General features: G+C 47.4%; 4 protein-coding genes and 2 non-coding genes across 9 annotated transcripts in view; 2 read left to right on the forward strand and 4 right to left on the reverse strand.

The window, feature by feature from the left end:
* Nucleotides 1-681: 681 nt before the first annotated feature.
* On the reverse strand, nucleotides 682-19,718 carry Arhgap1 (Rho GTPase activating protein 1). Its single transcript, XM_055600668.1, has 13 exons — nucleotides 19,654-19,718; nucleotides 15,559-15,706; nucleotides 15,257-15,352; nucleotides 8,626-8,713; nucleotides 4,591-4,722; nucleotides 4,324-4,410; nucleotides 4,086-4,184; nucleotides 3,671-3,778; nucleotides 3,509-3,585; nucleotides 3,245-3,322; nucleotides 2,708-2,836; nucleotides 2,405-2,508; nucleotides 682-2,265 (listed from the first exon to the last, which is right to left on the reverse strand). The coding sequence occupies exons 2-13, from the start codon at nucleotides 15,689-15,691 to the stop codon at nucleotides 2,077-2,079; spliced, it is 1,320 nt and encodes a 439-aa protein (XP_055456643.1). The 5' UTR covers nucleotides 15,692-15,706; nucleotides 19,654-19,718; the 3' UTR covers nucleotides 682-2,076.
* Nucleotides 19,719-20,498: 780 nt separating this feature from the next.
* Znf408 (zinc finger protein 408) lies at nucleotides 20,499-25,984 on the forward strand. 2 transcript variants are annotated; one of them, XM_055600687.1, is made up of 6 exons: nucleotides 20,499-20,559; nucleotides 20,820-21,094; nucleotides 21,918-21,979; nucleotides 22,127-22,386; nucleotides 23,568-23,699; nucleotides 24,036-25,984. In XM_055600687.1, exons 1-6 carry the CDS (start codon nucleotides 20,529-20,531, stop codon nucleotides 25,064-25,066), a joined length of 1,791 nt encoding a protein of 596 aa, XP_055456662.1. In that variant the 5' UTR covers nucleotides 20,499-20,528; the 3' UTR covers nucleotides 25,067-25,984. The 2 variants fall into 2 exon arrangements, with proteins under 2 accessions (XP_055456662.1, XP_055456654.1); XM_055600679.1 differs by having other exon boundaries at nucleotides 23,568-25,984.
* Nucleotides 25,985-30,261: 4,277 nt separating this feature from the next.
* On the reverse strand, nucleotides 30,262-30,368 carry LOC129675394 (U6 spliceosomal RNA). Its single transcript, XR_008719929.1, has one exon. It is a non-coding gene; the product is annotated as a U6 spliceosomal RNA (small nuclear RNA).
* Nucleotides 30,369-34,618: 4,250 nt separating this feature from the next.
* F2 (coagulation factor II, thrombin) lies at nucleotides 34,619-46,512 on the forward strand. Its single transcript, XM_055600698.1, has 14 exons — nucleotides 34,619-35,017; nucleotides 35,388-35,548; nucleotides 36,142-36,166; nucleotides 36,381-36,431; nucleotides 37,874-37,979; nucleotides 38,063-38,199; nucleotides 40,354-40,671; nucleotides 40,897-41,010; nucleotides 41,090-41,216; nucleotides 41,876-42,043; nucleotides 42,467-42,640; nucleotides 42,850-43,031; nucleotides 46,088-46,158; nucleotides 46,255-46,512. The coding sequence occupies exons 1-14, from the start codon at nucleotides 34,939-34,941 to the stop codon at nucleotides 46,393-46,395; spliced, it is 1,854 nt and encodes a 617-aa protein (XP_055456673.1). The 5' UTR covers nucleotides 34,619-34,938; the 3' UTR covers nucleotides 46,396-46,512.
* Nucleotides 46,513-50,450: 3,938 nt separating this feature from the next.
* Nucleotides 50,451-68,672, reverse strand: part of Ckap5 (cytoskeleton associated protein 5) — a 97,009-nt gene continuing 78,787 nt past the window's right edge. For all 3 annotated transcript variants that reach the window (XM_055600719.1, XM_055600709.1, XM_055600728.1), the window contains 16 exons: nucleotides 66,480-66,629; nucleotides 65,827-66,030; nucleotides 65,518-65,653; nucleotides 64,815-65,008; nucleotides 61,811-61,983; nucleotides 60,370-60,543; nucleotides 60,020-60,140; nucleotides 57,268-57,447; nucleotides 55,963-56,150; nucleotides 55,307-55,382; nucleotides 54,839-55,027; nucleotides 54,619-54,756; nucleotides 54,097-54,180; nucleotides 53,541-53,700; nucleotides 51,334-51,485; nucleotides 50,451-51,173 (listed from right to left, as the gene is read on the reverse strand). In XM_055600719.1, the coding sequence (XP_055456694.1) occupies nucleotides 50,934-51,173; nucleotides 51,334-51,485; nucleotides 53,541-53,700; nucleotides 54,097-54,180; nucleotides 54,619-54,756; nucleotides 54,839-55,027; nucleotides 55,307-55,382; nucleotides 55,963-56,150; nucleotides 57,268-57,447; nucleotides 60,020-60,140; nucleotides 60,370-60,543; nucleotides 61,811-61,983; nucleotides 64,815-65,008; nucleotides 65,518-65,653; nucleotides 65,827-66,030; nucleotides 66,480-66,629 (2,559 nt within the window). In that variant the 3' untranslated portion in view covers nucleotides 50,451-50,933. The remainder of the gene's footprint in view (nucleotides 51,174-51,333; nucleotides 51,486-53,540; nucleotides 53,701-54,096; nucleotides 54,181-54,618; nucleotides 54,757-54,838; nucleotides 55,028-55,306; nucleotides 55,383-55,962; nucleotides 56,151-57,267; nucleotides 57,448-60,019; nucleotides 60,141-60,369; nucleotides 60,544-61,810; nucleotides 61,984-64,814; nucleotides 65,009-65,517; nucleotides 65,654-65,826; nucleotides 66,031-66,479; nucleotides 66,630-68,672) is intronic.
* Nucleotides 65,180-65,290, reverse strand: LOC129675298 (small nucleolar RNA SNORD67). Its single transcript, XR_008719888.1, has one exon. It is a non-coding gene; the product is annotated as a small nucleolar RNA SNORD67 (small nucleolar RNA).

Below are 68,672 nucleotides of genomic sequence, written 5' to 3' on the forward strand. Positions count from 1 at the left end.
CTGGAAACTGAACCAGAGAAACAAGTGTTCTTAACTGCTGAGCCATCATCTCTCTAGCTCTTTGTCTCCACTATTTAATCAGCATGTTTAGTATTTAAACTGTTGCTGCATGCATGAGACCTTCAAGATAAAGCCTTAGGGCTGGAGAGAGAACTGCATAGGTAAAGTGCTGTGTGAGTCTGATAACCCGAGCTTGTTCCTTGGGCCTACAGAAAAGAGGGAAAGAAAATAATCCACACACACACACATACGAAGACGGGGGGGGGGGGGGTGTCTTTTGAAAGTGTCACAGAAAGAGGGAGTAGGCAGGGTGATTAGACCTTCCCTGGAGAATCTACACCTGCTCGCTGTCCACTGTATATAATTCTGCCCCAACTGCATGTGAGTTGGGAGGGCACTGGACTAATTATTTAGGAGGTGGAAGACAGACTAAAGGAGGGACCCATCTATGCAGCTCCCACAGACTTGTGAGTCCTCTGTGATATGGCTGCTCGGGATCACCATGCTCATGTAAGAAAACCAGTAGATTGGACTGAAATTATTTTTCTTTCTCTCATTGGTGCTCTATCTGGAGCACAGGTGGAAGACACAGCAGATGGGCTGGGGAGGCGACTTCCTGAGGCCTTTCTCAACCACGCTTGTCACGTGGGTTCTGAACTTCAGGGCCTTACTTCCTAAACATGCATTTTTCATTTACATTTTTATTGAAATACAAAATGTGCAAACAGTGAAATACATGATTGGTGCCAAAGAAATCATGGTGAACACTGGATTCACAGTAAGAGGAGAGCATTCCCAGCTACAGACCGACAGGGCAGGAGGAAGATTAGAGAGGTCCAAAAGGCTCCTCGGTACATGGAGTAAAGCAACACTTGATAGAAAATGCAGTGACCCATGCGGATCAGGTGTGAGGCCAGGACTGGCAGCAGCAGCGCTTGAAGCACAGAGCAGTGGGGCAGGGAAAAGGCAGCGCTCAGGCCCAGCCTCATCCGCAAGATCGTCAATGCAGATGCCACAGTCCCATCTCTGGAGCTGGCATGCCTGGCCACACCTGAGGGGCAGGGTCACTAGGGCACAGACTTCGGGAAGAGGGTCACAGCACTTCCTTAGGTAACAATGAAAGCTATCAATCATCACCGGGCTCAGGTTTTCTGAAAGACAGCAGGGCCTGTGGCCACCATACTCACCTAAGGGAGTTGCTAGAACCTACCCGGTAAGGTGATCTATTAGTAAAACCTCTGCCCCTCTTAGGGGTTCTGAGATTCTGCCCCTCCAAGAGTCCTCAGGCAGGAGGTGAGAGCTGCCATGGGTCCTGAGGCACTGGCATCTCTGGCCAGAAAAGGGACCAGAGTGACTCTCCATCAGAAAGGCCCACCATAGCCCCTGGCTGAGGATTTGTGCACGTGAGAAGGAAGGGAAGGCATATGGAGGGCTGATCCGCTGGATACTGGGGAGCTCTCCCCGGGAGGGGACAGGTCTACTTCAGCAGATGCTCAGATTCTAGTCTTATTATCCAAGATGCCAAGGGTGGCAGAAACGGGGAACTAGCACACTCTTAGGGCAGTACCACTTGGGAAGGAAGAGACCCCGTGGGCAGAAGTGACAAGACAACTCTGGTCTTGTCATCCCTATTAGTAGGGAGGGCAGGCACAGAGAACTCGTACCCAGGCCAACACTTACTTCCTAGCAATTTGGAAAGAGAGGACCAGCCCCAGCTACCAGCACAGCTGGCAGTGATTTAGTCTAAGGTTGCCAGGGAAACAGGCAGGAGAAAGGAAAAGGGTTGCTGGAGCTCAGTCCTAGAAGAGCCAAGCCCAGTTCTGGAAAGCCCAGCAACCAGAGGCAGTGAGAGGTATAAGGCAGAGAAAATGTTTTCTGGTAACAGAGGCCTCCAGGGCTGTGATGTGGGCTGGACAGAGGGAGAGGAGGGACTGCCCAGTTAGGGGTTCCAACTTCCATCTCCTGGGGCTTCAGGACCCCTTCCTAGGCAGGATCCCTGGACTCCAGTAAGGTTAATACCTGGAGGACAAGTCCAACTGGGGCTGCCAGAGGAGGGGATGGAGGTTCGGACTGAGCTCAGACCCCCTGGGTATCTGTGCTGGGGAACAACTCCCCTTGGTGATCCAGGAGGAACTTCGTGAAGGTGTTGATGGGGTTGATGGCCTTGAGGGTGATGGCAGCATCCTTGGCCCACAGCAGGTTGGGACCGAAGACCACAGCCAGGTTAGTATTGGTCATCTTGTTCTGGTCACAGTGGGCAGATACCTGTGGAAAGAAATGGGGCAACAGCTAGCATCTATGGCCCCTGCCTCCTACTCCCAGTGACCACACCCAGAGCATGCAAGCAGTGAGAGCACTTCCTTCCCCTCACCAGCTGAGCAGCAGAGGCCAAGGGGAGTCTCACCTGTACCAGGAAGGCAGTCAGGAAACGAAGCACCTGGTAGTTCTCCTCTGGCAGAGTTTGCAGAACCTGCTGTGTCATCTCCACTCTCTGGCTTTCATCAATATCTGTGAGGAGTGGAGGCCTATTTCACATAGGGCTAACTCTGGAAACCATGACAGGAAACTTGAGGGGAACACCAAATGAGCTTCCTGGGAGCTGCTTTGGCCCACACACTTGCAGGGCAGGGTGGGTAGATGTATGGAGACACACACACACACAAGTTCCAGAGGATTTATATAGCTGGGGAGAAAACAAAGAACTCACTGAGGAAGCCCACAACGTGGGGGTAGAGGTCAAAGGTTAGCAAGGGTTCAGGAAGCTCCCGAAGAAAGGTCTTGAGGATGACTGCTGGCAGGTGCAGCTCATTGTACTGGTCAAAGTCCACCGGCAGCCCTTTAAGGGGGAAAGGGGAGAAAGAAATGGAGACAGCACTAGGCCAAGGCAGAGGCCAGCTGGCCCTGTGGCCTTACTTCATCCTGGTCCACTGCACAAGCTGCTTTTCCCCAGGGTCCCCAGTTACATCTGTCTCTTCTCTTCCATAGCAAGGGCTATAGGCTAAGACCACCTGGAGAGTGTGAGGGCACTGAAAACATGGAAATTACCCCTTGCTTCTAAATGAACCTGAACCCAAGACTGCAGCTCCTGCAAGCGAGGCAGCAAGCCTGGGAGAGCCAGGCAGAAGGAAGGTCTCTATGGTCACACCAAAAGACACGGGAACTTGTGGCAAGAAGAGACCTGGCTTACAGCTCCTCACAGCCGCATGTCCCATCCTGTTAAACATACACACACAGACCCACTCACCCATATTGTACTTCTGCTGCACTTCCCGGACAACCTGGGTGTTGGCAGACCTCCGGAAGATGCCCTCGGTGGAGAGAGCTGGGAAACAGGGGGGCTGGTGAGTCTCTGAACTCTGAGTGATGGATCCCGTCCCTGCGCTATCGGTCTTGGAGTTCCATGAAGGGTCACTGGGAGCACACTTTCCTCTCTCCTGCCCAGAGTTTCTCAGGCTGGGGGACGGGGTGGCTTAGACGGTTGGTAGGCCTTGCACTGCATGGCACTCACCGTGAGCCTTCAAGTAGGCAACTGTCTCCCTGAGCACAATGGGAATGGGCTCCTGGTCTGGGTTTTTCTCCTGGAGGCTGTGGGAGCAAAGGCGTGAGCTGGGACTCTGCATGCGGCTCCAGCCCCCAGCAGCCCCGACCCGTCTGGCCTTAGCATACTCACTGCTGCAAGGAGACCCCAAACTGCTGATTAGGCAGTGGGGGGCGCGGCGGCATGGGCTTGGGGGCTGTTGCAGGGCTCTTCTGTGTAGATTTGAGGAAATCATCATACCTAGGAGCAGACAGGACAAGGCTCAGGTCCTCTATCCAGCTTTACTGTGGGATTATACATGGATCACTTCATATGTCCTCAAAACAGCCCCACTTGATGTGACACAGTGGAAAACAAACACTTAAAGGAGATTCAGCCAATAGCTTGTGACAGTCTCTGCATCCTGACATTGCCTTTTCCGGGGGCTCTCCAGACTCCTGACCCTGGCCCAGGCCACTCTGCCTCCCGGACGGCACCCCCGCATAATGGAGCCAGTGGATCCTGCGCACACCCCCACGCCCAGTTTACGGGTGCCCAGCTGTCTCACTTGAGCACTTGGCGAGGGATGCCGAGCTGCTCCAGCTTGACGTGCTCGCTCAGCTCACTCAGGTAGTTCACATAGAAGATCTTCCGACCAAACTTGAAACTGGAGGCGAAGGGAAGCATCTGGGTCAGGCTGGGCCCCATGGGAGGCCTGGCTCTCCCTGAACACAGGCTTCGCCCCGAGCTGGCTGCCCTGTGTGCATGGAGCATCAACGAGCCCAGGCCCACTGTGGCCTGCTCACCTGATGAAGGGCTTGAAGAGGATAAGCAGGGTTTTGATGAACATGGTCGGGTGCACGATGTACAGGGCCTTGATGTTCTTCTTGTACCTGTGGGCCAAGTGGGACACTTGCAAATGGTGGCGTGAGGGCCAGGCCTGTTGGGGGCCCTGTCTCTAGTGACATGGGGTAAGCTCCTGACCAAGAGGAGAACAAGCCAGAGCCCAGAGAGCTGCTGGCTCAGGGCTGGCCACCGCAGGCTCGGGAGGCCACCCCTTTGCCCCAACCCACTTGCGGTCAAACTCCCGGTAGGCGTCCCGTAGCCAGCTGAGGGAGGGCTTGTTGTCACTGGTCAAGCCGTGGTGCAGGTAGAGCAGTGTGTAGTCACTCTCCACATACTGGTCCAGGGTGTGCTTCAAGTACCTTCAAGAGAAATGCCCGGGGCTCGGGGCGTGGCTCCATGGTGGAGTAATCAATTACCCAGCCTGCAAGAGCCACAGGCTCAACACCCGACACCATAAACACATACAAAGCCCCGTTCAGACCTGTCCTCTGCACATAGGTGTGGCCCTGTTGAGATAGAAGCCAGCACTTTTGCCATGGCTCCCTTCTCCACAGGCCCTCCCTGCTATCATTTGACTATGTAAACCACAGCTGCTTCCCTGGAAGGAGGCAGAGAGTAGAGGCTGGGCCCAACGGAGAAGTATGCTAACAGTTCTCATTTTGAGCAGCAGCAATCAGGAGGCCCAAGCTCCAAGCTAGGCTGTATATCCAAAGTTAAAAGGGTTTGGCATGTTCTTCTCAGGATCTCCCTGAGTCAGTAACAAGGACAGTTACTGCTATTGGTAAAAGCTTTTAGTGTCTGCCAAGGACCTTCAGTACATTACCTCATTCTTCCCTCAGAACAGCTGAGACTAAAGTTAACTCCATCTAATAAGGGCAAGCAGCAGAGGTCAAGTGCTGAGCCAAGGTTTCAGTTTATGGTGGAGCCTAGTGGTGAAGTGTCCAACTCCAACACTGCATTTTAGACCTTGGACCAGTTTGGCCCTTTTTATGTGACCTGTGGTATGGTCTGTAAAACACTGTGCCCATGAAAAGACATTAGGGTGGCCAGAAGGTCAACTGTTTGCATCCCTAGGCTCTTAACGGACCACAAAGCCACACTCCTCAGGTTCCCAACGGTTGCAACTGGGGATGTACCACCCCAACACACACACACACACACACACACTGAGCACACTGGAAAGTTTGAAAGTAATGAATAATGGGAAAAGGGAGGAGAGCCCAGGGTAAGATCTCTTAGAAGATGGACAATCAGTTCCTTGGCTCTAGCAAGGACACCGCTCCAGGTTGGGCAAGCTGAATGCTAAACACATCCAAGAGGAGGGAGTGTCTGGGGGAGTGCCCAGTGACTTGACTGAGAACCCAGATGAATGACCTGACCTAGAGACAGTGGCCTAATGACTAGTCCCCAGGACGCACAGCTGTGCCTGCGCAGGGAGGCAGGGCCTAAGTGTTAGTGCTCAGCTACCACAGAGGCAGATCATTAGTAAATGGAGAATAACTGAGCCCTCATCCACATGTCCACACTGAGCACTTTCTAGTTTACAAAGGGCTGTCACATAGAAAAGATGGCATTTTGCAATTAGGAAAGTAGCCAAGATGACAGTCAAGTAGACACACACACACACACACACACACACACACACACACACACACACGCACCCCGAATCCAGGATGCACGCCACAACTTTGGACTGCAATAAAGTGATGTCTATTAGAAGCTGGGCAGCACTCACGCACTCTGGCCATGTAAAAGTGTGTTCAGGAAGATTTCTTAAGGAAACAGAGAGGAACAGCAACATTCTTGTAGGAGACTGTTCATTCCAGAGTTTTATTAGGGAAAAAACAACAACTGAGCAGGCAGCAAACTGTCCAGTATCAGGAGACTGACTAAAGAAATCATGGGACATCTATAAATAGACTATCTCACAGGATGTGTCTACAGACAGGATTAATCTGTGAAGTCAGGCGTCAGAACAGTGGTCCTCCCTGAGGCAGGCGCTGGCAGAGCAAACTGGAGATGGGAAAGGGAGCACTGATTGCTATGGAGTTTCTGTTCTGTTTTGTATTCAGGTTTTTTGTTTTGGTTTGTTTTTTTGTTTTTTGTTATTTTTTTTTCGAGACAGGGTTTCTCTGTGTAGCCTTGGCTATCCTGGACTTGATTTGTAGACCAGGCTGGCACTGAGCTCACAGAGATCCTCCTGCCTCTGTCTCCCTGAGTGCTGGGATTACAGGAGGGTGTCACTGTGCCCCTCTGTATTTATTAGGTTTTTTGAAACAAGGTCTTACTCTGTAGCTCAGGGCAGCCTGAAACTCATAACCCTCCTTCACAAGCTCGCCAAGTCCTGGACTGAAGACAGGCATCATCAGATTCACCGGACACTGGGTGGTGGATGGAGTGTTCTATGTATGTAGTCTGCACACTTAAGAGGCTGAGGCCAAAAGGTCACTTAAGCCCAGCTATTTAAGGTTAGCTTGGGCAACAAAATGAGAGCTGTCTTTTAAAAAAAGTAGTACACAATCTGTTTACCTTTCTATATGCATATTACATGTAAATTCCATGTTTTGTGTGGGTTTGGGGAAGGATGCGGGGGAGGAAAGACAGGATTTCACTGTATAACCCAGTCTGGCAGGTGACTTCCTCTATAGATCAATCTGGCCTGAAACTCACAGAGATCCACCTGCTTCTGCTTCCCAAGCGCTGTGATTAAAGGTGTGCACTATCATGCCTGGCTAAATAACATGATTTTAAGGATGTCTTTGAGCAATGTTTTATACCCAGAAGATGAAAGAATGTATAAGACATAAAACTAAACAAAGAAAAAAATACAAAGTGAATATAGCAAAATACAGTGGTTTTCTTTCTGCATGACAGGTCTGTGAGACTTTATAATTTTACAGTTGTTGTTTTTCCTGAATAACTACTTACATACTTTTAACTTCTCAAAATTGTAATACTCTAAAAATATAGATGATGGAATTTCACTATTACCACCACCGCTCTGAGGAAGACGCAATTCTCGTTTATACAGAACTCAGAAAGACTTGCTCCAAGCACATAGCTTGTTGAAAGACAGAGCCCAACTGGTCTTCAGATTCCAAGCTTCAAGCATTTTTCCATTTCAACCCCCTTGATCTCGGTGGGGTGTGTGGAAAAGACAAGTCTGATGCAGTCTGGCTGGAAACAGGGCAGACAGAAGGCCATGGAAGCAGAGACTGCTCTCAGCAGGGACTGTGTCAGGCGTGTGTGTGTGTGTGTGTGTGTGTGTGTGTGTGTGTGTGTGTGTGATGTGTATCTGTGTATGGTGTATGTGTGTCTTTATGTATGGTGTGTGGTGTGTGTCTGTATGTGACGTGTGTGTGTAATGTGTGTGCTGTATGTATATGGTGTGTGTTTATGAGTGTATGGAATGTGTGATGTGCATGTCTGTATGTGTGGTTTGTATATATGGTGTGTGTGTGTGTATATATATATATATATGATGTGTATGTGTGCATGTGTGATGTGTATGTGTATGATGTGTGTGTGCTGCCTACAGGCTGGGATGTATTCTGTTATGTCTCTAGCACAGCACCAATGCGAGTATGTGTCTGTCTGTCTGTCTGCTGCCTGAAGATGAGGATGTAGCTCTGAGCTACTTCTCCAGCACCATGTTCACCCGCATGTGGCCATGCTCCCCACCAAGACGACCAGCAAACAAAGCAAGCCCTAATTAAATGCTTTCTTTTAAAAGAGCTGCCTCTTGGTGCCTCTTCACAGCAATAGAACAGTGACTAAGATGAGCAGCCTCTGGACTGTGCTGCAGAGATTGCTAACATTCACACTTGGTAAGCAGACGCCCCACAGGTACAGAAACCATTGACAGCACACTTGACATAAGGTAAGATAACGCTAACTATGATTATAAATAGAAATATTAAGAATCATGACTGCATCAGAAACACCATAGTTATACACGTTTGGATAGGATTTACATTTCAAGATTACTGTCTGGTGCCTGTCAGGAAGAGGCCGCGGCCTTCATTATCTTCTTTGAATGATGAGAAGATAAGGCCTGCCAAGGTCACGTGCCCAGGACTAGAAGTCAGGTCTGACTCCAGTGTAGTGCTCTTCCCCAGAAACAGAACTGCTGCCTCATGGGATGAGAGGTGACTGGAAGGAAGGTGACCAGGTGCCCCAGGGGGAAGAGGAGAAAAAGAAAAGTGGTTCCAGGCTACCAAGGGTCTAGAGAGGGCCCATTCTGCTGACACACAGGTACTCACCCCAAGAGCTTGCTGTGGTCCAGCTGGTGGCTAGGGGGCATTCGACAAGCACTGAACACAATGATCTTCCGCCCGTACTTATCATCACCTAAGTGTGGAGAAAAATGGAGTACAGTAGGTGAAAGATGAATCAGAGTGGCGGTGGCTTAAAAAGTACCAATGGGGGCCTGTGCCACTGAGTGTAGGGGCTTGAGTGACCCAAGTCCATTACCAACGGCATGGTGGGTACAGTTGCTTTCAGAGGCACTGAATTGGGACACCACTACCCCAAAATTTTAACCTTGCTTTTTTTTATAATATTTTTATCGATTGTTTGAGAATTTTGTATCATGAACCCAGAGCACACTCATTTCCCAGTCCTCCTAGGTTCCCCCACACACACACTTAGAACTTCCTCCCACCCCACAAAAAACAAGGAGGAGGAGAAGGAGGTCCAATTTGCATTGCCCATATAATCACGGGGTCATTGACCAACTCCCGGTAGCCAGCTCCTTAAAAAAAGAACTGAGTTCAGCCTGGCATGGTGGTGCACTCCCTTGCTTCCAGCACTCTGGGATACAGAGGCAGGTGGACTGCTGTGAGTTCAAGGCCAGCCTGGTCTACAAAGCAAGCCCCTGACACCCAAGGCTACACAGAGAAACCCTGTCTCAAAAGCCAAAAAACAAAACAAACAAACAAAAAAGGATATTCATGCAGCAGAAGCCTGGCCATAAAAAGAAACAAAGTACTGATATAGGGCACAAAATATGTGAACTTTGAAAATATGCCGTGAGAGCAGCCTGGCACAACAGGGCAGCTACTGCCCGATTCTTGCGAGAGTCGAGGACAATGGTTCTGATATCCTGCATATCAGATATTTACACTATTATTCATTACCGTGGCAACACTACAGTCACGAAGTATCAACAAAAATCATTTTATGGTTGGGGTCACCACAGCAGTAAAGGTCACAGTGTGAGGAGGGTGGAGAACCACTGCTCTCAGACCACAGGTCCGTAGAGGCGGGAAGCAACTGAGTAGGCCTCCAGGTGCTGGGAGGAGGGAGGCAGGGAGCACTCCCAGACAGGTACTGGGGTTGATTTGTGCATGAACACTAACACTGCTCTAATAGGCTGGCACGTCAGCTCAACGGCACTTGCTCTGAAGCCTGACAACCTAAGTTTGTAAGTTTGATCCCCAGGGCCCATACAGTAGGAGAAAAACGATTCCTTGGAGTTACCTTTGACCTCCCTGTGTGTGTGCCATGGATCACACACACATGTGCATGCACACACAAAATACATATGATTCCGTTCAATTTTTTTAACTGTTCTAGTGGTACACACCTCCAGTCTCATCGTAGGAGGCTGAGGCAGGAAGGTGGCAAAGTCAAGACCAACCTGGGCCACAATAGCAAGATCTTGTCTCCAAAACAAAGGCCCTCATTCACCAAAAACATACTCATCAAGGTCTACACTAGCTTTCTAGCCAGATACCCTACAGCTGGTTTACCCTGAGCACGGAGCAGCGGGGACCTGGAAACCTCTAGAGGCTGCTTCTCAGCCAGTCCGAGGCTGCGGGGGAAAGTGGTCTGGTTGCGAGACAGGGGGTCAGCCACCCTGGTAAGCACACCTCTGCCCACCGAAACTTTCTGATTTTGCTACTAGGGTGGCTGAGCACACTAGCCTCTGAATGAGCTCTGGACACTTCTAAAAATCTTGCTTTTTCCATTAAAAGTATTTTGAAGAACATAGAATTCAGGGGCATTTGTGAAGCTGTGGGAAAATGTCAGCAGGTGTTTTCTCTCAGAGGTATTTGTCCCAAACACTCAATGTAATGGGCTGGCCTCTGGCTGTCCCAAAGCCAGAAAGGGCTTGAGACACATGCCCCAGATGAAATGTTCCTGCAGGGTCAGCTTGGTGCAGGGCTCCTCAGCAAAGCTCAATGGGTAGGTAATAAAGGTGGCAGATTTCCAGGGTAGCCGGCTTCTCCTCACCCTCCTGACAGGATAAAAGCCTGGCAGCTTAAAAGTGAAAGCAAAGCCTTGGGGCTGGAGAGATGGCTCAACACTGCCTGCTCTTCTAGAGGTCTGGGTTCCATTCCCGGCACCCACATGGTGGCTCACAACCATCTATGCAGGGATCTGATGCCCTCTTCTGGCATATACATGTAGATAGAGAACTCATATACATAAAATAAATAAATCTTTTAAACAGACAATCTGAAGGCCTTGTAGGCTTTCCTCTCCCATCAGCAAGAGGCCTGTTGACGGACTGGCTCAACAAGTTCAAGAAGACCTGATCAGGACGTTACACAGCCACTGTGGGCCAGTCAACCACCCAGTCTGCTCCAAACTGACCAAGCCCACATTAAGGGAGGAAAACTCTTCAGAGACTTAAAACACTGCAGGTCTCCAGAGGAGACCGCTCTGCTCCAGAGGGCCATCTTCCTGATGGATCTGCTGCATCTGTGTCTCCTCAGCCCCACAAACGCTGTTCAACTGCTGGTTCTGCCTGCCGAGGTCTGCAGTGGTCCAGGTTCTCCACAGCCACCTGTTGTGCTCCATATTTTTTTCTGCCCTTTAATTCTTTAACTGGCAGAGAAAACAAATCTGATCCAGGCCCCAAATTGTGTCTCCAAGCACTGGGAGGTGGAAGCAAGAGAATCGGGCTTTCAAAGCAAGTATCAGCTACACAGTAAGGTCAAGGCCCAGCGAGACACCCTATCTCAAGAAAGAAAAAAATCCTTACAATGGCTCACAGGACTCTCAGGCTGCACCAAGCACATCTTTCACAGACACTCTGGAAGCCTGGCATGCCAGGCTGTTTGTTGTTTATATCAACCAGATCTTTCTCCACACAGTTCTGTTCCCAAGAGGTCATTACAGACCTTGGAGACTCAACACACACACACCTGCCTCCGCCTTCCCTGAAACAGGTGAGCTGGCTCTTCCCAAGTCTCCCAGCAGTGACGGCCATCCATCTCTGCCACAGTTTCTACTCTCCTGTGTAACTCATGCTCTATTTCCCACTGGCTCATGAGGAGCCCGAAGGCAGGGGCTGTGCTTCCTGGCTCTGACTTGCTCCTGTCAGCCCACTCTTGCCAAGCACTCAGGAAGTGCTGGTGTATGTGTGATGTGTGGTGATACACACCTGTGACCCCAGCTACTTAGAAGGCTGAGGTGGGAGAGTCTCTGGTGCCTACCAGTTCAAGACCAGCCTGGGTAACACAGTAAGATGCCATCTCAAGTAATAAGAGTTGTGGGTCACAAACAAACATGTGGCCCAGCAAGACACCCTATCTCATGTGGGCATGCAGTTTCATTTCTGAACTTGTGTTTGATGGTTAAGGGTGTTAGGCAGTGAGTTTCCTGAGAAACTGGCTGTCAGGCCAGACAGTGATGGCACACGTCTTTAATCCCAGCACTTGGAAGGCAGAAGCAGGTGGATCTCTGTGAGTTTGATGCCAGCCGGGTCTACAGAGCAAGTTCCAGGACAGCCAGGACTACACACAGAAATCCTGTCTTAAAATAAAAGCAAAAGGGGTGGGGAGGGGCTGTTGCTATGGGGCTCAGGTTGGCCTAAAACTGTAGCTCCTCTGCCTCAGCCTACTGAGTGACAGGATCCAATATGTCCTGTAGGTATGTGCCCACCACACCTGGAAGGAGGCGGGCCTGCCTTGAAGCCTGGGTGCCAGCAGCTCTCTGGACTCTGATGTGCTAGGTTTTTTCTGAGCCAACTGCTGGTGGCTTGGAGCTAAGTTCCTGCCCTGCCCTCATTTACTTCCCACTGACTTTGTCAGAGAAAGGAAAGGCAGCGCAGCAGGGGTAGAAACACAGACTCAGGCTGGCAGCCTGGCCATGGAAGCTCAAGGTCAGAAATCCTGGGACTCCTGCAAAGAAAGGGAAGTGGGGTGCCTCTTTCTGCCTGAGCAGGAGGATGCCTGGATACAGGTGCGAGGCTGAAATGGGAGGGCCTGGGAACTGTGTGGCCAGCTCCTGCCCCAGGAAAAAGGCATCCCTCACTGGCTGGAAGAGTGGAGGACTGCGCCAAGGTAGAGGGGCTGAGAGCACCGGAATGTGAAGTGTCAGTGAGAGGTTAAGGCGGCGGGCCAGGAGCACGGTGTTCTCTGGGAGCACGAGGCCTCTCAGCTAGCCACAGAAGTGGAGGTAAAAACCCTCCACCCCCTATCCCACACTGTTGTGAATAACCCTAATAATTCACTGGCTCATCAAAAATGAAAAAGGAAACTATGTGCGAAAAAAATCTATGATGTGCACTTTCCCTAGAGAAAAGAAAATGTACACCCGGGTGGCCCTGGCGGGGTCACAGAGGCCGGTGACTAGTTTTAAGACCTATTTAACTTGAGTGTTATGTCCTTTTTTGTTGTTTTAGTCTTCTCATACTGAGGCTGGAACCCAGAGCCTTGCACACAGTAGGCGAGGGCTCGCCCACTGAGACCAAGCATTAGACGAGGTATGGGGGTTCCCCAGAGTCCTCCCTGCTGCCTGTGAAGCGGCTCTAGTAACGCACACCGGAAAAAGCCAGGACAGCAAGGGACAGAAGGGTAACAGTCAGGAGTTGGAAGGCACACATGAGAGGCGGGTCAATAGCACTGGGGTCTCGGGCCTGATCTATGATGCCTTGGACATGGGAGTCCCATCTGCAAGTCCGCAAGCACGGAGGGTGGCTGCTGTACCCTCCTACCTGCCCTCAGAAGGGATCACAACTGTTTCTGCCCTGGAACCTTAAAAGAGAAGCAGAGCTGGGAACTGTGCTATCTCTAGGGAGCTGGAGAGAGGGCCTAATGAGGAAGGGTGTAGTGAGGAAAGCCTGAGAGCCAGGCCGCTGCCTTCCCCAGATACTAATCAGGGGCTCTCAGGAAGGCATGGATGTAGTCAGCCAGGACAGCTCCTCTAGCAGGCTTTCTGGGCACTGCTGACCAACCTGCAGTACAGACCAAGAATATCTAAGGTGGGGGCTAGGACTGAGAGAGCCCACGGTATGCCAAGGCAGCCCAGACATTTGTTAAATTTGTTTTCTTTTGAGACAGGGTAACTTTTTTAATTGTTAGGAATTTTGCAAGCCAGTTGACAGTATGTTGGAAGCTTAGAGCCAGCTGTTGTAGAAACTGAGAATGTTACAAATAATGGTCTCTTGGCCTCCTTTCTGGAGAGTCTACGGCTACCACAACAGCACTGAAAAGACTCGACTAGGACCTCGTCAGATCTGAGGTCCATGATGGCAACCTACCCTCTCATTCACATGGGCTCTTTCTCTGAATTCTACAGCCAGGGACATCACCACTGGCTCTTCACACAGGCCTCACAGCATGGCAGGCACACAAGGACACCACCACCGGCCCCCAAGTACCGTGCTGGCCAGGCTTGTCTATAACAGGAGCTTTCTGAGCCTGCTGTCCCCTAGGCTCTGAGCGTGTCACCACTCTACCTCCACCTCATTAAGTGTCTCATTAACTCTGCTTTTCCCCGCTTCCCAAGCCACCACCAGCTCCCAGCTCCCTAGAATGGGACTGCAATTTAGCTGGTCCCATTGGCCTCCACCAAGAGCCCTCTCTGATTGGTAGACCCAGAGGTCACAGCCAGGAGCGGCCAAGCACAGCTAGAACACACACCTACCTGGATGGGCCCCTTCAGGCTCACCACATTCTGGAGAAACAAAAAAATGCTGCAAGGTGGTGGCTTGCTGCAGGACAAAGGACACCCACAGAAGTGGGAGACCGGCCTCCACCTGCTGTCTGTGACTGGCCAGAGAGTCAGGAGGCTGTCTATTGGGGTAGACACTAAACACCCCGACACCTCACTCAGGTTCCCGGGCTCAGACCCAGGCCAGGAAGAAACTCTTGCCTTCCTTCTGCAGGGCTGAAGAGACCATTCACAGAGTCCACCCAGACCAAGGTCAGCATCAGAAACACCAGCACCATGGAAATGCCCCAGACATTACGGTCTCTTCCAGCCCTGGCAGCAAGAGACAGTTCTCTGAGGCTGACTTCCTCCTCTGCTCCATGTCTCTTCTGGGGCTGGCCTTATGAGTAAGAGGGAGCTCCCTGAGGCAGTACCCATTCTCAGCAGAGAGCAGAGGAGCACATCCACTACAAACTTGAGGTTCCAGGAAGCCATGTGGCATTGTGCATCTTGAAGAAGGCTCTGCCACTACAAAGCCCCAGGAAGAGCTGACGTTATCCCCGTCTCCAGGGGCTGATGAGGGGAAAGTAAACACTGGGGCAAGGCAAGAGAAGAGAGGACATGAAGGAAAGGGCCAGGCCGCGTACTCGGGGCCAGCTCTGCTCTGGCTCCCAGCGTGTTCTGACACACAGGCAAGCACTGTAGTCCTCTCAACAACAGTGTGAGGAAGGAGCTCAGAGAGCAGAGCTGGGGCCAAACTCAGCCTTCTACCTTCAGAGCTCTTAGGCCCAGTGCCTCCCACGTTACACCTGCAGTAGGACTGTAAGTCAGGAAGCAGTGGCAGGTGCCATCACAACCAACCCATGCTCCTAAGGGAAGGTACATATGCTCAAGAGCCGACCAGAGGTTAGGCACAAAATGTGCTCTTTCCTGGTGGCATAAAAGGCTGGCTCTGCTATGACAGCAGCACAGACCATGAGGGAAGAGGTATAACACCGGGCCGCTTACCTGCTACTTCCACAATCTGATGCCGGGCAATGTCGTAGTAAGGGTCATCCCATTTCAGGTGTGTGACAGGTTCTGGAGAACTGCTTTTGGAGTCATCTGAGGAGCGCGGCAAAGGCAGAGTTACCCTGGGGGCTGGCCCAGCACTTTCCGCATGACTCACCCTCTTTGGCCTGCCTCGAGGGAGGCCTGTGACCCTGGCCAGACCCTAGGGCTGGTCTCCTTGCCCCAACCTTACCCCCTAGAGTCCCCTCCAGCAGGAAAAAAGTGGTGTCTACAGCTGCCCGAGACACTGTGCCACCTACCTGACTTGGGAAAATCTGGCATTTCATCAGAAGGCCAGTTCTTCTCATCAATGGAGGCCAGCTTCAACTGGTTCAGAGCTTGGCTGGTATCATCTAGGGTCAGGTCATCTTGCAGTTCTGAGAGAGGGTCCATGGTTACGGCTGTTCCCTATAGAAGAACCGGAAAAGAAATCTAGGTGGGCAGGGGAGGGAAGGTGGTGGGTCAGAAAGCCTTCCTTCTCACCTGTGCAGTTCTGACACTGAGCCCTGCTGTCCCCTTCTTTCCTCTTCTGGCACCCTCGTCCCTATTCCTCAACAGTCCTCATCTTGCCAAGAGTTCCACAAGCACGTTGCCAGGAAAGGCAGCTGGACAGTGGACAGCACAGCTCAGCACCTCCCTTTAGGTCCTCAGCTGGGCAGGAAGGGCCGTGCCAGGTTCCTTACTGCCTATGACCCAGCTGACCAAGTAACACAGTCCCAGCAACCAGGGCATCTCCTCGGAGGTTCTACAGTGCAGACGCCTCATGCCCCAACAGTTACAGGGTTAGATGTTACAAGATCCGAGGAATCTAAGGGTCTTGAAATACCATGTCTGAAAAAGGCCAGCTGGGCCCTGGCTATTCCACTCCTCTCTTCAAGCCAGAGATGACAGGGTTCCAGAAAAAAAAGGGCCATGCCTGAGATGCTCAGGTGGGTTTACCTGGGACAAGGAGCAGCAGCCAGGCAAATGGAATCTACCTGTCCGTCCCAGCAGGTCCCTTGCAGGTCCCTAAGGCTCTCAGGCCCCCTCTAAACCCGTAGGGGCTCCAGACAGTAGTTCTGCTATGGCGGGTCAACAGATTACCTTAAAGATTAGAGGGCAGGGGGAAAGAGGCTGCTCCTAACACCTACAGCACAGAGGCAAAGCTCTGAAGGACAGAGGAACTGGCAGGAATGGAAGAGTCACTACCAACACCAGGTCTAGGACCTGGCCAAAAGAGGTAGCACTCTCCGCTCTGGGCCCATAAAAAGCACCGCCCCCCCGAGCTTACCAGAGGATGAAGGTTTCAATCCTACCCATTTGCTCAACCCCAAAGAAGAGACTGCATTCCTGCCTCCAGAAAAAAATGACATATATGGTCAGAGAATCAGCAAGGCAGATAAGAAGAATGGAAAGGGCCTGGGGGTAGGAAGAAGAGAAGAGCTGCCACTTAAGAGCCCCACATTGTGGGCTAGCAGGATCGTGACAGCCTCCCCTCCCCGAACACATTACAGCCTAGGGCTCTAAATGGTGAACCAGCTCCAAGGGCTAAGCAACAACTGCCTTGTTTCCACGGCAACAGACTGAGTCAGTAGGAAAACTGTTACAAGCTTTCAAAGCCAAAGACCAAAGCCCCTTTTCTTTCTTGCTCTTTCTCTTTTCTGTCCCTTGGCCTTACCCACTACCTCTGCTGGCCACCAAAATACAGGTTTCTCCCTAAGAAGACAAAAGGCAACCCTGTCTCATTTGGGAATACATTTCTCTTGGTGAGTAATGTTTTGCCTTTGCCCAAAGCACAGATCCTTACTCCCCACCCCCACCTTTAAAAAAAAAAAAAAAGATTTATTTATTATTTATACAACATTCTGCCTGCACACCAGATCTTAATATAGATAGTTATAAGCCACCATGTGGTTGCTGGGAATTGAACTCAGGACCTTTGGAAGAAGAGTGAGTGTTCTCAACCTCTGAGCCATCTCTCCAGCCCTTTTTTTCCTTTTCTTTCTTTCTTTCTTTCTTTTTTTTTTTTTTTTTTTTTGGTGTTTGGTTTTTCAAGACAGGGTTTCTCTGTTATAGCTGTAGCTGTCCTGGACAGGCTGTGTAGACCAGGCTGCCCTAGAACCCAAAGACTCAGGCCTCTCCCTCCCTGAGTGCTGGGATTCCAGGCGTGGACCCCTCCTCCTCCAGTCACTCTTCAATCCTGAGGAATTTACCTGACCCACCTGCTTACTCCTTCCCATTCAACTAAGAGCTTATAAGGCCGATTCTCAAGGATCCTCTGCTTAAGAGGTTCTCAACCTGTGGGTTGCAACCCCTTTGGAGGTCAATGACCTTTCAACGGGGTCACCTAAGACCATTGGAAAACATAGATGTTTACATTACAATTCCCAAGAGTAGCAGAATTACAGTTATGAAGTAGCAACAAAAATAATTTTATGGTTGGGAGGGACACCACAACATGAGGAACTGTATTAAAGGTCACAGCATTAGGAAGGTTGAGAACCACTGGTTCATTAAAGGACAGATTCCAGCCACCATCTCCTGCCTACACCTTCTCTCCATCTCTATCACTACCCAGGTTTCAGGAGCTCCTTGACCTCCCCTCACAGCTATCCAAGAGAAATCTTTTTTACACAGTGAGTACCTGATATGATAGAAAAAGCATGAAAAAGCAGGGAAACTGGGTTAGAGTCCTGTCTAAGCCAAGGACTGCAAAGATCCCCGGCAAGAGCTTACATTTCCTTATCTACAGAAGTAAAGGCTCCTCCCCGAAATATAACTCTCCAGTGTGCAGAGGCACTTGTGTGGAAGCAAACAGGATTAAAAGTAGCAGCTAGAGCTGGGCTATGTGTGAGGGAGGAAGAGGGAGACTATGAGAAGAAAGCTGAACTTGACCCCCACCTCTTTCCCAGGGAACTTCTCGACTGTCAGTTCTTTTAGACCTGAGCGTCTTCAACTCCCACAAAATCTCCTTGACTAGCAAAATTAATCACAGTGGTGCCTTGCTCCTTGGCCTCTCTCACCTGCTTCTATTTCCTTCTCTGATGTTTATCTGTTGTTCAGTGCATGGAGGAAGGAAACCTGTGAAGGGGAATTCTAACATAAAATGGTAGAAATGAAATATACCAGCCACCCGTGAGCCCTACTCCACTCTGCAAAACACACTCTCTCTCAGATTAGTGTTCCATTCTCAGCAGGCAAACTGTTTCTTTTAGAAAGTGTTTGAAAATCACTTCAGGCAAAGGCTTTGACTTTTGCAAAATAGTGATCCTCTCTGAAATTCTGATATTTTTTCACTAAGAAAAATGAACAAATCTGTGAGATCTTGAATGCATTTTCAAAAACTTCACAAACCCTCTGAGAATTATTGCTTAAGAACCTATTTCAAGGGCCAAATCCATAGCGCAGTAGTAGAGCACTTTGCCTGCAAACACAGGGCCCCTGATTCCCTCTCCAGCAGAGAAAAACAAAGCAATTTATTTAGAATAATGACCGGCACATAGCAGACACCCTGTCATTAGTTGGATGAATGAATGAATGAATGAATGATTTTACTAATCGAAGGAAACCCAACATCTGTGGAAGGCACAAACTGCACAACTGCACTACTAGTTCAGCATATGCTATCAAAAGCATTTTACAAGTTCGGCAGAATGAGGGGGGAGTGTAAATGAGCAAATTGCTAAAGGTCATGGAACCCAGAGGCAGGATTTTAATCCCCAAGCACCACTCTGAGGTGGTCTCTTGGTGAAAGTTAACCCTCAACAATATTCTATCAGCCACAAAGTTCACAGGGTTCAAGAGGCAATACAAGAGGCAGCCAGACCTAATCTCAGGATAGAACAGATAGCAAGTATTTGTCATAGTATTTGCTGTTGTTACAATCAGAGTGTTTTGTGACTCCGGGAAAACACAGATCCTACATGACAGCAAGCTCTCTAAACTATAATCATGTTTGCATTGAGTCAAAACAAACAAACAAACAAACAAACAACAGATTGAGTTATTTCATTTCACATGAAAGTGAGACAAAAGCATGGCCTATCGAGTGGCAAGGTGGAACACTTCCCCCTAATTTCTCGATCTCAGTATTTTGCCAGATCCGATCAGGGAAGACTTCTCCTTCCCACGGGTTCGCTCTGGCTTGGCCTGTGCCTTGTAGTGGGCACGAAGAAGTCTCTTCATTGCAGGCACCAAAGTAGGACAAAATCCCAGCAGCGGAGAGGTCAAGGCCCCCAGGCCCAATTCCACCCCCGCGCCACTGCCTGGGATTCACCCCTTTCCAATCCAATCCTCTCAGAGGGTCACAGCAGCTCTTTCCCTCCCGGCCCCCAGCCCCCACCACGCCCAGCAAGACCCCGCGCTCCGCAGCTCACCGCGCTCAGAAAAGGCTCCCTTTGCCACGCCTGTCAAAGCTCGGCAAACATCCGGCTCGGAGCTGGAACGGGAACCGCCCCCTCGGGCGGCCCCCAGCTCCCCAACCACTTCCGCCATATCTTCTACGACTTCCGACTTGCTGCCCGGTCCAAACATGGCTTTCCTGGAGCCCCAACCACTTCCGGCAACCACCTGCCAAAATGACCTCTTGGGAAACTAGACAGCAGAACTGTCCGACTCGTTGGTATCCAAAGTGGGTGGGGAGGACATATTGGTTCCGCTTTTCCAGATACTGGGAACTACCGGGCTTCTGAAATCCGAGGTTCGTATCGGTCTCGGACAGTTTTGCCTGACAAGTACTTCCAAACTCTCAGTCCAGTGCTCCAGTGATGCCGAACTATCTGGATTCTTTTTTATTTAATTTTGTTTATATATTTATTACAATCTATTCACTTTGTATCTCCGCTGCAGCTCCCTCCCTCTTCTCCCAGTCCCACCCAACCTCTCTCTTCTCCCCCAATGCCCTTTCCCTAGTCCCCTGATAAGGGAGGTCCTCCTCCCCTTTCCTCTGACCCTAGCGTATCGGGTCTCATCAGGACTGGCTGCATCATCTTCTGTGGCCTGGTAAGGCAGCTTCCCCTTCAGGGGGAGGTGATCAAAGAGCCAGCCATTGAGTTCCTGCCAGAGACAGCCCTGCTCCTATTGCTAGGGAACCCACTTGGACACTGAGCAGCCAATGGGCTTCCTATGAACTGGGGGTAGCTACCTGGATTCTTAAGCGTAATTTGGAAATCAAGGACGGTTTCCGGAAGGACCGGGACAAAAAACGCTCACTTCCGGTGGAGGGGAGTGGCGGGGAAACCTCTGATCCAGGATGGAGGAGGTGCTCGTGGGGAAGACACTCCGTGAGTGAACTGCGATGTCTGCGACCCTCAGCCCTGGACTAGATGTCCCCAGCGTTTTCTAGTCGCCGCCTTACCCCACATCCTTTTTTCTCTCTGGCATGACATTCCGCTCCGGTGTCCTAAGAGCCTAAACTCCCTTCAAGCCTCTCAAAGGCCTCGATAGAGCCTTGTTTCTCCCTCGGATTCCTGAGGCATAGCTGGCCCTGCATCTTTCCCCAACCCCACGGCCGCTTCTTCATTGCCTTCCCGTCTCCCTGCAGCCCCCGAGCCGCGCCTGGGCCAGGACTCAGGATGGAGCCCTTCCGGAGAAGGCCTTGCTCAGGGCCTCAAAGACTTCCCGCCTGGTACGAGCCCTGCCATCCTTGCTTTAAGGAGCCTCCCCCAGGGCTTGGCCGTGGGACCCTCGAGCGCCAGGAAACAGCACTTGGGGGTCTGGTGTGTCGGAGCGCCCCTGCAGCCCGGACTGCATTGGGGACCTCTGGAAGAAGACTCTATCTTGGAGAAGGGCGAGGGATTGAAGCCACGGCTGGAGGAGGTATTAAAGAATAGGACATCTCCTGTCTGAAAATTTGGGGGAGGTTCAGACATTTCCAGACAGCGCTTCAAGTTTGTTAGGAGCAGTGTATGTCAAGCGCTGGGAAGTCGGTTTTTGCCCCTTCACCAAGAGACTGCCTTACTCTACCTAAGCTGCAGTAACTACGGAATGCAGATGCAAAAAAAAATTGTGAAAAACTGAATTCCTAGGGTGTCGGTAGTGACAAAGGTCAGAAGGTAAGGTTACCAGGATCAGATTTGAGTCTTGTCAACACACCTCATGTTACTCACCTGTAAGAGAAAGGCTGTTACCAAGACCATTTGGAAGACCGGAGGAAATGATACAAGGAAAGGTTTCCGGTACATAGTGAGGATTGTTTTAAAAGATTGGTGCTGTTCCTGCAGCATTTTCTGTTCAGTACTCGCTGGAGGGCTGTCCTGTTTAGAGTTTAGCAGTTTTTCACACCTTTTTGAGAGGGAGGCGAGTGGACTCTTTGATCTTCACTGACTGAAGGTTAAAACAGCATCATAATGTAGAGGCAACACCAGAGGCTGCTGCTAACCTAAGAGTTTCATCTTAGGAAGTACAAAGAAAGAAAAGCTGGTTGGTGGAGCTCACCTTTAATCCAGCACTAGAGAGCCAGAGGATTTCTGAGTTCAAGACCAGCCTGGTCTACAGAGTAAGTTCCAGGACAGCCAGGGCTACAAGAGAAACCTGAGGGTGGGGGTCATTTTGAATTTGCCCCAGAAAGGTTTCACACAAATTTGATTTTCTATTACTTCCTGCCCCTCCCAATGAAAAGGACTTTTATTGTTTCTTCCAGGACTTGTCACTAGGCCCATGGGGAGCCGTATGCACCTGGAAACACAGTTCAGCTTGGGTCAGGTAAGTTACACAAGTATATATCCACTGTACTTAACTTGTACTTAACTTGACTCTGAAGCCAGCTCTAATTGCCTACCCAGGGGTCTCTTCCAGCCTGTGTTGCAGAGGGGTCAGATCTGCTGGGCCAACTTTCGCCCTGTTTTGCAGTTTGGCGCAGCCAGGCACGCTGCAGAGCGATGGGAATGTGTCCTTGGTTCGGATCAGTGGGAAGCTTCACCTGCAGGTGTGCCAGCTCGTGTTGCCCGGCTTCGAGCTGCTGCTGTGCCCACAGTCTCTCTCCAAGGGCCTAAGCGTCAAGTGCCCCAGGCTAGAAGCAGCAGCAGCTGTCATGGTGGTGGCAGAAGAGGACCCCGCTATACAGGAAGAAGTGGCCTCCCCCGGAGAGCATGCGGTAGAGTCTCGCACAGGTGTGTGGCGTTTGTTTAAGGTCATGTGGCCCACAGAGAAGATTATGGTCTCCTGGGGAAGTGGCTCCGTTGGTCAAGTGTTCACTGCACAGGCATGAGAACCAGGCTCTGCATCCCCAGCATCTGTGTGAAAGCTGAACCTGGTGGTAGGTACTGACGCACACACGCCTGTGAGTCCAGCTTTTAGGCAGAAACAGGCCAAACCATCGAGTTAGTGACAAACCCTGTCTCAGTTAGGACATTAACTTGTGGCTTCCCACACGTACAAACCCCATAATATAAAGATATAAATGCCCAGTCCCGGATTGTTACAAAACAATGTGTGATAAGAACAGCAGTTTCGCTGGGCAGTGACTGTGTATGGTTTAATCCCAACACTCCAAAAAAAAAAAAAAAAAAAAAAAAAAAAAAAAAAAAAAAAAAAAAAAATTGGATTTCATTAGGGTGTTTTTGTTTGGTTTGGTTTGTTGGTTTTTCAAGACAGGGTTTCTCTGCATATCCCTGGCTGTCCTGGAACTCGCTCTGTAGACCAGGCTGGCCATAATGCAGAGAACTGCCTGCCTCTTCCTCCAAATGCTGAGACATTTTTATTTCGTGTACATGAATGTTTTGCTTACGTTTGTCTGTGTACCGCCTTGTGCATTGCCTGAGAAGTCCAGAAAAGGGCACTGGGTTCACTGGGAACAGAGGTACACCCATGTGGGTGACAGGAATTGAACTTCAGTTCCCTGGAAGAGCAGTCAGTGTTCTTAACTGCTGAGCCATCCCTCCAGCCCCACCTTGCCCTCTCTTATTCCCCAGTCCTAGTCCCCTTTGTCTTCCCAAACAGTACCCCTTCTCCTCTTGTGTGTTATCTCTGAAGTTGGAGCAGGGATTTTCATTTTACAGATGAGCCCAAGCTGGGAGATGTGGGGGTCCCATCCCATTGTGTCTCCAGTGGAGAGCAAGAGTGCCATTACTCTAGACTGGCCTTCCTCTAGGGATTAAGCAGTCAGCCATCTTGATGTGCTTCCCCAGAAGTATTTAAGAATAACAGGAAAGAGAAAGTGCAGCTTGCACGCCAGGGAACATACATGTGTTAGTTTTCATGCTGAAGAACGGAGCCCAGCAAGTATGATTCCCCAGTAATACCATCTGCCACCAGGCTTTGCTGACCCTGGCACCCGTCTCTGTCCTCATAGATCCTGGTCGCAAGTCGCCCCATACCATCCAAGGAGACAGTATGCAAGGCTCTGAACCTGTGGCCCAAACCCAGGATCAGCCTTTCGAGGATAGCCAGCCGCCGGGCCTGCTGCACCAAGATGGCAGCATAGGTAAGGAGGCCCTGCCACAGTCACCAACTGAACCTCAGAGCAACTCGGCTGCCCGGAAGAGCCCAAAGAGCAATGCAGCCAGTTTGTCACCTCCCGGGGACACCCAGGTGCAAACCTGCCCAGCCAAGAAGTCAGATGGCCCCAGCAGTCAACGACTGCCTACAGCAAAGGTCTCAGAGCCCGGAACCCAGCTCCCTGACCTCCCTGTGGTGCTCTGCAGCCCTCCTCACCCAGTAGGAAGCTCCTCAAAGCAGGGCCGGCGCTACCAGTGTGGGGAGTGTGGCAAGGCATTCCTGCAACGATGTCACCTCAAGAAGCATGCTTTCGTACACACAGATCACAAGCCCTTCCTGTGCACCGAGTGTGGCAAAAGCTACAGCTCCGAGGAAAGCTTCAAAGCCCACATGCTGGGCCATCGCGGGGTGCGGCCCTTCCCCTGTTCACAGTGTGACAAGGCTTATGGTACCCGTAGAGACCTCAGGGAGCATCAGGTGGTCCATTCAGGCGCCCGGCCCTTCGTGTGTGAGCAGTGTGGCAAAGCCTTTGCCCGCCGACCTTCCCTGCGGCTACACCGAAAGACCCACCAGATGCCAGGTGCCCCTTCAGCATGCCCGTGCCCAGTGTGCGGGCAGTGCCTGGCCACCCAGGGCTCCCTGCGGAACCACATGAGGCTCCACACCGGGGAAAAACCCTACCTCTGCCCCCACTGTGGCCGAGCATTCCGCCAGCGGGGCAACCTCCGAGGACACTTGCGACTGCACACCGGGGAGCGCCCCTACCAGTGCCCACACTGCGCCAATACTTTCCCCCAGCTGCCCGAGCTGCGGCGCCACCTCATCTCCCACACCGGCGAAGCCTACCTGTGCCCCATGTGTGGGAAGGCCCTCCGAGACCCGCATACACTCCGTGCTCATGAGCGCCTACACTCCGGGGAGAGGCCCTTTCGCTGCACCCAGTGTGGCCGAGCTTACACGCTGGCCACCAAGTTGCGCCGCCACCTCAAGTCCCACATGACGGACAAGCCCTACCGATGCCCCCTCTGTGGCATGGGCTACGCACTCCCTCAGAGCCTCAAGCGACACCAGCTCAGTCACCAGGGTGGGCTCTCCTCCAGCTCTTCTCTGCCTCCTGCTGCCCCTGAGCCCACTTTGGTACTCCTACGGAGTGAGCCAGAGCTGCTGGACACTTGCAGCCAACAGGAAGCGGCCCCGGGTGGGGGTATTGTAGAGGTCACCGTCTCTGAGAGCCAAGAAGAATGTTTTGTGGTACCGGAGGAGCCACCCCCAAGCCCCAGCCTGGTGCTGATCCATAAGGAGGTGGGCTTTAGTGGCTGGGCTGAGGTGGTAGAGGTAGAGACAGGCACCTGACGCCCTAATCATGTCCACCCACCTTTCCCCTATAAGAGCTCCTCCTGAAGACTGTTCTAGCAGAGTCTGTGTGTCTGCCGTTTTCTTCAAGTCTTGTGATAGCTGCAGGAATCAGGCTGACAGGCGTTTTAGGGTTGGAAAGGCCTGGCTGTCAATCCACACATAGCATGTCGTCTGTGGGTCAGGTTTTAGTTCATTTTGGTTGCTTTTCACATCTGAAGGCTGTGAAGACTAAAGGACAACAAGATGGGGAGGGTGGGGCTTGTGAACTTGCATGACTTGCCCCTGCTGTAAGCCTAGACAATTCGGGGTGCTGGGATGAGCCAGATAGGTAGCTGACCATGGTGATAAACCTGTAGTCCTAGCCCTCAAGCAGAGGCAGAAGCATTGAGTCTGAGGCCAGCATGGACTGCATAAGGGGACCTGTCTCGGAGATGGGGAGGAAGGAATGGCCTTTACAAAGCTGGTGACGCACTGAGCTGTGGGTGTGGGTCAAATTACTGAGTAGGCTGGATATGGTAGCTCATACCTGAAATTCATGTCCTTGCAAGCAAAAGTTTGAGGCCTGCCTGGCTGTAACTTAGAAGGAAAATCATTGGATACCAGTTCAGAGGGGGCATGTTAATTGTTAGTGTGATTGTGTAATGTGGTCTGGGGGCCACCCAGGGTCTCACCAGGGATGACAGGAGCATACCTTGATGGTGGGCCAGGCTTCGTGTGAACTTACCCTGTGAGACCGTGAGACCATTCTGACTCCATGACCAGCCTCAGTTCACAGTCAAAAGGAGCAGTCCTACATTTCCATTTCCCCAATAAAAACCCTCCTCCCCCCTGAACTCAGGGCTCTACACTGGGTCAGTGACAGTGTGAGCCTGAGCTTGAGCTTGTAATAAAGACCCTACTGCTTTTGCATCAGAATTGGCTTCTTGGTGGTCTTTGTGGTCCCTGAGACTTGGACATAACATCTTAGGGGCTCATCTGGGATTCACCGAACCCCCCACCCCAACCACCTCACCCCACCCTCGCCACAAACACACCAAAGGGTAGCGTCTTATCTTCATCTGTCTAGTTTCTGTTTCAGGCCTCGAGGCGAAATCTGTAATCTGTGTGGTTGGAAACAGTTAGGGCAGATGAGCTGGACAGCCGTGACCACTGGGGCCTGGGAGATGGTCCAGACCCTGGCTGAGGGGATGGAGTGCCCCTAGTTTCTATAATCTCTGGAGAAGGATGAGACAGGTTGCTCCAAAGAAATGGCAATTCGCATCTGTCCTACTTTTGGTTTTCCTGCCCCAGAAGGGTGGGATCTGTTATCTGTGTCTTTCTAGTTGACTGTCTTGTCTATTGCTGCCTATTTTTTTGTGACTAAGACTGACAGCATGGGACAGACTCCTTCTAACCCCCTAGACTTAATTCTTGCCCATTTCAGGGAGGCTCGAGCCATGCTCCACAGGTCAGGCTCTGCCAATGGCAGTGGCAAGGAGGCGCAAAGGGGTGGCTGCAGTATTCAGAGCCCCAGGCTTGGCACCTCCTGCTCTGGCCCCTGGTCTGGCGGAGGTTGACAGAGCCCGTGTGGAATATGCCGCTGCCCCAGTCTGGCCGAACTTCAGGCCACCATTCCAAACTCTGGTGTAGCTTCTCACTATGGGTAGGAAAGACTGGCAGACGGCAATAATGGCTGTAGGGTGGGCAGGAGAGAGCCAAGTCTCTCTGCTTCCGCTGAACACTCCGGCTGTGGCTGTGGGGTGGTCGGGGTCATGCAGTCAGGGTCAGGTGTGAGTTTGGTGGGGTACCACCCCACCTTGGCCTGCGCCCGGCCACACTGCCAGGGATGCACTTCCACCTGGATGGCTGGAAAGGCCCTGTTGGGGAAGATGCTGGGGGAGGGGTGGTGTTAGAGTCACCCATGGAATGGAGCCATTCCCACCCCAAGTGCAGCACCCAGGGACAGCAGCACTAGCTGAAATCCTGAGGCAGAGGGCACTTGTGCCTAAGTTTGCATTTCCCCAAAGCAACTCACCGTGTATGGAAAAAACACAAAAACACAAACTGCCCTAGGCAGAAACCACTCCTAAGTAGAGCCAATCAGGAAACAGCTGGAAAATATCCAGCATCCCTGAGGTCTGTGGCTAGCTCCATCAATGTTAGTTAGTGATGTTAGCCAGTCACGTTGTAACAAGCTTGCTCTTGCTGAATATCACCCAATCATATAACTGCTAAGCTGGAAATTCCTGGTCCTTGCTCAAACTCCAATAAAAACCCTCCTCCTGCTGAGCTCAGGGCTCTACACTTTAGAACCCCTGCATCGCTGCATCGGGTGACAGTGTGGGCCTGAGCTCGAGCTTGCAATAAAGACCCTACTGCATTTGCATCAGAATCGGCTCCTTGGTGGTCTTTGGGGTCTATGAGACTTGGGCATAACAACCATGTTGTAAGTACTGTCTTTTTAAAAAACAAACAAGGCATAAAGTGCTTTAAATATTATTCCCATAGCTACAAAGCTACCTGTGGGCTGACTTTAAAGTCTGCCTGTTCTACTTCATGCTGTAGGTAGGCTTCCAGTATTGGCACTGTACTGTCTTGGTTCACCTGGACTTGGTAGATGAGTGGCCTTTCAAGAGGGATCACAGGAGTGGAGCTGTAATCCCAGGAGACACCTCTGGTAATGTGAGGCTTTACTGACTAACATTGTGGGCAGTGGAAGCCTGATGAAAGAGCTAGGAGCTAGGCAGGGGAAAGGGGACAAAACCCATGTGGCCACCTAAGAGCAAGGAGTGGAGGGACCATGGTGGACCAGGATGGTGAGGACAGGGAGAGGTTGTGTCAGCTGAAGTAGGAGTTTTGCATAGATATATTTTCTGGGAGGCACAAGTGATGGAATTCAGAGCCGGTGGCTGAAAGAGCCATCATGAGTTAGGTCTCACGGAACTCAATCCATGACATTTCAGATGTGTGCTGGCATAGGCTCTGAGAGCTTTGAGAAGCAGGCAGGTGGGAAAAGGAGCCAGGTCACTTAGTAGATAGGTGGCCTTGACAGCTGTGAGAGCAACACGGAGGCCCTTAGCCAAGGCCATGAAGCCCTACTCAGGTCAGTGAGAGGGAAGAAGGCACGTCAGAAGAGTGAGGATCAGGATCCAGTGGAGACACAGACCAGAGAGGTGCCACAGAAGACGCGGTCAGCACTGCACGGACTTTAGGGTTGAAACTCTAAAGTCACTGGTGAATGGGCAGGGATCAGAAGCCTCATTGGATTCTCCACGGAAGAGAGGAGGGGAGACAGGAAACACTGATGTTATCTATTGTCCTTGTGTACCATGGAATAGTTGGAAGTCAGGACCATTTGGATGAGTTGGTTCGCTCCTTCTACCACGCATGTCCTGAAGAGGCGGGGCTTAGCAGCAGTCACCTTTACCTACTGAGCCATCTTGCAGGACCCAAGGAAGCTGCCATTCTTGTTTCATCCTCCTGTCCTGCAAAATATGCTATAATCCCTGACTCATCAGTGAGGAAAACTCAGAGAGGGTGACTGGCTGGCCAAAACCACACAGGAAAACTGAACTGTTTTGCAATCTCTGCATGTGATCATAATGGCAGAAGCAACCGGTATCCTGGCTTGCCTGTCTCTCTGCTGCCTGCTCAGTCTGAATAAAACTTAGTAGCAAAGCATGTCTGAAGTTGTCTAATGGGAGGAAAGACAGAAAGTGGCCTCTGGAGAAAAGCCACTTCACAGTCTGGAAAATAACTGCTAAGATTAACTTTAGTCAACCCTGGTTCTTGAGCTCACCTGAGTCCCTTTCTAGCTCCTTCCCACAATGCTTCTCAACTCAGGCACCATCCGGCAGTGTCTGCTAGAGCTCTTAGGCTGGATGGAGACACTCAGCTCCATCCAGGAGCGTGCAGGCAGGGCGTGGTTGGGCAGGGCAAGGCGTGGCTGGGCAGGCCATCCGCAGACCAGTAAGTGACGTTGACACCCTTTTTACATCCTCCACACTCCGATGGAGGGAGACCTTTCTCTATTAAGGCTGACAGCGTGAGGTCAGAACAGAGCCAATCCCCTTGACAGCCTGGGATTGTAGAGTCTGTTCTGCCACTTAATCACAGCCAGAGTTGAGACTGGCATTAAAGAGTGTTGTCCAAGCTTGGAGATAAGGAAACGAGGCCTAGAAACAGCCAGGGTCATGAGGTCAGTGCCCGGACTGAACACAGGCTTCTGTTGCCTGGCTTAGTGCTCTGGCAGGTCACATGAATGGCAATGTCCATTCTTGGGAAGACTAATATTTGATTTATTTGAGACAGGGTGTCAGTGTGCAGCTGTTGCCTGGAACTCACTGTGTAGTCCAGGCTAGCCTTGAGTTTATAGGGTTTCTTGCCTCAGCACCCATACCAGGTGCTGAGCAATAAGCCACACAGCTTATTGCTTTGGCATATACTGTATGTACTGAAAAGGAATGATTCTTGCCCTAGGACAGATTCTGTGAGAGCATTGCTGGACACCTATTTATGTATCTGAGTTAAGCTATATGGTAGCCCCATAGAACTACCTATGGAAGCCCAAATCAGAAACTGCAAGGTAGAGCTGGATATTGTGGCCTGCACCTACAGCCCCAGTACTTGGAAGGCTGAGGCAGGAGAGTCAAGAGTTTAAGCCCTGCCAGGCAGTGGCGGCACACACCTTTAATCCCAGCACTCGGGAGGCAGAGGCAGGCAGATCTCTGTGAGTTCCAGGCCAGCCTGGTCTACAGAGTGAGTTCCAAGACGGTCAGGGCTAAAACAAAGAGACCCTGTCTCTAAAAAAGAAAAGAAAAACAAAACCAGAAAGAGTTTAAGCCCCGACTGAACTACATAACAAAGTGCTCAGGAAAGAGGAGGGCGTTTGGGGATCCTACAACACAATAAACGTGAACCCTGTTTAGAGACCTTTGATGTTGTGGAGCCTCCGGGTCAGAAAACAACTCCATCATGAAACCAACTGTATGGCTGGATGGCTCTGTTCTCTTTTCTTCATTTTTTAAAATTTTTATTTATTGTTTGGGGGTAATGGGTATGCAGAGGCAGGCGATCTCTGTAAGTCTGAGGCCAGCCTGGTCTATAGTGTGAGTATCAGGACAGCCAAGGCTACACAGAGAACACCCTATCCCAAAACAAAACAAAACAAAGTTTTGCTTAGTTTTTTTTTTTTTCTTAATTTTATGTGTGTGAATTTTTCTTAACGCTTCAGGAATTTGTGTGTCATCCTTTCACAGGGGCCATGCTAATCTTCTCTGTATCGTTCCAATCTTAGTATGTGTACTGCCGAAGAGAGCACATGTGTGAGTGTTTTACCTGCAAGTATGTATGTGTATTTTGTGTGTGTAGTCAGACAAACGTTAGAGCCCCTGAGACTGGAGTTAGTGGATGTTTGTGAGAGGAATGCTGGGAACTGAACCAAGGTCCTCTGCAGGGGAACACGTGCTCTTAACTGATGAGCCTAGCCCTTTATTTTTTTATTTTTTATTTTTTGGGTTGAGACAGGGTTTTTCTGTGTAGCCCTGGCTGTCCTGGACTTACTTTGTAGACCAGGCTGACCTTAAATTCATACCAGTCTGCCTGCCTCTGCCTCCTGAGTGCTAGGATTAAAGAAAGGCAAGCATTATCATGCCCAGCATTCCATATGTATGTATGTATGTGTGTATATGTGTATGTATCTTAAACTTTTTAAATGAATTATTATTGTGTGTATATGTGATGTGTGTCAACACGTGTGCCAGGACACAGGAGAATTCAGAGGACAATATTGTGAAATCAGTTCTCACATTACACCTTTCCGTGGGTTCTCCGGATGAGGGTTAGGTTGCCAGGCTTGTGCTGTTTGATACTCAGTTTTAGTTGTCAGCTTGACATAATCTGTAGTCACCTGGACAATCCTCCATGGGGGATTGTCTAGAGAAGTTTGCTTGTGAGCATTTCTGCGGAGAAGGTTGTCTTGAATGTGCTAAGGTTGAAAACCCTGCCCACTGTGGGTGGCACCATTCCCTAGATGAAATCCTGAACTATCTAAGAGTAGACAGAGTGAACTAAAGACAAGTGTGCATTAACACACTGCTCCTGACTGTGGATGCAACATGACTATGGATATAATGTGTCTGTACCTTAGTGATGGACTGTAACCTGGAATGATGAGCTAAATAAACCCCTTTCTCTCCTAAGTTGCTTTTGTTAGAGTATTTTATCAGTGCAGTAATAAGCAAAGTGAGGCCTGTGGTAAGTGCCTTTGCCCGATGAGCCACCTAACTGGCTTTTTATTTTTATTTATTTATTTTTGTTCTTTTTCAGCAGGGTTGCTCTATGCAACTCAGGCTGAAACACCTACTCCTGCCTCCTAATACAGCTATGCCCTTCATATCCAACTTATGTTGTCTTTTTTTTTTTTTTCTTTCCCAGAGCTGAGGATCGAACCCAGGGCCTTGCACTTGCTAGGCAAGCACTCTACCACTGAGCTAAATCCCCAATCCCATATCCAATTTATAAGGTGACATCTTTTTACTTGCTCGCTAACCAATACCCACCAAGGAAAAAGAATAGGCACAATGTCATCAGTTAGTGGGGAATATAAGTTAAAACCACATTAAGTTAAGATACACATCCATCCATTAAGATGCTCAGAAAACGAACAGCTAGAACCTTCAAACCTCACTGGGTGGAGTATAAACCAGAACTGGGAATTGATGTCTGTTATTGTAACTTAAACAATACTTTTGCCTACTTTATGCCCAAGAAGTCCCATCCCCTGGGCATTTATCCAACAGAAGTAAGTGCCGAGTTACACAAAAACATTCCTAGGGTCCAGCCAGCTAGCACAGAGAGCGGGAGCACTCGCCATGCAAGCTTGAAGACCTGACTTTGGTCCCTGGAACCACAGTAGGAGAGAGAACTGAGTCTCAGCAGCTATCCTCTGATTTTTACACGCACACTATGGCATGTGCCCATCTGTTTTCACACGTTACACACACAAACATATACAAATCAATAAAATTATAATAAAAATCACTTCACAGTGTCTCAAAAACCCTAAGTTAATTTGTTGGAACCTGCTTAACCCGCTTATACTCTCTAGCCCCTCTGTTGAGACCTATTTTAGTTCTTGGCATAACTGTGTCTCCTCTGTTAACACCTGCTGTCGCCTTTAGCATGTCAGAAGCCATTTGCCTCCAAGTCTCCATTTTGATCATAAGGTGAGATTAAGTTCAAGCTCCCAGGCCCTCTGTGCCTGACAGGATACAATTAGATAGTTCAATACTTGCTGCTTCGAATAAAACAACAGATGATAAATGTATGTTCTGCTTGAGCTAAAGATGAATGTATGTTCTGTTAGAGTGAACACCACACCATCCTGCTGTGTTCCTTACTTCCGGAAACCTGGAAAGCCCCTAAGAGGTCTCCTACCCTAAATCCCAGCCAATCAGCTTCAAGCGCTTTGTCTGGCTATCTAGATACACCACAATACACGTGGAACAAAATCGATTATGTTTAGTTTGTCAAAATGATGTAATGCTGCCCCCTGCCTGGCTTCCTAAACCTAGTTAGCTGGATACAGCTTTCCTATAAAAAGCTGCCTTAGAGGCAGACTGGTGTCACAGTCTGGTTTCTGAATTCAGGCTGTGGCCCTGACCGGTCAGTTTTTGTTCAGCAGTCAGGAAACTTCCATCACTCCGAGCCTGGTGCTCGAATGGTCAGGGCAGCCATCCCTGACCCATAACAAATTCAAATGCTCACTGACAAGTAAGTTAGAAAAATAAAGCTAGGTGTGGTGGCACACAACATTGCCTTGGGCCCAAGGTCAGCTCCAGGTACACAGCGGGGCTCTGTCTCCAAATCCACCACAACACCCACAGAAAGGACAGAGAGGTGAAATGTGCACTATCCGTGCAAAGCTGTCCTGCCCATCATTACAGGAATGCGCCTCTGATAAACATACCACGCGTGGATCCATGAAACCCTATGAGCTGGAGGGGACAGACACAAAGTAGATGCCATTAAGGGACACCTCTACGGAGTTTAAAGGTGGACAGAGCCGGTCTGTGTTGGTCGTGATCTTTAGAGGAGGCGGCTGTAAGCCGAGGAAAGGAGGCTTTGGGGGCTGGTTGGGTAGGGGTATAAATGAAATGTGGAATTAAATGACTATGCCCTGTAAACATTATGCAGGTTAAGCCTCATTTTAAGAGGCATATATGATATAAAATTCTTATGCAAGTTATTTATTGATGGAGAAAGGACTGGTCGTCAAACCTGACTTCCTGAGTTCAGTGTCGGAGACTCACAGGGCAGAAGGAGGGAACAGACCTCCGAGTGTGTATAGTGTGGATGCGCGCGCGCACACACACTATTTATTTTTTTTTAAAAGGCATATGTTTGTTTTATTTTTGTTTCTTTGTTTGACACAGAGTCTCTCTGTAGACCAGGTTGGCCTCAAAATTATAGAGGGCCTCCTGCCTCCGCCTCCCAAATGCCGGGATTGAAAGTGCAGCCACCACACCTAGCTGCATATGGTTTTTGAAGGTTATTTTTCAGCCAGGTAGTAGTGCATGCCTTTAATCCCAACTCTCACAGAGATCTGAGTTTGAGGCTAACCTGGTCTAGAGAATTAGTTCCAGGACAGCCAGGGGGCAACACAGGGAAACGCTATCTCAAAAAAAAAAAAAGTTATTTTTAAAAATGTGGCTCAGTGGTTAAGCACACTTGTTAGTGCTCTCGAAAAGGACCCGAGTTTGATGCCCAGAACCCACACTGGGTGGCTCCTAACTGCCTATAGCTCCAGGGGATCTGGCCTCTGGCTTCCTCAGGTACCAGGGCATATACCCGCACACAGGCATATACACATACACAAAGTTAAATATAATAACAATTTTAAAGTAAAGCTATAATAAATATAATATTATATATATATGAAAATATATAGGAAGTAGGCCACTCAGGAATGAAGCTGACTGTGGGAGTCATAGTCCCCAGTTCTCTGCCAATCCTTTCTGTGCCCAGACTGTACGTGACCCCAAACAGCTAACCCTGATGAAGTCAAGGCAGAGCAAGGGTCCCTTGCTTCCCAGGTGTACCTGCTCTTTGTCCCTCTGTTCTATTTAGACCCAGGACTAATATTTACCTTGTAAACAGGAAATGGGGGAGGGTGAGGAGCAAGCCCAGAGCTGCTGTGTAGAGCTCCAGGAGGCTGTCCCAGTGCTGACAGTGTGGGAGGGAAGGGGCCGTGTCAGGGAGACCCAGAGATGTGGGCCAGCGCCTGTTCTCGGGAAGATGGGAGAAGATAGCTAGAGGCCACAAGGCCCTGGACTTGGCTCCTCCTAGGCGGCCTCTATTCACAGCGCCCTTAGAGAAGAAAGGGGAGCCGGCCGCTGGCTGAGAGCTACCCTATCTCAAGGTTGCCCTAGTTCGGGATGGAGCTTTCACTTGGCCACACCCATCTTTAGGTGCTGTGTTTCTTGTGCTCCCTTAGTTCTCAGTACAAAGTGTTATGCCCATTGCACAGATGAGGAAACTGTGGTGGGTGGACATGCAGAGCTTCTGCTCCATCCCTGCTGGCTGGGCTTAGAAGGAGCCTCTGGAAGGACTCAGTGATCCACAGTCACCCACGTAACAACTGGGGGAAGGGGTTGGACAAGGGTCTTTTCTATGTGATTTTTCCCCTCATGAACATCCTTCCCTGGTTCCAGGAGATCCTGTCCTCTTAGATGGTGGGGGGTGGACCCTGGGACTGTCTACCTATTTGTCCCCAAGGCCCTGACCTGCTGACATCTCCCTCTCCACTGATTTCTTCACGTTGGTTCAACATTAACCAAGAGAGAGTCACGACAACCGACAACCCCGCAGATCCCAGAGCCTGACACACCATGCTGCACGTCCGAGGCCCGGGCCTACCTGGCTGCTTGGCTCTGGTGGCCCTGGTTAGCCTGGTGCACAGCCAGCATGGTAAGGGGCACCTGGAGGCCTGGGCAGGATGGAGGATGTGGGAAAGGTTGAGGGAGGGGGTTTCCTGCCTAAGAGCAGGGAACTCGGGGCCAGTCCCCAGGTGGACCTCAGACCAGTGTCCAGCTTAGAGGGGTCAGGTGTGTGGGGCACTAAGGAGGATGCCCCCTCTCTCTTCCAGGACGGGGAGTGGGTTGGGGTAACCAGTGAAGGGTGGGCAACTCACACACTGCTCAGTGGCCTTCAAGGCACTTCGTCATCTTCCACGTCCCCTGTTGGAAACTAGCAGGGCAGGCCATCTTCCGACCCCTAATGGCTGAGATAGCCAGGTTCCCAGAGCTGATTTCCCCTCCCCTCCTCTGCCCTCCTGCAGTGTTCCTGGCCCCTCAGCAAGCACTGTCGCTGCTCCGTGCCCGGAGAGCCAACACTGGCTTCCTGGAGGAGGTACGAAAAGGCAACCTAGAACGAGAGTGTGTGGAAGAGCAGTGTAACTATGAGGAGGCCAAAGAAGCCCTGAAGTCTCCCAGCGCCACGGTGAGCCCCGCAACACTGGCTGCTAGCAGGAAGGGCAGGTAGGCAAGGAACAGGCCTGGGCTCCCTAGGCAGAGGTGTGCTGGGACCACAGGTGACGTGAGCGGCAAACATTCGGGATCTTTCCCTGTTCAGATTTTCACTTCCACTCCAACCCCCATCTCCCTGGGCAAGATGGGCACCCAAAATCTGCCTTGGGGACTATAGGCCTGGCCTGGCACAGTGAGGCTCCTAACATCAGGGGGCCTCTTCAGCTACAGCAGCCAGCTATACTGGGGGTGTCTGGATTGCCTGGCATTTGCTTAAGCCTTCCTGCCATTTCTGTCTTCCTCTGTGGGGGAACCATGGGCTCTGGGGCTCTGTTGTAGCCTGTTTCCTTCCTTGGGGACCCCCTCTTCCTTCCCCTGTCAACTCCAGCCTGGAGGAGACCCCACTGAGCCCTGTGTGCTGAGTGTCCCTCTCTCCTCACACACTCTCTCCTTTTAGAAGACAAATTGGGAGACTAAAGCTGGGCTGAGGTGGTAAGGGAAGGACATAGTGCCTAATGGAGTAGAACTCCATCCTGCTGGAGCTCACTCCAGGCCCTTGCTTTGCAGGACGTGTTCTGGGGCAAGTACACAGGTGAGTAGCAATAAGGTTTGCCCCAGGAAGGGAGGCTGGGGGACTCCAGTTGGAGATGTCCTCTCCTACAGAACTTTCTGTTTTGTAAAACACACCCCCTCTCTGTCCTTGCTCCGTCCACCTTCTTGTCACCCACTTCCCTGATCTCCCCACGTGCTCTGTCCTGTCCCATCACAATGCCAAAGGTGTTTCTGCTTTTTTGTTTTGTTTTCAGTCTGTTTGTCAGTGAGGAAACTTCGAGAGGCTTTCATGGACTGTATGGAAGGTAGGGAGCTGATTCTACATGGGGCAGGGCGAGGAATCTGGGAGAAAAGAATTACTAAGTGGTCAGGAGCCAGAGCTCAGGTGGGCATGTCCGGTGCCTGACATTGCTTTTGTCCCCCCAGTCAAGGATGTCTTTGCATGTGGCCTTGTGTCTGGCAGTCAACTGGACTGTTGGAGGAATGGAGGAATGAATGGATAGTTAACCTTTGGGGCCTGGTTTTTAATGCCTGACTCGACCGCTGCCCACTCTCTGCCAGAGCTCTGTCTTGTTAATTCATTCCCCAAAGCTTTCTGCTTTGTCTTTTGGGACAGGGACTTCTGTAGCCCAGGGTGGCTTTGAACTTGCTAGGTGCTGAGGATGACCCTGAACTCCAGATCCTCCTTCTTCTTCTGTCCCCACCCCCCGCCCCCCCGGCCGGGCTGGGCTCACAGTGCCACCATGGCTGCTTTCATTCTACAAAACTACCAGTGGTTTTCCCACACAGGCTCTTAGCTGGGGAAACTTCGCACGTCTATCCTTGACTCCCTCATCTAGAGCCCCAACAAGCCAGTCAGGGTCAGGGAACATGTCAAGATGTCTCAGTCCTTAACTACTTTGTGTTGGGCACCGTGTCTTTCGGTCTCAGCTGCATAGTGAGACCCTGCTGAAATATGAACTATTAAAAACCGCAGCGAGGTGGCTCAGCAAGCAAAAGCACTTAACCATATTCCTCACTTTGCTTTCTGTTCCCATGTGAGAACCAAGGTCCTGTGCAAGAGCAGCCAGTGTTCCTAACTGCTGAGCCACCTCTCTGGCCCTCATACTTTCATTACTTACTCAAAAGATATTGTACTAAGCCTTTGGTGTGTTCAAGGCACCGAGGCACCATGTTGGTGTCTGGAGCTGGGGATTTCTTTTTGTAGACAGGTTCTAAATGCAGAAATGGCTTTGAACTCTCCATCTTGTACTTCTGCTTGCTGAGGTTGTAGGGAGGTGCCCCCAAACAGGTGCTGGGTGGGGGTTAAGAGCGTGGAATAGTTCTGGGTTTTTAAAAACTCACAGTCTCAGGATAACGGAAATACCACATGTTAAGTGATTCCTGGAAAAGCTAGGAGAGAGCAGAAAGGGCAGTTGGCTTGTCAGCAGAATCGGAGATGGCTTCCCAGAAGTGCTGTTTACCTGGCTTTGTGGGATGAGCTGGTGAACAAATCTGAGAGAACTCCAAGTGTGGAAACTGTGCAAAGGCCCTACGATACCAAGGGCAGGAGATTAGAATTGTGCCCGTCATCTGGCGGTCACGTGGCTGTTGTGGAGCAGACAGACTGCTGCAAAGGAGTGAAAGGTGTCCAGCTTATGGATGGTGGGCCAGAAAGATACTGGGCTGGGTAGGCAGACAAAATGTTAAGAGAAGATTGGAGGAAGTCCTCAGGGTCCGATGTTGACTTGGGTGTGTGTCTCTGTAGGTCGCTGTGCTATGGATCTGGGTCAGAACTACCGAGGGACCGTGAATGTCACCTACACCGGGATCGAGTGCCAGCTGTGGCAGAGCCGCTACCCACACAGGCCTAAGTGAGTGCTGGGCAGGCCTGTCTATAGCAGGCCAGGAGAGGAAGCAAGGACGCGCAGGTTCCCTGAGCATCCTTCTCTTCCAGCATCAACTCCACCAGCCACCCTGGGGCCAACCTGCGGGAGAACTTCTGTCGAAATCCAGACAACAGCACCAAGGGACCCTGGTGCTACACTACGGACCCCACTGTGCGCAGAGAAGAATGCAGCATCCCTGTCTGTGGTGAGCTGGGGTCAAGAAGCAGTCCACGGCTGAGGCCCAGGGCTCTTCATAAGGCTTGGCAATCTTAAATGGGCATCACAATGCTGGCTACCTTCAGAGAAGGGGGGGGAGAAGTTACAAAGTGAATGGGCCCATTAGCCAGGGTATTTGGGAGACCTGGGCAGGCTTCCTGTTGCCTCCTTTTCTCCCTCCCAGTCTTGGTTCCCTCATGCTCCTGGCTGTGGCTCATTTCAAACAACTTCTTGTGTCCTGCCAAGGTACTTTTCCTCCAGGAAGTTCTCCTAGATCACTTTAGTCACATGCCTTTTCCAAACGCGACAGAGGAAGCATATGAGGCTCTGCCCTGGGTGATGGTTGTATTTAGTTCCCATGGTTACCTAGCTGTAGCTACAATGATGCCACAGAACAAACCCTCATACCTGAGGGGCATGCCACAGCAAGTGTTTATTTCTTACACTGTTGAGGCGTGGCTAGGATGCTGTCAGCAGCAAACTCACTGATGTTTGAGGCTGGGGTGGGGAGACAGTGTCCCGTCCATGCCTGTTGGGCCGGCCTGGGTGGTTGTGCAATGAAGGATGGGTCCAGCTGAACCGGATGCCTTGCTCCGTTTGTACTCTCGCTGGGGCTGAGAAGTTCCTTAGAGAAGTTCCTCCCATCCTTGATGATGGCAGAGGCACAGAACAGTGAGCAGAAGTGCTGTTTAAACTCCGTTCCGAGCTGGCGCTTGGTCCTGCTTGTGTTCCAGGGGCAGAACAAGCTGCATGACCAAGGCCAGGGTCAGCCAAGAAGTGAGATACAGTCTGATACCAAAAGCACAGAGTAAAGAGCAATGAATTCAGACCATAGTCTGGGGATATGGTTTAGTGTAGAGAGGTTGGCCAGGATGCACAGGGCCCTAGGTCCAACCTCCCCCTGGCCCCACCAAAAGACCTGTTTGAAAGTGTAGACCTATGAGCACAACTACTGGAGATGCTGAGGAAGGACAGAAGCGTCAAAAGTTCAAGCCCTGGGTTGGAGACATGGCTCAGTAGTTGAGAGTGTCTGTTTCTCTTGCAGAAGACCCGAACTCAGTTCCCAGCACCCAGCCATGTTGGGTGGCTCCCAACTACTTGTAACTCCGGCTCCAGGGGATCCAACACTCTCTTTTGGCAAGCACCTGAACATGTGCCAACACACACACACACACACACACACACACACACACACACACACACAGAGCAACAGACATGAATAAAAATGGAAACCAAAATAAATCTTTGTTTTAAAGTTCAAGGCCTGATTAGACAACATTGAGTTCAAGAGCAGCCTAGAGAACTTAGCAAGACCCTGTCTCAAAATTAAAGAGAGAGAGCGAGGAAGAGAGGGCTAGGGGCTGTTAATGGTAGAGTGCCCCTTCCCTACCTACAGGCTCAGTGCCTCTTCTTTGTCAGCCCTGTTCGGCCTGAGGCAGGCCTGAAAGCAAATCACCGATGATCTTAACCAAAATAGCTACCTAGACTGCACCGTCTACCCCCATTTAGAGGAACTACACTGCAGACATGCTGAAATTGACCTATTCACACAGATATCCCTAGCAGGCCCAACAGCCTTTCTGCTGTGACCAGTTAGAACAGGAAACCCAAGCCGGATGAGGTGGCACACACCTTTAATCCCAGCACTGGGGAAGCAGAGGCAGGAAGACCTCTGTGAGTTCAAGGCCAGCCTGGTCTACAAAGAGAGTCCAGGACAGTCATCCCTACACAGAGAACTCCTGTCTCAACAAACAAACAAAAACCAACCAACCAAACCACACCTCCCAACAAAATCCTTAAAAACAACAACAGCAAGAAACAACAGAGCAGAGAAAAACAAGACAAAACCAAACCCCTCAAACAACAGAGTCTTACACTATCACTCCAGGCAGTCCTGGGTAGCCTGGGGGTCCACGAGGCTCTGGCCGCTTACTGTCTGTGACTTTCCACGCAAGGTCGTGCTATGTGTCTTCCGTTCTCCTCTCAACTCTCGGGGAAGACAGGCATGTGCGGTCTGTTTGAGGAGGTTGCTGCTGCTGGGGCGTTTAAGTTGCCGCCGGAAGTCGCAGAGGACAGAGGATTCGAGTTTCTCTCGGGGCTGCGTAGGGTCCCAACTTTGCCCTTCTGTATCCATCCCCGCCAGGCCAGGAGGGCCGTTCCACGGTGGAGATGACTCCTCGAACTGGAGGTTCCAAGGGGAATCTGTCACCTCCGCTGGAGCAGTGCATCAGCGAACGTGGCCGGCTGTACCAGGGGAGCTTGGCTGTGACAACATTTGGGTCCCCCTGTCTGGCTTGGGACAGCTCCTCAGTCAAGGCCCTGAGCGAGCAGCAGGATTTCCGCCCGGAGGTGAAACTCGTGGAAAACTTCTGCCGCAACCCAGATGGGGATGAGGAGGGCGTGTGGTGCTACGTTGCGGGGCAGCCGGGAGACTTTGAATACTGCGGCCTCCACTACTGCGGTGAGCAGCGCTTACAGGGCAGGCCAGGGCCCAAGCACAAGTGGGTGTGTTACAGCCTTACAGAAACCTGGCTAGGGGTAGGTCCTATTCTCAATGGAGGCACTGAGAGGTTGTTGGCTGGTCACCGAGCTGTGCTTAGGCTCTTAACCTCCGAGCCAAATGCCTTCCAAGGCCCACGGGGTCTTGAGAAGGTCTCAGGTCCCAGCCACTGCCGGGTCTCTACAGAGGAGCCTGTGGGAGAGGAGAGCCAGGACGGGGAGGAGCAGATCGCAGGGCGCACCACAGACGGGGAGTTCCACACCTTCTTCAATGAGAAGACCTTTGGCCTCGGGGAGGCAGGTGAGGCACCCGAGTATCCGGGGGCACGGGGCTGGAGGCCAGGATGGACCCCCCCTCACCATCTTGCCTTGCTCTGCAGACTGCGGCCTGCGGCCTTTGTTCGAGAAGAAGTCGCTGACCGACGAAACGGAAAAGGAGCTGTTTCTCTCTTACATCCAAGGGCGTATCGTGGACGGCTGGGACGCTGAGAAGGGTCTCGCCCCGTGGTGCGTCCTGGACTGATCTGCAGGGCTACAGAAGGCCTGCCCCACCCGCAGCCATCAGCCATTGCAGGACCTGGTGTTCACAAGCCCTGGCCCCACAGACGGCACTGTCACCCTCTAATTCTCCCCGGAGCCACCGCAGCCCACTGGCTTTGCTATGTCTCCCAAGTAGATGGTAGAGCTGAGGCCCAGGGGACTTAGGCGACTCAGCCCCAGGCATGCTGCACAGTCAGGACTTGTAGCCAATTCCTCTGACGTCAGACCTGTGCTCAACTATGTGATGTCTACACTGGAAGAGCTTTGGTCCCCCAGGATAGCCAAGTCAATCTGAGATCTGATCCCTGGAGGCAGCCTTGGCCTTCTGTCTGTCTGTGTGTCTCTATCTATCTATCTATCTATCTATCTATCTATCTATCTATCTATCTATCTATCTATCTCTACCTACCTACCTACCTACCTACCTTTCTTTGTGGGGGTCAGGGGTCTCATGTAGCAGAGGCTAACCTTGAACTTCTGATCCTCCTTACTTCCTCCTCCCAAGTGCCAGGATTACAGGTTTGTGCCACCATTCTAGCCCAGTAGTCTTAATCTACTCTGTTCCCGATTCAGGGTTGCTGAAGGGCCAGGCCCCGGTTCCTAATGCATTCTACTTCCTCCATTAGGCAGGTGATGCTTTTCCGGAAGAGTCCCCAAGAGCTGGTGTGTGGGGCCAGCCTTATCAGTGACCGGTGGGTCCTCACTGCCGCCCACTGCATTCTGTACCCGCCCTGGGACAAGAACCTCACGGAGAATGATCTCCTGGTGCGCATTGGCAAGCATTCCCGGACCAGGTGTGAAGCTAGCAACCGACAGTGACTGGCTGGGACTCTGGTGGCTCCGGGCCCATGGGATACAGCAATAGCTCTCCTACAGTGTGCCTTCCTGCCATCCCCACTGGGAAAGCCCATTTGGCCATGTCCTGACCCACTCCAGACACCAGAACATGGTCTAGGTGGGAGTCCCTTTAGATTGTGACTATTTGAACAGTACAAGTGGCTTGTGCCCACCTGTGTCAGCTGGCCCCCGCGACTCCAAAGCCCTATGTGGCTATCAGACTGGGAGGAAGCCACCAGAGGGCTGCTGAGGAAGGTGTGACGGTTCGGCGGCCACCCTGCCTCCGGGACTCGGAGGGCAGACTGTGACCTGGCCCCGTGAGCCGCGTGTTCTCAATGGTGGGGCCATTGCTCTCCATTTCTCTGTTGGGGTTTGCACAGGTATGAGCGGAACATTGAAAAGATCTCCATGCTGGAAAAGATCTACATCCATCCCAGATACAACTGGCGGGAGAACCTGGACCGTGACATTGCTCTGCTGAAGCTCAAGAAGCCCGTGTCCTTCAGCGATTATATTCGCCCTGTGTGCCTGCCGGACAAGCAGACAGTAGCCAGGTAGCACCAGGGCCGCAGCTGTGGTTCAGCCTGTGCTCTGGGCCCTGGGACCCGGCACACATCTGCAGGTCTTGGTACTGTGGTGTGAATGCAAAGGTCCTTTTCTGTGCTACTTTGTTAGATGTTGGGCTCTGGGAACTAGAGTTGGTTCCAGGAGGCTCCCGGATGCTGTCAGGGGCAATTCTCACCAGGTCTCTCTCTCCTGAAAGCTTGTTCCAGGCTGGGTATAAAGGACGAGTGACGGGCTGGGGCAACCTTCGGGAGACGTGGAAAACAAGTGTCAACGAGGTACTCCCCAGCGTCCTGCAGGTGGTGAACCTGCCCATCGTGGCGCAGCCAGTGTGCAGGGCCTCCACCCGGATCCGCATTACTGACAACATGTTCTGTGCTGGTAAGGCTTCATCTCCGGGGCAGGGAAACGGCTGGGACAGGTTGTTGGCAGGCTTGGGATGTGGTGTGGGCACACACCTGGGCACTTCCAAATCAGGTGACTCCAGGCAAGCGGCTGAAGCTGCTGGAGGTAAGAGGAAGATCAAAGTTCCCACGTTGTGAGGTCTGAGGTTAGAGTGTGTGTGTGTGTGTGTGTGTGTGTGTGTGTGTGTGTGTGTTTGGCCTGTGGCCATTAATTCCTGCTCAGCAAATCTAGCTCAGTAGAAGTCTTGGGTAGAAAAAGGGCATTCATTTAGCACACATTTCTCGAATGCCTACTGTGTTCAAGACAGCATTTGAGGGTACACAGCAGGGACCCCCCAACCCGATTGTCCTGAGGAAGCCGCCTTCTTGGAAGGGGCCATGCCAATAAACATGGAGAACACCAATTCTTGATAACACCTCCGAAGTGAGCAGAGTGAGGGAGAGCAGAAGGGACAAGTCAACAGTGGTCCCAGGAGGCTGGAGAAGGCCTTTCTCACATAGGCGAAGGTTAAGCAGAGGCTGGAAGAAGTGACTAGAGAGTCACAGACAGGGGGAGGCTATGAGCCTGGTTTGGGGGACAGACACAGGTGGGTGAATGCTTGGTAGGTCTGAGGAGCAACAGGGAGGCCTGTGGGGCTGGGGTGCAGTAAACCCAGGCATCCCACAGGGGACAAGGGGAGAGAAGCGAGCCAGGTGGACTGGTATACATCTGTACATTTAGCACTCAGGAAGTGGAGGCAGGAGGATCATAGAGAGCTTGAGGCTCATTTGGGCTACAGTAGAGCTTGTTTGGAAAACAAGCGAACAGGTGGGAAGGATTAAGGTTCACAGCCTTAATCCCAGCACTCTGGAGGCAGAGTCAAGGAAGATCTCTCAGGTCACATACAGGACAGCCAGAACTACGCAGACCCAGTCCCAAGCAAAGCAAAACCAAATTCAAGCAAACACATAAGAGCTTACTGGTATTTTACTGGGTTGTATTATGTTCATAAACATTTGATGTTGACTATAATTCCATTCAAAACTGAGAACCAAAATATTCACTTTAGAGCTGTGAGTTTTTCCATTTCCTCGGGTCTACTTTGGCATCTCTCTGGAATGCTGGGATACGGTCTCTGATCTTTTGTTCTGTGGCCCTTTATATATTTGTGCTCCCTCTCATATTTTTTGAGTTAGAAAGTAGTTTTTTCGTTGCACAAAAAAAGAATTTGACTTGTGAAATAATTAGATATTGTTTTTCTGTCCTGTAACATTAACTCCCACTCTGTATGAGTGAGAGACAGATATACAGAGAGACAGAGTATGGAATATGTATGTTCATGTGGGTTACACATATATGTGAATGTGCGTGGCGTGCAGAGATTGAAGTTGGATATCTTCCTCAGCTACTCATCACATTTATTTTTTTAGTCTTGGCTAACCTGGCACCTGCTATGTACTTTAGGCTGGCACTGAATTCAGAGTTGCCTGTGCTTCTATTTGAGCCATGCATGGTTCTGAGTTGTTTAGTAGATATTTTAAAACTTTTTTTTTTTTTCTGAGTTAGGGTTTTTTGAGGCAGCTTAGGCTGATGCACTATTTACAATACCCCTGCCTCAGCCTTCAGTGCATCACCGTACTTGGCTTACTTTAAAAAAGCAAAACCAAAACACTTCCTTATTACTGTGGTGCTGCAGATTGAATCCAGGGCTTTGACCTAGACAACTACTCGACAATTAAGTTACATGTCCATCCAAGCTAAGTCTTAACATTTTGGATTTAAGGGTCCCTCTTATTTTGGTATGTTAATGGTTGTGAGTTTTGTCACATGGTGATGAAGATTGTGATAGTCCCACTTTATGGAGTTGGTTTTTATTAACTCATTATTTTGTAACTACTGTTTCATTTATTATGTTATTAGTCTCCTTGTGTTATCATGGCTTTAAAACAGTTTTACTTATTTAGCAGAGTTCGCATTATCTTACCTTTGGCTTATACTTCTTCAAGATGCCAATTCCCTCCTTCTTTCCCCTTTCCCTCTACTATGTGGCTTTTTTCCCCCTTGAGGCAGGGTCACATGTAATCCAGGCTAGCCTGGAATTCACTATGTCGTTAATAACCTTGAACTGATGCTTCTGCCTCTTCCAACCCTAATCCTGCCCACCCAGGGCTAGGATTACAGACATGTGCCATCGTGTCCAGTTTATTCTGTTTATGGCGTACCGGGGAGCTGAATGGCTTCAGGCATGCTAGGCAAGCACTCTACCATCCTGTGTGGCAAAAACTGGCCTTGACTTGGTGATACTTCCTTCCGCCTCAGCCTGATTGCAGGTGGGCACAACCATACTCAACCATTTTAACCTCCTTATATTTTTCACTTTCCTCCATTGTTTTGTTAATTTACTTTTGGTCTTTTGAGACAGTCTCATGCACCACAGGCCAGCTCAGCTTCACCATGTAAATGAGGATAATCTTAAATCCTCCTGCCTTCAAGTTTCTAATTGTTGACCTTTACAAGCACATACCAATACATCTGATTTTTTTAAATATATAATTTTTAGGTTTGGAAGTCAAGCTTTTCCCCATATGCACAGGTTTGCTTGAGGATATTTCACTCAGATAGTTTTGTAGTTGATAGAGGGTGTCTTGCTAAGATCTTTTGTTTTCCTGAAGTTTCTTCCCATGCGTCTGGTTAGTTTCCTTGTGTTTCTGGTTAGGAGTGATTCCACTGATTCTCCTTGCTTCTATTGAGAGATACGTTTTCATGTTCACCCTACATGTTTTAGATTACATATACAATTTAGTATGCTAAATTGAGGTTTGGGGTGTTTCTATAGTCTTATTTGAAGGTGTAGTTTGGGGTACAGGAGAGGACTCTGACTTGGCAAGAGTGGAAATGGTGAGAAGTGGCTGGAGTTGGAGCGGCTTGACAACAGAAGGCAACAAGTTTGCTAAAGGATTACATACATGAGGTGAAGAAGTGAGGTCAAGATGACTAGAGTCGTGGGTGTGCCCTAAGGAGGGGAGTCCTGAGCTCTGCTGTTTTCTCTCAAGGTTTCAGTGTGAATGACACCAAGCGAGGAGATGCTTGTGAAGGTGACAGTGGGGGTCCTTTTGTCATGAAGGTAAGAGTCTGTAGGGGCCAGGGCATGGTGGGGACTCTGGCAGGGAAGGTTGGCCATTTGGACCTGACTATTGAAAACCCCACTTTTCTTTCTCAGAACCCCTTTAATAACCGCTGGTATCAAATGGGCATTGTCTCATGGGGTGAAGGCTGTGACCGGAATGGGAAATATGGCTTCTACACACATGTGTTCCGCCTGAAAAAGTGGATACAGAAAGTCATTGATCGACATGGATAGATGTGTTTGTGTGGGGCGGCACCCACAGTATGAGATCCTCATTGAAAAATCACAGAAACCAGTCAAAAAAAATTTTTTTTGTTTTTTTCTGTTCTCAATAAAAGTGACTGTCAGTAAGTCTGCTTGTGTCCAGTACTGCTGAAGGACAGCTCTCTGGACTGGGCTCCAGAAGAGGCAATTCTGTTGCTGGACAGACAGCAGACAGGACTGCAAATAATCCAGTCTCCAGCACAGGCCAGCTGAGAGGGGAGGCAGCAGTTGAATTGTGGGCATTTACATTGTTTCATATCCCAACCTTGATGCATTATCTCATTTAATTCTCGCAAAAGGTAGGTGTGGATCCTCACAGGAGGTAGGTAGGTAAACAGATTTGGAGAAGTTACTTGTCCAAAGTTACATATCTGGAATTCAAAGCAGTGGGGCTGAGGTGGCTCAGTGGATCAAGCACTTACAGTTTCCATGTTCACCCTACATGTTTTAGATTATTTATACAATTTAGAACACTAAGTAGAGGTTTGGGTATTCCTGTAGTCTTATTTGAAAGTGTGGTTTGGAAACGATGACTTGGATATCTAGAGCTCACCATGTAAAAGCTAGATGTGAAGCACCAGGTGGTAGCGGTGCACGCCTTTAATCCGGCGACTCGGGAGGCAGAGGCAGGTGGATCTCTGGGTTCACAGCCAGCCTGGTCCACTGTGAGTTCTAGGATGGCCAGGGCTATATGAAGAAACACCATCTTAAAAAAAAAACGAAACAAACCCTGGATATGATGGTATATAGTTCTATAATCCTAGCATCTGTGTATATAATACTATTTTATATATACTTTACATATTTATATAAATATATTTATATATTATTTATATATTATATATAATTATACATTTATATACTACTTTATATATATACATATGATTTGTTAGAGTGGTGTACAGGCTGTGGTCTGGCTAGCACGATAGATAAGGCCAAGGATCTGGTAGTTGTTTAGTCCATAGGGCTGCATGTCTCTGCTGGTCTTCATTCTGTGCTGGAATTTGAAGATGCAGGTTCTGATGCAGGACTGATGATCTTGCCAGAGTTCACTGACGGCAAGCAGGCAAAAGCTTCCTTCTTTTCAGGTCCTTTTATGCAGGTGGGGCCAGGTGTGGCTCAGATTTATGGTAGACTGAGCCATCTCAAACTGAGCCATTTAAGTTCTCACAGGCATGCCTGTCAGTTTTAACGGATTCCAGGTGATAATCAAGATTTTAATCATCAGAGCCTATATCCTTCATCTGCCATCAAAATGGTACACTTATGCTCCCAAGAGGCTTACTGTTTAAAGCACCTCTGAGATTACAATGTGATGGTGGATGGGCATAGGCTTCTCACATGACATCTGAGTGGATGCTCTCTTTCTAATCTTGTGTGTTTGAGACAGGGTTTTATTATGTAGCTCTGGCTCTCCTGGAACTAACTATATAGACCAGACTGGTCTTGAACTCAGAGATCTGCTTACCTTTACTTCCCTGGGCTTGGAGTAAAGACATGTGCTATGCCACTCTGACCTGCTTGTGTTCAATCTTTACAGGGCTAATTATGGTCAAGTCATTTGACCTGTCCAAGCCTGTTTATATTTTAAGACACACAGAATGCGGGTTTACGGGGACTAAGTGTTTTTGTTGTGTACTGAGCATAATGCTTACTGTCTTGACAACTGCACAGACATCCAGGCTGGCATGTTCCTTTTCTGGACCCCTCCTTTCTCCTTTGGCCCCCACAAACCACATAATGATGTGTATGTTGTGTTGGGGAGAGGGAGTTTTTTCGCATTTTCCCTCACATAGCACTTAGCAGATTAGCACAATTTTTAGGAAACAGGATAAGTAAATTTTGGCCAAACCTAAAAATCATGAGTTTAAAAATCATGAATGTGACAGTATATTCTTCAAGGTTACTGTTAGCAGGTCACTGGTATGAATTGGTGAGTTCCTATCTATATACTATTAAAGCACTATTCCTATCTGGGGCATTTATGGGTAAGTGGGCAGCATAGCCTCTAACATGTGATAGTGAATTTCAGCAGATGTGAAACATTGACACGACAGAACTGTTGAGAAGATGCATCCCTGAGCTGATAGGCAGGAGTGAAGACTACCTGCTTTAGGTGTAAGACAGGAGAAGGGCACGAACTCATGCCTTTACCATTTACAGCTTTGGAGCTTCAACCAATATACATGGTTAAACATGGGAAGGCCAAGGACGCTGACAGGCAGATGGATCTCTGTAAGTTTCAGGGCAGCTTGGTTTACACTGGACTGTGTTTCAGCCAGCGAGGGCTACATTGTGAGATCCTGTCCTGACAACAACAAACCGAAGGTGGAAGGACCTGTATTTTTACCTCTGCTCCCAGCTCTTCTCCCTTCTCTGTCTGCTGAGTCTCCCTGTATAGCTTAGGCAAGCCTCCAATTTGAGATCTTCCTGTCTGCTAAGTGCTAGGATTAGGGTTATAGTAATTAGCCATCACTGTATTGGCTTTTAATATTTAGTACATAAGGGAACAGCTATTACGATGGGACTTTGCTTATTCTGTGGTTCTGGTTGACTGAGAAAACGGGACAAAAATAGGGCATGCTTTCAGTGACATTACACTTTAGGGGAAGGTAGGCCACAGCAGGCTGTAACAAACTCTCCTCTATCTGTACTCAATACCCAGTTTTCCTTAAATATTAGGTGACAGAAAACAGTTGCCCAGCACTCCTAGACATGGAGTATCTTGGGAAATGCATATAGTTAATATAAACTTTATTTAAGGGCTTTAGAGGGAAGAGATTAAGAATGCATTTTAGTTTGGGTTGGTGGTGGTGCATTCTGTTAATACCAGCACTGAAGAGGCAAAGAGAGGGATCTCTACAGTTTCAGGGCAGCCTGATCTACATATTGAGTTCTAGGCCAGTGAGGCAACATAGTGAGACCCTGTCTCAAAAACAAATCAAGAGCGAGGATGTGGTGGTGCATGCCTTTAATCCCAGCAGAGGAGGCAGATCTCTGAGTTCCAAAGGCCAGCCTGGTCTAGGACAGCTAGGGCTACACACAGAGAAACCCCGTCTTGAAAACCAAAACAAAACAAAACCAAAACAACAACGAAGAATGTGTTCTAATACTCAGAACACTCTCAACATCACTGTCAGGGTTATAAAGTATGAGCACTTAGGGGTTTCAGATGAATGGTGCCCATTTTAGACCCCTTTCCAAATATGTTCTCCCATAGTAGTGAACACTACCTTTCCTGCTGTGAACACTTAACACTTCATGTTCCCCCTATAAGAAACAAGGTTAAGTTCGGGCAGCTTTGGGGTCCCTGGAAAATGGTGACTGGAACCAATAGTGTTCACTCGATGGAAAAAATCAAGATTCATTTTTCTTCCATTTTTCATTGCTTGGAATGGCAGCTGAGTAGGTGAACTTGAAGAGGAAGTTCTTTTGCGATGTCCTGGAGCTTGCCTGAAGTCTCCCCTAGAACCCAAAACCTTTTAGTCCTGAAACACTTTTCTAACTATGGAGGGAGATCCTGTGGCGTTTTTCTGGAAGTGAATCTTCACATTTCTGTCCTCATTCAAGCCAAGTATGAAGCAATTTCATCTGGACCAAAAGAGACTTAGGCAGGACAACAGCAAGCTCTCCCAGATCCACCAGTGAACCCAGTGCACTTGTGGTGTGGAAACTGTCAAGACAACACTTGAAAACAATCTCATGCCATCTGTGCAGCAAAGCAGTAGCACATGTAAATGTTCCTCCAAACAACTGGAGATGACCAAAGGGAGGTCATGAATCAAGACCTCAAAACAAAGAGGGATGAGCTTTCTCTGCTCCGTGGGTCAGCATGTGGACAATGGGCCAGCAAGTCTCTTCTGGGCCAATGGAACTAAAACCCCAGTTCACGAATTAAGGACCTCAGCAGGCCGTAATAAACCCCCCTCTACCAGGGCTCAATACCCATCTTTCCTTAAATAGGTGACAGAAAACAGTTGCCCAGCACTCCCAGACATGGAGCATCAGAGCATCTTTGGAAATAGTATAGTTAATGCAAACTTTATTTATAAAAGACTCTTTAAATTAGTTGTCTCATGCCATGCATTCATACAGAATACAGTGTCCCTTCAGGGCTACAGGAGAAGAGCTCACAACTCAAAAGGAACTATTAAAAGTGTTTCTAATGGCTGAAAGCTAGGAAAAATTAGGACAATTTTACAAATGAGCCATTAAAACAAAACAAAACAAACAAACAAACAAACAAACAAAAAAGATATGGAACCTACTCTGAGTGAGGGAGCAGCTGTTTAGAAGTCTGTACACTAACCTAACCCAGTCAGTCTTCTAGAGGCAGCGCTGATGGGGAAAAGCAGAGCGTGCGCAGGACTTGCCAGCATTGCTCTTCCTTCCCCATCTGCAGTCTGATCCAGCCAGTTTGTGTACATGAGGCCTGCCGTGGCCATTTCACACTATAGGATGCCTAGGTTAGTAAACTAGAGCTGGAGAGTGCTGAGGGATGGGCAGCTTCATTTGCGACTACTCTTTATTCTCTCCAGTCTCTTTTTTAAGTCATCAATGTTAGCTGTGGAGGAGGAGGTCATGGTTCCTGCAGAGTGGGTCTGGTTGGAATCCAGGTCTGAGTGCTGGTGCTGCTCCCGGGACTCCCGTAGCTGTGAGAGCTTGCTGTGGAGCATGTCTGTGGAAGAGGCAACTGGAGGAATTGCTGGTTTGGAGAGCAAAGAGGTCAGCGGAGGTCGGTCTTCTTGCTATTGAGAAAAAGAGAGACACTGTCTAAGTTCAAGGGAAGCAGCCAAGATGCAACTCTGCAGCAGCGTATACCAAGGTCAGGCTACTCTGCTGTAGGCCAACCTGTCCCCAACTCTTGTCACTGCTCTCCATCCCCATACACAAAGAGAGGAGCAATACCTTTGTGTTGTCAAGACCACACCGCTGTCGGAGAATTTTTAGCCTTTCCAGGTAGACGGATGGCCCCACTTCTTCTCCATTTGTGTTACCTAGAGAGGACACTGTGCTTGTCGGGGTGGGCACACATGTGACCTCCATCTGAGGGGAGATGCCTAGGGAGAAAAATGAAGGAAGCACATGCAGATATCCACATACCCCAACTTCCAGACTGCCATGGTCAATCATTTCTAGGGCTCAGTGGCACAGCATAGGTTTCATAACTAAATCCCTAGCAACAACATTTTTGTTTTGTTTTTTGAGACAGGGTTTCTCTGTGTAACAGCCTTGGCTGTCCTGGAACTCACTCTGTAGACAAGGCTGCCCTCGATCTCATAGAGAGTTGCCTGTGTGCACCACTATGGCCCGATAACAATAAAAAATTTTGAGCATCTGAGTGTCTCCACTGTACCTGAAAACCAAAAAAAAAAAAAAAAACCCACAGGATCTACCTGGACTTGGTGATACAGGCTGGTCTCAAATATACAACCTAAACTTTATTAGAACATCAAGACACAAAAGGGCTGTCTATCTAAACCTTGGTTATGTGAAGGATTGTATACCAAAAATCATAGGGCTGACACAGGCAATCTGAAATCCCTAAGCGACTTCTAAGTATATGATGAATGCCCAACTGAAAAATGAGTGTATACGGAGGAATCAGTTATGCTTGGGCTGAATGATGCAAAACAGACAGGTTTTTCAAATCTACAGAGAACAAGAAGCTCAAGGGATAGTACTATCCATCAATATTCTTGGAGGACAACATCAATTCATCTTGGTTCCTGAATTTCCAACAAGGAACAGTCATAAAATGCAGCATGTAAAAGACCTAACTTACTGGGCTGGGGAGATGGTTCAGTGGATAAAGTGCTTGCCATGCAAATGTGAAGGCTGGAGTTTGCATCACAAGAACTCAAATAAATGCTGTGTAGGCACAGCAGTCCACCTGAAATCTCAGCACACAGGAGGCAGAGCTAAGAGATTCCCAGAGCAAGCTGGCTTGATAGAATAGATGAATCAGTGAGCTCTAGGCTCAAGCAAGAGACCCTGCCTCAATTTATAAAGTGGAGAACAGTGAGCAGTAAATAGAAGCAGGCATTCAACATCATTGCTGGTCTTCCACAAACTCCTGCAGCTGCACACATGCCCATACACATATAGACATTACTGCACACACACAAACTCCAGAAAAAAAAAACCCACACAAACGTAACTTGGGGCTGGGACATGGCTACGCAGTTCGGAATACTGGTTCCGCTCCTAGGGGACCCATGTTTGAATCCTAGCACCTATATGTAAGCTCACAATTATAACTCCATTCCAGAGGATCTGATGCCTGGCCTCTTCTGGCCTCCAAGATATGTGGTGCACAGATATATAGCAGACAAAACAAAATACTCACACACAGAATTAAAAAACCAAAAAAAGTGCTTGTCTTATATTTTATAAGGTCCTGGTGTTTAATCCCCAGCACCATAAAAGCAAGGCAAGGTGGCAAAAACTTGCAGAAAGGGGGCTGGAGAAATGGCTCAGAGGGCAAGAGTGCTTCTACTATGTGTTCTACCAAAGGACCTGGGTTCAATTCCCAGCACCCACATGGCAGCTTACAACCAAGGGATCTGACAACTTCAAACTAATGCATATAAAATAAAATAAATTACTAAAAAAACAAAACAAAACAACAGAATGACAAAGCCAGTGCAAAGGCCCAAAGGCATGTGTCAGAAACGTTTCAGAAACAGTGAGGGGGTTGGTGGGGCTGGAGAGCAATAGATGAGGACCCAGAAGTGGCAGGGATCAGACAACCCAGGACTTTGAAAGGTATTTGCCGTCTGGAAAAAAGCTGGCAACTCCTGATGCTATATGTGGAAATGTGCACAGAAGAGTGAAGATGGAAGGAGAACAAACAGCAAAGTATTCTGACGCAGTTTAATAAGAGAGAACACTGTTTTCCACTAAGGTGTCAGAGTGGCGGTAAGGAAGAGGTGGGAGTGGACCCTGCATATGGTTTTCAGGTAGAGCCAAAGGGTTTCCTGACAGAGAGGAAGAGACCAAAAGCTTTAGTTCTCACCAAACTAAGGTAAAGCTGGTATCAACAAGAATGCCAATGGGGTAGGTGGCCTGCAACTACTTTAGCCTATTTTTGGAACTGTAACAGGAAACCACACCTGTTGATGTGGGAATGCGGCCTTTGCCTTCCCTTTCCATCTCAATCACTCGAAGGCCTCTCTCAACATAACTCTGAAAGAATTGTGAGGAATTTTTCAGAAATGGTTCAATGTCAGCATCTGAATATTTCTTCTTATATTCATATAACTCTGCTAGGCCCTGGTTAAAAAGAAAAAGAAAAGGTGGGGATGGGTATAAGTTAGTGTTCCTTATCCACAAGATAGACCACCACCTATTTGGCTTAACCCCTTCCCTTCCCCCTTATTCCTCCCTACACCCCTCCTTCAGGATTTCTGTAGACAAGGTCTTGTTATGTAACTCTGACTGGCCCAGAACTTCCTATACAGATCAAATTGGCCTTAAACTTACAGCAATCCTATTGTCGCAGCCTACTGAGTGCTGAGATTACAACTGTGTACCAAAACACCTGCCTTTTTGCTTTTCTGAGACAGTCTCACTTTGTATATAATCAGTCTAGTCTCAAACTTGCAATCTTTACCTCAGCCTTCTAAGTGTCACGTGCTACCATACCCAGCCTTAAGCTTCCATTCTCACCTCCTTAGTGTTCTCTTTAGAGCCAATCTTCTTAAAGATCTCAGCTAAGAAATCATTTACTTTGGCCTTTGATGATTTTTCATCCTAATAAATTGAAAAACACAAAAGGACTGGTTAGAGTTGAATTATTAGTTAGAAACAGATGAGAGGACAGATACTAACAGAAAATATTTCAAAATATGGGCCTTACTGGTTTGGTTCTGCTGGTGCAGAAAGCCCAGAGCTGAAAAGCTTAGAGCAGTAACATTAGTACTCTGGTTGTGAGTACCTCCAGCTTGAGGATTTCACCTCCACTCTGAGGGCAAGCTGATTCATTTCTCCTAGTTAAGCAGAGCTCACAGTGGACTTATCCAGTGAACAACTGAAGTTTTGGGCACAAACACAGAACTCTTTTTTGGGGATCAAAAGGCATGTGTTCACTAAAGTGTTTTAAAATTCTTAGGCAGAAATGGTTATAGCAGCAAACCAAGAAACTGACCACTCCAATCCCAAAGCCTTTCGCCTAGAACTCAGAGCACTCACTATCCGAGACGCTCCCTTTTCTGTTTCCTTCTCACACTTGCTTCCACTCTGCTCCATACTGTGCTTCATCATCCGACAGAGGTGTGCTTCCAGCTCAGACTCATTCTTATTGTCAATCATTGTGAGGTGGTCTAGGATCTGAAGGAGACAAGCACATGTAAGTGTTAGCAATGGCCCGTCCATGAAATTCACTCAGAGATCAATTGCTGTTCTTACTCACCTTAGGTCCTTTTAATTTGCATAAGGTATGCAGAAGGGTCTTTAGAGTCCTTATAGGAAATTCACTTTTGCATTGCTTCAGCTTCTCTTTGGGAAAGACCTTCATGAAAATGTGGATGTCTAGAAGAATTCTGTCTAGGTTAATGCTGTTGATGGTGTCAGGCAATAGTCGAACCATTCTCCATAGACACTAATAAAATAAGAAACAAGGAGGTGGAGAGATGGCTTAAGATGGTTAAGAACACCACTGGCTACAGCTGGGTGGTGGTTGAGGCAGAGGCGCATGCTTTTAATCACAGTGATTGGGAGGCAGAGGAGGTGGATCTGTGAGTTCAAGGCCAGCCTGGTCTACAGCTCGAATTCCAGGACAGCTAGGGCTATACAGAGAAACTCTTGAAAACAACCCCTCTCCCCAAAAAGTGATTAAACCTTTGAAAAAAAAAAAGAGATGAACTCATTTCAACTTTACCTTCATAACAAGCTCTGAGAATTTGGGAGAACTAGCTGTTGCTAGCAGGCTGTCCTGAAGTAATACAAGCAGGGCACTGGAAAAACAAATGGCATTAATAAATTTTAAATCTTCATTTTTAAAGCTACTAACTGAAGTGTGAATATTCTTTATCCATCTAATAAGCAATTCATTAATTATGATAATTATTAAAAATAAGATAAATCTTTAAGGTTTTATTATTTAAAAATTGGTAAAGCTTGTCACTTTTATTCTTTTTATTGCCATTAGCAGCTGAGAGACAAATGTAATGCTAGAGATATAACTGGTATATTTAACTGTCCTATTCTAGAATATTCATAATAATATTACTAGCTTTAGCCTGAAATACATCTGATTCATTTAGAAGAGAGTAATAAATCATCTTATTAGGCAAACTTGAAATTTACAGCTGACCTGGTGATTCTTATCCTCTTTTCTCTACTGAGAGGAATGCTTCTCAGTGCTAGGATTATAGGAGTGTGCCTGTTCCCACAAGTGTTGGGGGAAACCCAGGACTCTGTGCAATCGGCAAGCACTCACTAACTGAAGCATACCCTCAACCTTGACTACTTTATTTCTATGTGTAGATAAATGAGAGGTTATCCCAAGCTTTGCTGATAAGGGTATAAATATACCTGAGGATATTGGTCTGGTCTGATTTCTCCAAAACCTTCACCACCAAGAGGTTCACAGAACGAATCACCTGTTGTCCTTCCTCTAGATCTTCAATCCGAGAATCCAGCATTAAAGTGATCAGGCCGTGCATCAGGTCTTTCAGTACTCCAGTGGAAGCCTCCCGGGCAAGGCTTTCTATCTGAAATAGCTATCCAGTTTTAACTGTGTTAGGGAGGTTAAAACTCAATATATGGGACAAAGAGGAAAAACATAGTTGGTATATTCTAGTCAATATTCAGCTATATATATTGACACAGGCCTTGCTGTGTACTAGGTGACCAATACTTTAGACTTCAAAGTGCTGCTATTGCATCCTTGTACTAACACACCTGGAACAATTATACCGCATTTTAAAAACCTCTGTCAAAAATAAATAAATAAATAAATAGATAAAGAAAAAAAAAAAAAAAAGATAAATAAATAAATAAATAAAACCGTCACATTTCAGTAATAGCCAGAATTCATTGTTATGCTTCTTTTCTGCTGTATTTTTGATACATGGCTATCTGTACAAAGCCAAACAGGACCTGCCTTGCTTGTAGAAAAAACTGGCAGGAAGAACAACACTGGAAGAAATAAGCATCTACTTTATATCCTAACTGTGGGAGTCGAAAAGCCCTGAATGAAGAACTCTTGAGTAAATGTGTGCTACTGACATGGTCCATATCAAGGACTCTAGCCTCAGCCCTATGGGAGTGGCCAAGCCTTCTCTGCCTAAGGTACAGAGAAAAACAGCAAAGCCTTCTTCAGGGTCCAAGACTAGGTGTTGACAGTGTGTGTAGAAAATTCCTCAATAGCCCCCCCGCCCCAACCATGGTTATGGCCTGAAGAGTACTCCCCTACAGAGACTGATCCTACTGAGATTAGCTAAATCCATTTCCTTTATCCAGCCATATAACATAACCCCCATCTCCTTGTTTATCTGTATGCAATAACCCTGCCTCTCTGTTCAATTCTATGTAATAAATATGCTGAGCTTCTGAGATGCTGAGGTTTCCCCATCTGAAAGCCCACACCACCCAATCCCAGCTTTTCTGTGGTTCTGTTTGTCTTTTCTTCACTTACTCTCCACTCCAGCTGTGCTGGATGAGGCACCTGACAATTAGGTAACATTTAATGCAAGAAGCCAACAACTGGCCACGAGACTCATGGATAATTTTTCCAAGTAACACAGGCCTCACTTGAGCATCACCACTGACTCTGGCTTTAGAAGCTGGTGGGTTGATAGATCTAAGAGAAACTCCATGTCTACAGAAATGTCTTACCGAAATCATGTTGCCAATGATACAGCTATATAACTTGATGATTTCATCCTTGTCCAACTTCTCATCTGCCATGTGTGTACTGTAGATGAGTCTTAGCTGCATGAACGTTGCTATCAGAAACTGATCAATGTGGCCAGACATAGCTTCAGCTTTGTCTTCCTGCCTCAGGACCTCATCAATCTGATAATAAAAATTCCAAGCTGTAGTTTCCAAGCTTTATGAGCAGCAGAAAAATACTATAAGACATGTTTCTATAGGAGAATTCATTAGCAAAGCACTTATTTTACCTAACAAGAAATTCAGTAACATTAAAAGTAACTATCCTTAGGAAAGCAATCATTCTACATATATTTTACTGAGCAAAACAGTATTAAGTGAATTAATCAGAGATGCTATTCTAAGAGACTTACTGCTTACTTCAGGAAATAATCTCTATGCCTAAATGTTCAATTTATTAAAAAGAATACTCTTTTTTAGTACTTTTTAGACAGTGTAACTATTAAACCTTCCATTAAAAAAAAAAGAGAGAGACATGGCACACATCTATGAGCTTAACACTTTGAAGGCTGAAAAGCAAAAAGGATTTTATATTTGAATTTAGCCAAGGCTACATAGCCAAGTTCCAGGATATCCTGGGCTAGAGTGAGAACCTTCCTTTAAACAAATAAACAAAAACAGCAGCAACAACAAAAACCTAAAACAAGTAACACACATGCACACAGATGAAGAGCTCAGTGGTAGAGCATTTCCTACTAAGTTTAAGACCTTGGGGTTTGATCCACAGTACTATTAAACAAAATTTAAAAAGACAAAACAATCCCAACAACAAAAACTAAAAAAAGTAACAAGCAAAAGAACCCCATTTACCAAATGAGACTCAGAGAACTCAGATTTTACTCAGTCTAAACCAAAAGCTAGTTTTTTTCATGTCCAGTGTTTTCCCTACTTTAGTACATTAATTGTCATGATGATAAAATGCTCTGTAAAAAAATAAGCTCTTATACACTAATATAAAGGTATACTAGGCATATAAAGTAGATTTTTATAATCTTATATTTTTATATAATTATTATATATAGTATAGTATCTATACAAGGCTTTGGGAGCACATTTATTATACAAGGATTATATGTATTTTTCTGCATCTAGCACCCCCCCCTTCTGAGTCAGGGCTTCACTATGTAGCCCTGGCTATCCTGGACCTCACTAGGTAGATCAGGCTGGCCTTGGACTCACACAGATCTGCCTGTCTATACTTCCAAGTGTTAAGATTAAAGGCATGTGCTACCATGTCTTGCCTTGCATCTAGCTTTTTTTCTTAAATGACTTTTCATTGATGTACACTAGTATTACTAGTGTTGTGTCAGCATCTCTGTGAGGGTGTTGGATCACTGAGAACTGGAGTTACAGACAGTTGTGAGCTGCTATGTAGGTGCTGGAAGTTGATCCTGTGTCCTCTGGAAGAGCAGCCACTATTCTTAACCACTGAGCCAGCTTTCCAGCCCTTCATCCAGCTTTCTAATTCCATGGAAAATTATGAAAATCCCTGAAGTCACAACTCTCTGAAGGAACAACTTTATTTTTGCAAGCAGCATTAAGGAGCTGGAGAGGCATTGGCTTAGCAATTAAGACAGAACTTGATGTTCTTGCATAGGACTGGAGCTTCGTTTCCCAGCATTCTCATGGAACTGTCTCTTACAGCTATCTCAGTAGCAAGGAGTCTAATGCCCTCTTCTGTATTCTGTAGGTACCAACCTATATATGATTGTGCATACATGCAGGCAAAACACTCATAAAAACAAAACAAAAATTTAGAATAGTGGTTCTTAACCTTTCTAATGCTATGAGCCTTTATTACAGTTCTTCATGTTGTGGTGACCCAACCATAAAATTATTTTATTTCTACTTCATAACTGTAATTTTGCTACTATTATTTACATTATCATAATGTATTCTGGGTTGTGAGTTTAGCCTTTAACGGCTGAGCCATCTCTCCAGCCCCATTATTGTAATGTAAATATTTGATATGCAGGATATCTGATATGTGACCCTTGTGGGGGTTGAGAGTCATAGATTGGGAACCACTGCCTTAAGGGGGGATTGGCAGCATAAGAGCTTATGCATTAACAAATTTTTCAATCATTTCTTTACTGATGACTCTCCACTGTTTGTAGTTTAGTCATTTATCTGCTGTATGTTATAATAAATTAAAGTCTTTGAGTGTATACATCCTTAGGTGCTTTCATTCTTAGAGAAAGCATACTGTTTGTTTTCTTTTGGTGGAAACTGAACTCAGGGCCTTGCAAATGCTAAGCATGCACTATACCAATGAGCCACACTTCCAGTCCTTATAGCAAAATGCACCCATGAGACTGGCATGGTGGCACATGCCTAATTCTAGTACTCAGGACACAGAGGTGTTTGGATTGTTGAGTTCAGGGCCAGCCTGATCCACATGGTGTTCCAGAATAGTCAGAGACCCTGTCTCAAACAAACAAACAAACAAACAAACAAACAAACAAACCCAGCACCCACCTGGCAGCTCATAGTTGTCTGTAACTCCTGTTCCAGAGGATCTGATGCAAATGATGACTGAGTGGTCCCTGTTGTCTTTTTTTTTTTTTAAATCAGGGTAATATTCAACACTGCCTACATGCTTCAGTACTGTTACCACACCAGTGTGCAACCCATTATCCTTACAAGGCTCTACATAGATCAATGGAATCACTATTATGGGAAGTATCCCCATTACCTGTGTCAGAGCTTGGATACTTGTGTTGATGTCACCACTGGCTACTTGAGAGATAATGAAATTGATTGTGGAAGCTGTATTACTGTGCATGTCATCAAAATGTGGAGAAACAGCCCGGATCCTAGACAGTAAATCAAAAGGAAAAATTCAATCTGTATTCCAAGACATTTTAGTGAGTGAGAATTACACAATTCTCTACTAAATCCAGGTTTTAATAAAGATGTTACTATCAGTCAGGCAGTAATCAATTCTAGGAAGTTTTAACTGCATACTTCCACAGTGGGCTCTTTTCAGGTATGCATTCTAATAATCACAAACTGTTCTCATTTAGTTGAAAATGCTGAACTTACTTAGGTTCAGGAATAAGGACAGGTTCAAAAATGTCATCCAGTTTGTGCTGAACAAGTTCTGGCATTTCACAGCGGACTGTACCATTGTCATTCTCAATCTCATCTAAATCCAGCTGAAATTCTCGTCGAACCATCTGGGCTGCTTCAGGATGCCCACTCATGCTTCGAGCTTGACTAAAGGAAGCAAAAAGAGGCTCCTGAACTAAGAGGGATTTCTTAACACAAGGATAATATCAGCATTGCTAGCTGCCTCAAAGCTTGAAGACAGATGTTCAACTTCTGGTTTCAGCCCCTCTGAAGGATGTTAGTTTTTGAGTTTAAGAAGGTGCTCGAAGTAACAACACTGATTCAGGATTATCCTAAGAGAGCAGGAAGCTTTAATTTGTGCTTAGATTACTGTATGATGTCTCATTTGGAAAAGCTAACAATCTTGTACTTCTATTCCATTTGGAGCAGAAAATACTTACACAGATTGAAAATCTATTACTATGAGACAAAATATTAATAATAATATAAACTGGATGTCCCCTACCCTCTCTGTGAAATTAACCAGTGTTCAATTTCTAATCATAGGCATCTTATGTACATTTTATAGTTTCAAAAGATAGTCATTATTTTTTAAAGAAGTCACTCTTGATAGGACAGGGCCAGTATTATATAGTTATGCAAAATTTTCACGTTTGGTTAAAATTATACTTATGGCACACACAGCCCCAAAATAGTGCTGTCTTATTTAGAAGGCACTATTTTGAATCCCTTAAGCCAGTTCTGAGATGCATGTATCTTATTTTAGCCTTATCTCAAGAACAGCTAATTGGGTCTCGTGTGTGTGGTGGTGCACACCTTTAATCCCAGCACTCTGAGAAGCAGAGTCAGGTGGATTTCTGTGAATGCAAAGCCAGTCTGATCTACATGGTGAGCTCCAAGACATCCATTGACTACATAAAGAGATCCTGTCTCAAACAAAACAAAACAAAACAAAACAAAACAGTAAGAATAAAAACAACAAAAACAAAAACCAGGAACCTGAGCACAACAAAAATAAAGAAGACTTTCCTGGGAAGCCTGACATTTATGGCCACCCTCTCCTGGCCGGTTTTAAGAGCTAGTTACTCTCCAGAGGGGATGAATCCATGTCAGAAGTTAGAAAGATATAAGAGCCCTGCTAACGAGAAATTAGCAGGCAGTACTTACATCCTATAAGTGCGATACATAATTCTGTCCACGGAAAAGCAGTGAAAGAAGGCACAAGACCATTTAGAAGTGGTTTTGAGACAAAGACAATGAAGAATGAAAGATTAAACATTTGGTTATAAGACATTAACCCAGACAATCTGTCATGCATGATAATGACACAAACTCTTATGTTACAGGACAAGCTCTGAGCACACAAAGCTAAATCCATAGAAATGCTAGCAGACAACTGTCTATCTTCACATACTTAAGTTTGGAGGACATGTCCTCTGCTGGTCCCTTGCGTAGCATGTTGGCATTGGAATTTATATTCTGTGTGCGCTGAGGTTTCTCTTCAGCTTGTTTCACTGGTGCAGTAGAGGGTCTCTTTGCCGATCGTCTTATCCTTTCCTCAAGCATGCTCATGTCCTTTTCAGAAAGCTATAAATATTCAAAAATTAGCACACCCATTTACTAAAATACAAATCCTAATTGGATGACTCCAGAATTATCCACTGCAAGCCTGGTGTGGTGGCTCACACTTGTAATCCCAGTACTGGGAGGCAGAGGCAGGCAGATCTCTGAGTTGAAGGACAGCTGGTCTGCAAAGCAGTCTGGTCTACAAATGTTCTCTGAGTTCAAGGACAGCCTGACATACAGAACAGGTTCCAGGATAGCCAGGAGCACAAAGAAAAACCCTATCTTTATTTATTTTTTTAGTCTTATAAAATTTTTTTATTTAATATTATTTTATGTGTATTGGTGTGAGGGTGTCTGACTCATTGGAACTAGAGCTACAGACAGTTGTGAGCTGCCATGTGGGTGCTGAGAACTGAACCCATGTTGTCTGGAAAAACAGCTCTCTTAACCAGTGAGTAATTTCTCCAGCCCCAAAACTGTCTAAAAAAAAAAATTACCCATTGCTGGGTATTATATCTGTTATTCCACCTGAGGAGACTAAGTTCAAGGACAGCTTGGGCAACTCAGCAAGACTTAGAAACAGTTTTTAAAAAGAACTAAGAATATAACTGATAGAGTATACTTAAATGTGTAAGACCTTGAGTTCAGGCCTCAGTAAAACACACACACACAGGCACACTCACACACATCCCTAATTTTCACACAGGAGAAAAATAGAAGCTGTTAAGTAAGAACAAAATTACTTTCAATTATCTCCATTAGAGGACTAGAGAGATGGCTCTGTATTATAAAGCACTTGTTACTCTTGTAAAGGACGTGGGTTCAGTTCCCAGCACCCGCATGGTTTCTCTGTGTAGCCACAGCTCTCCTGGAAGTCATTCCGTAGACCAGGCTGGCCTCAAATGCACAGATCCATTTGCCTTTGTCTCCTGACTGCTGAGATAAAGACATGCACCACCATTGTAGAGATTTTTTCTTTTTTTAAAAGACAGGGTTTTTCTGTGTTAACAACCCTGGCTATCCTGGAATTTGCAGAGATCCTTCTGCCTTTGCCTCTTGAGTACACCATGAGGCCCAGCTATAACTCCAGTTCTAGAGGTTCCATGCTCAATTCTGGTCTCTGTAGACAAAAGGCACACATATGTACATGAAGGCATTAAAAACAAAATCAACCAACCAACCAAAAACACAAAAACCCTTAAAAACAAGCAAAACCAACCTACTACATTATTTCTAAAAAGTGCTTCTTTGTACTTATTTACTTATTTGTGTTTGTGTGTGTTCACACAAGCACTGCAGCACTCATATAAAAGTTACACAACTTGTGGGAGTTGAGTCTTTCCTTTCACAATGTGGGTTTCAGGCTTGGTTGCAAAACAACTTTACATACTGAATTATCTTGCTGGCCTTCAAATCACTATAGTATTAAGTAAACTACCATTAATATCTTCACAGTTATAAAAACAACCCATGAAAGCAAAGGATACAAAAGTAAATGTTAATAATAACAATCAAAAAGCTAAAAAATTTAGGGCTGTAATGTTTGTTCAGTTGGTAGTATGCTTGCCTAGCATGTTCAAAGCCTTGGTTTGACACTCAGCATTATATAAAACTGAACAGTTACAAGTACTAGTAATTTGAAGATTCAGGACATAGGGGTAGAACCAGCAGTTTAGGGTCTTAGACCAGGCATGGTCTAAAAGCTCACGCCTTTAATCCCAGCCCTGAGGGGTGGGGGAAGAGAAAGATCTCTAGGAGTTCTGAGCCAGCCTGGTCAAAAAGCCAACTCAAGGACTATTACATAGAAAGACCATGCCTCAAAACAAACAAACAATCAAGTAAAAGAAGTCCAAGGTATTTAATGGCTACATGGTGAGGTTGAACCTGGCCTGAACTATATCAAGCTGGAAAAAAAAAAAAAAAAAAAAAAAGGAAGTTTGATTTGTTGCTACTAACAAATGTGTCTATGGGCAAGATTTTTCACTTTTGGTCATTTGTAAAACTTCTACTTGTTTTATGTCCTTCACTGGTGATAAAGGAAACACAATGATTTAAGTATAGTGTACTAAAATGGTGCTACTATAGTAGCCCATGGCTGAAACTTGGTCCATATATCTAACAACGTTCCTAAGAGGGCATTGTTAAATAAAAATCAAATGCATTAAAAACCATAGAGCAGGGGGCTGGAGAGATTGCTCAGAGGTTAAGAGCACCAGCTGCTGTTCCAAAGGTCCTGAGTTCAATTCCCAGAAACCACATGGTAGATCATAATTATCTACAGTCAAATCTGGTGCTCTGTTCTGGCATGCAGGCACACATGCAGAACACTGTATACCTAATAAATAAATAAAAGACAAAAACAAAAATACCACAGAGCAGACTGCCATGCAGAATTTAAAATCTAGACTAGTTCAGACTTGATTCAAAGACAGCTCATAAACAAACAAACAAACAAATAAATTTATTTATTTTTAATTTTTTGAGACAGGGTTTCTCTGTGTAGCCCTAGCTGTCCTGGAACTTACTCAAGACCAGACTGGCCTTGAGCTCACAGAGATGGACCTGCCTCTGTCTCCCCAGTACTGGGACTGAAGGCGTGTGCCACCACTACCACTACCCAGCTTAGCCCTCATATTTTAAGTAAACAGCTGTGAATTAAAAAATAAAAAAAGATAAAAGGTAAACACAGAAAACGTGTCCAAAGCATATACTGGACCTAGGATATCTTGACAGGTTACGTTTAGAAACTGATGAAACTCCTGTATAGCTGAGATGGCAGGAAACCCAACACCTAAGAAACCTTGGAATTCTTTTCACAACTTACTGACAAGGTACACAGAAATGTCACTCACATTTCCAATCAGTTTGAACACCTGATCTCCATGCACGTTGTACACTGTTACAATGGTGTTGAGGGCAGCATTCCGTACAGCATTGTCTCGGTCTCCTATGTGAATAGCTATTTCCTTTAAGGCTTTTCCTGGGGTTGGCTGACACACATTCATACCATAGGACTCAACTAGGCAACCTAGCTCTTCCAGGCACTCTATTAGGGAAGAAAGACCAGATTAATGAAACCCAAAAACATGTGGTATAGAGGCTTCTATAACTTTCCTTTGGCACACATAAAATACTAAAATTTTATTTTGGCTCATTCTAGATTTTTTTTTCTTTTACAATACAAATGGTTTTAGAAGTGTTCATGACAGGGTATGCCTGTGAGTCAGATGGCCCCTGTGCACTTGATTTTGTCACCAGGGTGGTACTGAGTGGTGCCTGTATCACCTGATACTCTGGCTCCACCAGTGTGCAACTCATCACTCTCACAGTGTGAATAAGAAAGTTGAAATCAACTACACAGACACTGAATAAATTTCATTTCTCATTTATAAATGACTTGTTGAGAATTATTTGTGTAAAGACTCACACTTTAATTTTTGGAGGCTACAGATATATAGCTTGGTGTAAGGCACTTGCCCAGCACATATGAGGCTCTGAGTCAGCACTCAGAAACTCTAGAAAGAGAGATGGACAGATATAGATGCTTCGCTTTACCTGCTCTCTGCTTAGAGTTTTTGGACTTGGTCCCTTCCATGATGAAGGGGAACATCTTGCTAGCTGGATAGACAAGGCACATCCGATTCAGGATGGCACGGACATCTTTACGAATGACATCCTTTGGTTCTCCAACCTAGTTAACAAGAAATTATAGAGACCTTTTCTGAGTACAGTGGTTATTTCATGCATTACTGTATCTTCAAAGGATTTTGAGGATGAAAGGAAGTACCATCATATCATAAATTAGAGAATAAAAAAGTTTAAGAACCAAGGTTAGCTTAGAACTCAAGGATGAAAATATATTACCTTGAGGATGAGATAGGGGATAAAGGAAGATGCTTCATTCTCAGTAAGATGGTACTCTTCCTCACTCAGCAGGGTGAAGAGCAATTTTAAATATTCCAGTGCTTTCATTAAGACGCTTGTATTGGTGTCAAAAAACCGGAGGGTGAGCCATTTTAGGATAAGATCCAGGCAACCGATAACACCTTCTTTTTCACTCTCCAAGTGCTTAAAATAAAAAAAACCCACAGGTAAGACTGTATATAAACTTAAATTCTATAAAATGATTTATTTTTATGTGCACTGATTGGCGTTTTGCCTGCATGTATGTCCTTGTGAGGGTGTTGGATCCCTTGGAACTGGAGTTACAGTTGTGAGCTGCCAGGAATTGAACCTGGGTCCTCTGGGTTAAGAGCCAGTGCTCTTAACTAACTGCTGAGCCATCTCTCCAGCATCTAATTTCTTAAATTGTACTGGTGCCCCAAAGAAAATATAAGACTTTTAAACCTTCAATAGAATCCCCCAAATACACTATTATTTATTACACCATCAAATGAGATAGCTCTACAGAGAACATGGTGTATTCTACTTCTTCAAGACATTCAACCTTGTGACCACTTCACAGCACTCCATATTTTTATATTCCTGAAACAGGTATTTATCGTTTGAAGACTTACATCAACCATGACTGCCAGGGCTTTATTGTGATGCTGAAAGTCTGAGTGAAACATTTCATCTTGTAACCATTTAGCCACACAGCTAGACATCTGAGTCTTCAGCTGTTCAATGTATTCATCACGTGGGGTAGTAAAATTCCACTTTAGCACCTGAGAGAAAAAAATAGAAAGGCACTGAATACAAAGAGTTCAACTGAAACAAAGTTGAGAGTCACCTGTTGCAGTTGAAGGACCTAACTTAACCTTTTATAGCTTTTTTTTTTGGGACAGCGTCCTGCCATTTATTACTGACTGGCTGTGAATTCATAGTAATCTTCCTGTCTAGTCTTTTTAAGTTTTCTGTCTGTGCAGTAAATTCTTTCTTGCTTCGTGGATTCCTTGGAGCTGGAGTTACGGCCACAGTTGTGAACTATGTGGGTGCTGCAAATCAAATCATAGTCCTCTATGTGAATAGCCTTCAGTTTAAGCTTGACTTGAGTTCAATTTCTGGCACCCATATGGTGAAAAGAAAGAACTGACTCCTACAAGTTACGAGGTGGTGCATGCCTTTGATCTCAGCACTCAAGAGGCTAAGGTTGGTAGACCTCTGAGACCAAGGTCAGCTTGGTTACACAGTGAGTTCAAGGACAGGCAGATCTATGTGGAGAAACCTTGTCTCAAAGAAAAGAAAAAACAAAGAACAAAAGAAAGTGATTTTTAAAATTTTTGCCATGCTGGCTGGTAGAAGGCATTTAGATAGATCTAGCCTGATGTACATAGCTAGTTCTAACCACCCAGGGGTACATAGGAAGAATATGTCCCAAAATAGAAAAGAAGATGTCTACCAGGGTATGGATTTAATACTAGGCAAGAGTTTTACTACTGAACTGTATTTCTAGCTCCCCAAAACAACTGAATTAGCTACATATATGGTTGTTATAAAACTTGCATTTTATATATTACAAGAATTAAAACAGTAGCCCACTAGTATGTCCAACTGATTGTAATCAACAAACACTTTTTTTCTGTTTAAAAATATTAAAAAATTAAAAATGTTGAAAATACTAAATCATCTATTTAGAAAAGAAATGGGCAATTAGGTACATTTTTAAATTCTCTTTATAAGAATTACTTTTCCTTGCCCAGCATGGTAGCACTATAAACCCCTCCCCCACCACCACATATGTGGTGTATGTGTTTTGTATGTGTAGCCTTGGCTGTCCTAGACTCACTTTGTAGACTAGACTGGTCTTGAACTCACAGAGATCCTCAGGTGTCTGCCTCCCAGGTACTGGGATTAAAGGTGTGCACACCATACCCATCGGTAGTTCATCCCTTTAATACCAGCACTCATGAAGCAGAGGCAGGAGAATCTCCGTGAGTTTGAGGCCAGCCTAGTCTACAAAGTGAGTTCCAGACAGCCAGGGCTACAGAAAGTTTGGGAAGAAAAGAAGGAAACAAACAAACTAAATAAATATCTTCTCTTTTGAGATAGGGCCTCCCTAAGTAACTTTAAGACCTCTGGAAAAGCACACAGTGCTCTTAACTTCTAAGCTATCTCTCTAGCCCCTAAGATGGTCTTAAAACTTAGAATTTTGCGGCCTCAGATTCTTCAGTGTTGGGATTATAGGTATGTGCTATCAAGCCCATATTGGAAAAACAAACGAACAACTTTTTATTTCTTTTTCAAGACAGCATCTCAGTATATGTCGCTGCAGATATTCAATCCCGTTGTGAACCCTGAGCTTGTGAACTGTGAAAACCTGCTTTTAGTTGCAGAGTGGCTCAGCCCCAGCACACAACCTTTAATCCAAGTGCTTTCTGTAAACAGGTTTAAATAAAGTTAACAAGAGGCGGAGCAAGAAACCAGCTGACAGGAAATATACAGAAAGGGGGGACATTGAGAGAATTTAAGACTATTTAAGACATTGTGGAGACATTTGGTTTTTTCCTTCTGGGATGTGAGCTGAGTAGAAAGATCAGCTGGGTGCTTTCTTTGCCTCTCTGCACTAGTAGGTTTTCACCCTAATATCTGACTCCGGAGTCTTTATTGGTAAAAATTAAATGATTGGGATTTTCATTCTTTAAAACAACAACATATCCCTGGCCGGCCTGCTATGTAAACAAGGGTGGTTTCAAACTCAGAGGCCTGCATTCAAATTCAGAGATCAGCCTGCCTCTGCTGGGATTAAAGGTATATGCCATCACTCCCAG

This window comes from Psammomys obesus, unplaced genomic scaffold (genome assembly GCF_907164565.1).
Source record: "Psammomys obesus unplaced genomic scaffold, mPsaObe1.curated_primary_1811, whole genome shotgun sequence".
NCBI classification, from domain to species: Eukaryota; Metazoa; Chordata; class Mammalia; order Rodentia; family Muridae; genus Psammomys; species Psammomys obesus.

What these genes read in the sequence shown, in the direction of transcription:
- Arhgap1 (XM_055600668.1), bottom strand. Translation starts at nt 15,691, where the DNA reads ATGGACCCTCTCTCAGAACTGCAAGATGACCTGACCCTAGATGATACC. An exon ending in TCAGATTGTGGAAGTAGCAG is followed by an intron (nt 8,714 to 15,256) that starts GTAAGCGGCCCG and finishes CTCCACACTTAG; the next exon opens with GTGATGATAAGTACGGGCGG. An exon ending in GCAGCAGAAGTACAATATGG is followed by an intron (nt 2,837 to 3,244) that starts GTGAGTGGGTCT and finishes TCCCCCTTAAAG; the next exon opens with GGCTGCCGGTGGACTTTGAC.
- Znf408 (XM_055600679.1), top strand. Translation starts at nt 20,529, where the DNA reads ATGGAGGAGGTGCTCGTGGGGAAGACACTCC. An exon ending in CACAGTTCAGCTTGGGTCAG is followed by an intron (nt 21,980 to 22,126) that starts GTAAGTTACACA and finishes CCTGTTTTGCAG; the next exon opens with TTTGGCGCAGCCAGGCACGC. An exon ending in TGCGGTAGAGTCTCGCACAG is followed by an intron (nt 22,387 to 23,567) that starts GTGTGTGGCGTT and finishes CTGTCCTCATAG; the next exon opens with ATCCTGGTCGCAAGTCGCCC.
- F2 (XM_055600698.1), top strand. Translation starts at nt 34,939, where the DNA reads ATGCTGCACGTCCGAGGCCCGGGCCTACCTGGCTGCTTGGCTCTGGTG. An exon ending in ATGCAGCATCCCTGTCTGTG is followed by an intron (nt 38,200 to 40,353) that starts GTGAGCTGGGGT and finishes CATCCCCGCCAG; the next exon opens with GCCAGGAGGGCCGTTCCACG. An exon ending in GACAAGCAGACAGTAGCCAG is followed by an intron (nt 42,641 to 42,849) that starts GTAGCACCAGGG and finishes CTCTCCTGAAAG; the next exon opens with CTTGTTCCAGGCTGGGTATA.